The 62,189-nt window shown below is 45.2% G+C and overlaps 1 protein-coding gene across 1 annotated transcript; it reads left to right on the plus strand.

The window, feature by feature from the left end:
- Positions 1-37,808: 37,808 nt before the first annotated feature.
- LOC138672779 (uncharacterized) lies at positions 37,809-60,724 on the plus strand. The gene is made up of 4 exons (XM_069761132.1): positions 37,809-38,198; positions 41,290-41,394; positions 48,494-48,563; positions 58,667-60,724. The coding sequence occupies exons 1-4, from the start codon at positions 37,896-37,898 to the stop codon at positions 58,951-58,953; spliced, it is 765 nt and encodes a 254-aa protein (XP_069617233.1). The 5' UTR covers positions 37,809-37,895; the 3' UTR covers positions 58,954-60,724.
- Positions 60,725-62,189: the final 1,465 nt, after the last annotated feature.

Here is a 62,189-nt window from a genome sequence, read left to right on the forward strand (position 1 = left end):
GAGTAAAAATAATCCTAAAATATTCTTTAACTACATAAATAGTAAGAAACTAAAAAATGATAGTGTTGGCCCCCTTAAAAATAGTCTGGGTGAAATGGTGGATGAGGATGAGGAAAAAGCCAATATGCTAAATGACTTTTTTTCATCAGTATTTACAAAAGAAAATCCCATGGCAGACAAAATGACTAGTGATAAAAATTCCCAATTAAATGTCACCTGCTTAACCCAGCAGGAAGTGCGGCGGCGTCTAAAAATCACTAAAATTGACAAATCTCCGGGCCCGGATGGGATACACCCTCGAGTACTGCAGGAATTAAGTACAGTCATTGATAGACCATTATTTTTAATCTTTAAAGACTCCATAATAACAGGGTCTGTACCTCAGGACTGGCGTATAGCAAATGTGGTGCCAATATTCAAAAAGGGGACAAAAACTGAACTCGGAAATTATAGGCCAGTAAGCTTAACCTCTACTGTGGGTAAAATCCTGGAGGGCATTCTAAGGGATGCTATGCTGGAGTATCTGAAGCGGAATAACTTCATGACCCTATATCAGCATGGGTTTACTAGGGACCGTTCCTGTCAGACTAATTTGATCAGTTTCTATGAAGAGGTAAGTTCCGGATTGGACCAAGAGAACCCAGTGGATGTAGTGTATATGGACTTTTCAAAAGCTTTTGATATGGTGCCACACAAAAGGTTGATACATAAAATGAGAATAATGGGGATAGGGGAAAATATGTGCAAGTGGGTTGAGAGCTGGCTCAGGGATAGGAAACAAAGGGTGGTTATTAATGGAGCACACTCGGACTGGGTAGCGGTTAGCAGTGGGGTACCACAGGGGTCAGTATTGGGCCCTCTTCTTTTTAACATATTTATTAATGACCTTGTAGGGGGCATTCAGAGTAGAATTTCAATATTTGCAGATGACGCTAAACTCTGCAGGGTAATCAATACAGAGGAGGACAATTTTATATTACAGGATGATTTATGTAAACTAGAAGCTTGGGCTGATAAATGGCAAATGAGCTTTAATGGGGATAAATGTAAGGTCATGCACTTGGGTAGAAGTAATAAGATGTATAATTATGTGCTTAATTCTAAAACTCTGGGCAAAACCGTCAATGAAAAAGACCTGGGTGTATGGGTGGATGATAAACTCATATTCAGTGGCCAGTGTAAGGCAGCTGCTACAAAGGCAAATAAAATAATGGGATGCATTAAAAGAGGCATAGATGCTCATGAGGAGAACATAATTTTACCTCTATACAAGTCACTAGTTCGACCACACTTAGAATACTGTGCACAGTTCTGGTCTCCGGTGTATAAGAAAGACATAGCTGAACTAGAGCGGGTGCATGGAAGAACGTCCAAGGTTATTAGAGGACTGGGGGGTCTGCAATACCAAGATAGGTTATTACACTTGAGGCTATTTAGTTTGGAAAAAGAAGACTAAGGGGTGATCTTATTTTAATGTATAAATATATGAGGGGACAGTACAAAGACCTTTCTTATGATCTTTTTAATCATAGACCTGAAACAGGGACAAGGGGGCATCCTCTGCGTTTGGAGGTAAAAAGGTTTAAGCATAATAACAGACGCGGATTCTTTACTGTAAGAGCAGTGAGACTATGGAACTCTCTGCCGTATGATGTTGTAATGAGTGATTCATTACTTAAAATTAAGAGGGGACTGGATAACTTTCCTGAAAAGTATAATGTTACAGGGTATATACACTAGATTCCTTGATAGGGCGTTGATCCAGGGAACTAGTCTGATTGCCGTATGTGGAGTCGGGAAGGAATTTTTTTCCCCAATGTGGAGCTTACCCTTTGCCACATGTTTTTTTTTGCCTTCCTCTGGATCAACATGTTAGGGCATGTTAGGTTAGGCTATGGGTTGAACTAGATGGACTTATAGTCTTCCTTCAACCTTAATAACTATGTAACTATGTAATACTAATGTTTTAACTCGGGAAGAGTTTTCAGAAATCAATATTTTGTGGAACAACCATGATTTTTAATCACAACTTTCATGCATCTTGGCATGATTGCCACCAGTCTTTCACACTGCTTCTGGTGCAAAAATGTAAGTAGTTCTTTGTTTGGTGGCTTGTGACTATCCATCATCCTCTTGATTACATTCCAGAGGTTTTCAATGGGGTTCAGGTCTGGAGATTGCGCTGCCCATGACAGGGTTTTGATGTGGTGGTCTCTTAAATTTTGCCAGAGCTGTATAAAATAAAGGGTTTTATCTGCTACTTGGACAACCTCTTAAAAGAAACAGGGCGGCAAAACTGTTTTATACAAGGGAACTGTGAGTGCTGCTGCCCATCTGCTGCCATTGATTAGCTGCGGTGCTTAAGTGACATAGCAAGTGCTAAAGGTATATCTCTGATATTGCTGGAACATAACCAGGCTGGGAGGTAAGTATATGCTGTCTTTAATTTACATGGTGCTCTGTTTCATTTAAGAGAGGGTTGTACGAGTGGTGCACAACCTCTTTAATGCTGGCACTACATCCTGCAGTGTACACCTTTACACAGTTTAATAGATGGTGCTCAATTTTCATGCAAAGAGACATGCAAAATCAAACACAACAGTATCCCTGTAAAGTGATGCAGAGCGGTAGTCACAACTGAGCTGATGTCTGGTTACGCTCTGGCACTTTACAGACAAGGGGTGTCCCAATCCCAGTGTGCCGTACGGTGTGGGGTGCATCACACTCACTTGAAGGCGTCAGGTTTCCGCTGCCTCCAGGTTTTCGTCCTCAGGAGCCGCCACATACTGTACAATGCATGGGACACCAGGTTCTTTGCAACAGTCAAACTTATACTAAACTGTCTATGTTTATCAGGTGGGTACAAGTGAGATATGGCACATTATTAATACAGACTTCCTTCCTTCTTAGCACAACTCCTCTTCTTTTGTGCCACACGTTCATTCTGGACTATCCCCAAGCCCGCTGACTTCACCAGCCCCGGGGATTCGTTGTCCACTCTGGCAGCGCACCCGGGACCGGCCACCTGCCCCTCATGTTACTCCATGTCCACGACCTCAGGATGTCGGAAGACCAGGCCTGCACCATGATACCTGGCCCAGGCTATAGGCTGCGGACGCTATTGGAATGTCCATCAGGGTTTTCCATTTGGCCGCCTACTGCCCTGAACGTTTGGCCCATGCTGCCCCTAGCAACCCACCACCCTATCTGAACTTGAACTCACTTCACTGGCTGACACTGAACTCCCTTCTTATCAGCACTCGTGCCCACCCACTGGGCTAATCCTAACCTTAACTATTTCCGATCTAACATGCTAACCTATTATCTTTATGATATACTCTATGTATCCTTATGTTATAATCACATTATGCTCTAATACTTTGCCATAATACGTTATATGTTAGCAAAGAATGCCAAGTGCTCATTATTTAAGCCCAAACAGTGTTAATCGGTGCAAAGTATTTTTAGACTTGTGTGATCGTGCTAATTGAAGCAGTTTTAATATATCACGTTTGTCACACCTATCACATGAAAATCCTGTTCACAAAGCCTGTTCTGCAAGGAAGCTACAGAAAAAAATCCCATAGTAACTGGATCATTATTTATGCAATTTAATGTTTAAAAAGAAATAAAGTCGGTAAAATATTTAGTAATAGAATAAAGAAATAAATATAAATGTAACTGCAGCTAAAAAGGCCCATGTAAAGTACTATTACGGTATTACACAGCTATACCTGCTTTCTTCCATAAATGAGGCCACATCTGTTCATGTGTAGGGTCTGGGTTTGCTTTTAAGCTCCACCGCAGTGAAAGTGACCAAGTTGCAATTCCACAAACAATCGGAGGACATTTGTAGCACTGTTGTTATAATTAGGTTTAACACCATAGCTTTTGGTGCGTTTTTGACACCACATATTTTTGCTGCCTCAAAAACGCAGCGTCTTACAGTTCCAGCAAAGTGTACGTGATTTATAGAAATCTCCTGCCCTCTGTGCTTTTATTTTACTCAGTGAAATCTGATTTGCGGTTTGTGTTTCAAATTCACAACATGGAAATTTCTCTTGTGATTACGCAGAGTTTTGTGTGGATTTTCCCCACAGACTTGCATAAGGTGCAGAAATTCTGTAAGCAAAAAACATGTATTTTTAGTGCATTTCTGCAGCGGAAAGTATTTAAAAAATGCATGTATTTTGCACCTAAGTATATCAATAAAGTTTTGTCAAAGCCAAATACCAGGAAGTATCAAAAACAAAGCAGCTTTAATTAAATCATGGCACATCAACAAGAGACAAAAGATGCAGCATCAAAAACGCAATAAAAATCCATGTTAAAAAAAAATACAAGTCATCTAATTTAAATAAGATGATTTGTGGTAGAAGGTGCAGAAATTCTGCAGCATCAAAAACTGACCAAAAGCTCATAGTGGGATCATAGCCTAAATTTTAGAACTGTCGGTATACAGTTAGGGCCAGAAATATTTGGACAGTGACACAAGTTTTGTTATTTTAGCTGTTTACAAAAACATGTTCAGAAATAAAATTATATATGTAATATGGGCTGAAAATGCACACTCCCAGCTGCAATATGATAGTTTCCACATCCAAATCGGAGAAAGGGTTTAGGAATCATAGCTCTGTAATGCATAGCGTCCTCTTTTTCAAGGGACCAAAAGTAATTGGACAATGGACTCTAAGGGCTGCAATTAACTCTGAAGGCGTCTCCCTCGTTAACCTGTAATCAATGAAGTAGTTAAAAGGTCAGGGGTGGATTCCAGGTGTGTGGATTTGCATTTGGAAGCTGTTGCTGTGAGCAGACAACATGCGGTCAAAGGAACTCTCAATTGAGGTGAAGCAGAACTTCCTGAGGCTGAAAAAAAAGAAAAAATCCATCAGAGAGATAGCAGACATGCTTGGAGTAGCAAAATCAACAGTTGGGTACATTCTGAGAAAAAAGGAATTGACTGGTGAGCTTGGGAACTCAAAAAGGCCTGGGCGTCCACAGATGACAACAGTGGTGGATGATCGCCGCATACTTAATTTGGTGAAGAAGAACCCGTTCACAACATCAACTGAAGTCCAGAACACTCTCAGTGAAGTAGGTGTATCTGTCTCTAAGTCAACAGTAAAGAGAAGACTCCATGACAGTAAATACAAAGGGTTCACATCTAGATGCAAACCATTCATCAATACCAAAAATAGACAGGCCAGAGTTAAATTTGCAGAAAAACACCTCAAGAAGCCAGCTCAGTTCTGGAAAAGTATTCTATGGACAGATGAGACAAAGATCAACCTGTACCAGAATGATGGGAAGAAAACAGTTTGGAGAAAAGGGGAACGGCACATGATCCAAGGCACACCACATCCTCTGTAAAACATGGTGGAGGCAACGTGATGGCATGGGCATGCATGGCTTTCAATGGCACTGGGTCACTTGTGTTTATTGATGACATAAGAGCAGACAAGAGTAGCCGGATGAATTCTGAAGTGTACCGGGATATACTTTCAGCCCAGATTCAGCCAAATGCTGCAAAGTTGATTGGACGGCGTTTCATAGTACAGATGGACAATGACCCCAAGCATACAGCCAAAGCTACCCAGGAGTTCATGAGTGCCAAAAAGTGGAACATTCTGCAATGGCCAAGTCAATCTCCAGATCTAAACCCAATTGAGCATGCATTTCACTTGCTCAAATCCAGACTTAAGACGGAAAGACCCACAAACAAGCAAGACCTGAAGGCTGCGGCTGTAAAGGCCTGGCAAAGCATTAAGAAGGAGGAAACCCAGCGTTTGGTGATGTCCATGGGTTCCAGACTTAAGGCAGTGATTGCCTCCAAAGGATTTGCAACAAAATATTGAAAATAAAAATATTTTGTTTGGGTTATGTTTATTTGTCCAATTACTTTTGACCTCCTAAAATGTGGAGTGTTTGTAAAGAAATGTGTACAATTCCTACATTTTCTATCAGATATTTTTGTTCAACCCTTCAAATTAAACGTTACAATCTGCACTTGAATTCTGTTGTAGAGGTTTCATTTCAAATCCAATGTGGTGGCATGCAGAGCCCAACTCGCGAAAATTGTGTCACTGTCCAAATATTTCTGGCCCTAACTGTACTAAGTAAGCTGCTCCTTGGTACAATAACATTGTTCCATCTATGAAATAAAAGGATTTTTCAGGGCCAAAAGATTTTTCCTCAGCCACTCAATATGATCGCAGGATTTCTTAATTGTGACAGCGAGCAATGTGCACACCGTCAGGATCTCCCTCTATTACCAAGGTAAGAAGATGGTTACCTGCCAAGTAGATTCTCATCCAAGTTCTAGTCAAGTTTCTAATTAGAGTAGACCACCCACTCGCGTTGGAAATAGAGGGGAATCCTGACATTGTACAGATTGGACACGGTCACAATTCGGTAATCTGTGGTCATAGAATGATTGCAGTATTTTCTCTTGAGTAGAGATGAGAGAACCCGATCTTAAAAGTTTCGGCGTTCGTACCGGGCAGTTAGTGTCCAGTGTTAACCCCTTTACCCCCAAGGGTGGTTTGCACGTTAATGACCGGGCCAATTTTTACAATTCTGACCACTGTCCCTTTATGAGGTTATAACTCTGGAACGCTTCAACGGATCCCAGTGATTCTGACACTGTTTTCTCGTGACATATTGTACTTTATGACAGTGGTAAAAATTATTTGATAGTACCTGCGTTTATTTGTGAAAAAAATGGAAATTTGGCGAAAATTATGAAAATTTCGCAATTTTCCAACTTTGAATTTTTATGCAATTAAATCACAGAGATATGTCACACAAAATACTTAATAAATAATATTTCCCACATGTCTACTTTACATCAGCACAATTTTGGAACCAAATTTTTTTTTTGTTAGGGAGTTATAAGGGTTAAAAGTTGACCAGCAATTTCTCATTTTTACAACACCATTTTTTTTTTTTAGGGACCACATCTCATTTGAAGTCATTTTGAGGGGTCTATATGATAGAAAATACCCAAGTGTGACACCATTCTAAAAACTGCACCCCTCAAGGTGCTCAAAACCATATTCAAGAAGTTTATTAACCCTTCTGGTGCTTCACAGGAATTTTTGGAATGTTTAAATAAAAATGAACATTTAACTTTTTTTCACAAAAAATTTACTTCAGCTCCAATTTGTTTTATTTTACCAAGGGTAACAGGAGAAAATGGACCCCAAAAGTTGTTGTACAATTTGTCCTGAGTACACCGATACCCCATATGTGGGGGTAAACCACTGTTTGGGCGCATGACAGAGCTCTGAAGCGAAGGAGTGCCATTTGACTTTTCAATGCAAAATTGACTGGAATCGAGATGGGACACCATGTTGCGTTTGGAGAGCCCCTGATGTGCCTAAACATTGAAACCCCCCACAAGTGACACCATTTTGGAACGTAGACCCCCCTAAGGAACTTATCTAGAGTTGTGGTGAGTACTTTGACCCACCAAGTGCTTCACAGAAGTTTATAATGCAGAACCGTAAAAATAAAAAATCATATTTTTTCACAAAAATTATTTTTTCTCCCCCAATTTTTTATTTTCCCACGGGTAAGAGAAGAAATTGGACCCCAAAAGTTGTTGTACAATTTGTCCTGAGTACGCTGATACCCCATATGTGAGGGTAAACCACTGTTTGGGCGCATGGGAGAGCTCGGAAGGGAAGGAGCTCCGTTTGACTTTTCAATGCAAAATTGACAGGAATTGAGATGGGACACCATGTTGCGTTTGAAGAGCCACTGATGTGCCTAAACATTGAAACCCCCCACAAGTGACACCATTTTGGAAAGTAGACCCCCTAAGGAACTTATCTAGATGTGTGGTGAGCGCTTTGACCCACCAAGGGCTTCACAGAAGTTTATAATGCAGAGCCGTAAAAATAAAACAAAAATTTTTTCCCACAAAAATTATTTTTTAGCCCCCAGTTTTGTATTTTCCCAAAGGTAACAGGAGAAATTGGACCCCAAAATTTGTTGTCCAATTTGTCCTGAGTGCGCTGATACCCCATAAGTGGGGGGGAACCACTGTTTGGGCGCATGGGAAGGCTCGGAAGGGAAGGAGCTCCATTTGGAATGGAGACTTAGATGGAATGGTCTGCAGGTGTCACATTGCGTTTGCAGAGCCCCTAATGTACCTAAACAGTAGAAACCCCCCACAAGTGACACCATTTTGGAAACTAAACACCCTAAGGAACTCATCTAGATGTGTTGTTAGAGCTTTGAACCCCCAAGTGTTTCACTACAGTTTGTAACGCAGAGCCATGAAAATTAAAAAAAAAAACTTTCCCCAAAAAATTATATTTTAGCCCCCAGTTTTGTATTTTCCCGAGGGTAAGAAAAGAAATTCGACCTCAAAAGTTGTTGTCCAATTTGTCTTGAGTACGCTGATACCCTATATGTGGGGGGAACCACCGTTTGGGCACACGGGAGAGCTCAGAAGGGAAGCAGTGCCATTTGGAATGCAGACTTGGATGGAATAGTCTGCAGGCGTCACATTGCGTTTGCAGAGCCCCTAATGTACCTAAACAGTAGAAACCCCCCACAAGTGACCCCATATTGGAAACTAGACCCCCCAGGGAACTCATCTAGATGTGTTGTGAGAACTTTGAACCCCCAAGTGTTTCACTACAGTTTATAACGCAGAGCCGTGAAAATAAAAAATCTTTTTTTTTTTCCCACAAAAATTATTTTTTAGCCCCCAGTTTTGTATTTTCCCAAAGGTAACAGGAGAAATTGGACCCCAAAAGTTGTTGTCCTATTTGTCCTGAGTACGCTGATACCCCATATGTTGGGGTAAACCCCTGTTTGGGCACACGGGAGAGCTCGGAAGGGAAGGAGCACTGTTTTACCTTTTCAACGCAGAATTGGTTGGAATTGAGATCGGACGCCATGTCATGTTTGGAGAGCCCCTGATGTGCCTAAACAGTGGAAACCCCCCAATTATAACTGAAACCCTAATCCAAACACATCCCTAACCCTAATTCCAAAAGTAACCCTAACCACACCTCTAACCCTGACACACCCCTAACCCTAATCCCAACCCTATTCCCAACTGTAAATGTAATCTAAACCTTAACCCTAACTTTAGCCCCAACCCTAACTGTAGCCCCAACCCTAACCCTAGCCCTAGCCCTAACCCTAGCTCTAACCCTAGCCCTAACCCTAGCCCTAACCCTAATTGGAAAATGGAAATAAATACATTTTTTTAATTTTTTCCCTAACTAAGGGGGTGATGAAGGGGGGTTTGATTTACTTTTATAGCAAGTTTTTTAGCGGATTTTTATGATTGGCAGCCGTCACACACTGAAAGACGCTTTTTATTGCAAAAAATATTTTTTGCGTTACCACATTTTGAGAGCTATAATTTTTCCATATTTGAGTCCACAGAGTCATGTGAGGTCTTGTTTTTTGCGGGACGAGTTGACGTTTTTATTGGTAACATTTTCGGGCACGTGACATTTTTTGATCGCTTTTTATTCCGATTTTTGTGAGGAAGAATGACCAAAAACCAGCTATTCATGAATTTCTTTTGGGGGAGGCGTTTATACCGTTCCGCGTTTGGTAAAATTGATAAAGCAGTTTTATTCTTTGGGTCAGTACGATTACAGCGTCACCTCATTTATATCATTTTTTTATGTTTTGGCGCTTTTATACAATAAAAACTATTTTACAGAAAAAATAATTATTTTTGCATCGTTTTATTCTCAGGACTATAACTTTTTTATTTTTTTGCTGATGATGCTGTATTGCAGCTCGTTTTTTGCGGGACAAGATTACATTTTCAGCGGTACCATGGTTATTTATATCTGTCTTTTTGATCGCGTGTTATTTTACTTTTTGTTCAGCGGTATGATAATAAAGCGTTGTTTTTTGCCTTGTTTTTTTTTTTTTTCTTACGGTGTTTACTGAAGGGGTTAACTAGTGGGCCAGTTTTATGGGTTGGGTCGTTACGGACGCGGCGATACTAAATATGTGTACTTTTATTGTTTTTTTTTTATTTAGATGAAGAAATGTATTTATGGGAATAATATATATATATATTTTTTTCATTATTTAGGAATATTTTTTTTATTTTTTTTTTACACATTTGGAAATTTTTTTTTTTTTACTTTTTTATTTTGTCCCAGGGGGGGACATCACAGATCGGTGATCTGACAGTTTGCACAGCACTCTGTCAGATCACCGATCTGACATGCAGCACTGCAGGCTTCACAGTGCCTGCTCTGAGCAGGCTCTGTGAAGCCACCTCCCTCCCTGCAGGACCCGGATCCGCGGCCATCTTGGATCCGGGGCTGGAGCAGGCAGGGAGGGAGGTAAGACCCTCGCAGCAACGCGATCACATCGCGTTGCTGCAGGGGGCTCAGGGAGACCCCTCCCTGCGGGAAGCTTCCCTATACCGCCGGCACATCGCGATCATCTTTGATCGCCGTGTGTCGGGGGTTAATGTGCCGGGGGCGATCCGTGACTGCTCCTGGCACATAGTGCCGGATGTCAGCTGCGATAAACAGCTGACACCCGACTGCGATTGGCGGCGCTCCCCCCGTGAGCGCTGCCGATCTCATATGACGTACTATCCCGTCGGAGGTCATAGGGGCCCACCCCACCTCAACGGGATAGTACGTCTAATGTCAGAAAGGGGTTAAAAGCCAAACACAGACTTTCCCAGGAAGTCCATTGCAATGTTCAGAGTTCTGATGAAAGTTGGAAGAAAGAGAGCTAGATTTTTTTTCTTACTCAGACCCATAGTTCAGGTCTGCATTGTTTTCATTGAGGTTCTGGTTCAAGTTTGGGTACACTTCTGGTACCCCATCCAAACTCTGGAATAAAGTTCAGGTTGGGTACAAGAACCCCAACTTCCACAGGTCCGCTCATCCTTGCTCTTGATCCTGGAACCCCTTCCATAGGGAATTTTGAAAAGTGAGCCATGTGTGTTTTTTCAGTGCTAACATAAGGCTATCTTCACACAAATTTTTTTTCTGGATTTTTTTTGGCGTGAATCAGAGACCAGAGCCAGAGATGAGACTAGTCCGGCGTACTATTGCATAATACAGTTATATCCCATCCAAACCCTGCAATGTGCAATGCTTGTAGTTTTCAGGGATTCTAACCTTAAAATGTCTTTGCCGTCTTCCTGTCCTACCATAAATGCTGATACTAATGTTATCGGAGAGTAGTCAACCACAATCCATTTCTATAGTGTGAGAGCTGGAATAGGAAGCTTCATTTAATCAGCGTCTGACAGACTGATAGCGTTAATCTGTCACCGGAAGACAAACAGAAATTGCACAGTCAGTTTACCATTGGGTTTGAGGATTAAATCACAAAAAAAAACATTTAACATCATGAAGGATCCCAAAATGGACTCTCAAACTACAAAAGTTAATACTAGGACCTTGAAGGACTAAATGCTCTTGGGTATTTTAGGCTAAGTTCACACAGTGCATATATATACTATAAGTGTATTTGTGTGCGGGGGAAAAAAACGTAGCATGATAAAGTTCAAATAAAATGTATGAGTTCCGTATAACTCTCGTGCCCATTGTACTATTATGCTATTGAAACTGAGCTGCGGTGTAATATTAAAATCTTTTAAAATCTTTAGCTTGTCAATTTCTTTTGAGGTTAATGTGTTTTAATTGCAGATTTTTCCCTGAGACTTGGATGAGATGTGGAAAGTGTGTAGATAAAAAATTACATATGCAGTAAAAATAGATGTAATCCATACATGACGTTATCAATAAAATGTTATCAAAGTTATGGAACCGATCAATCAGAACGTTTCAAATATGATATGGCAATAAGCGACAAGCACGACAGCATAAAAAAATGTATGTGAAAGCGAAATAAAAAGAAAATAAAAAATGCCTGAATGGTTTAGAAACGTTAATTAAAATCTGCAACATGAAAAGCGCACCAAATCTGCTCCATGAGAACTTAGCCTTAGACAACTGAGACTGGAGTCACCGAATGCTAAAATCATTTATTGACTGTGGGAAGCTGTGGTTCTTGAGCACGACAAACCCATAGGTACAGACTTCATAGGAACATTGGGATTTTTTTCTACCATGCAATGAAAATAAAAATTCTGCTTGCCTCTGTATGTTCTGGAGTTATACCTATATTACTTGTATATATGCACAGCCTTTATAAAACCCTACCTAATCTGATGGTAGCCCATAGCACATACCTTCTTTCAATCTAGTATATATGTAGAACATTTCAGATGTTTCCATTTTTACAATGTCATCTCCAGCATATATCGGTACATATAATTTTAATTAATTTATCTATTTCTGCATTTTCTATACAATTAAAACTTTCCATTAGGAAAGGGGGATCAGACGCCTTCGTTTAGCATCAGCAATCTTATGTCATTATTTTTCCTCTTGTATAATATTTCCAATAGCAATTTCCTGAAAGTATCGTTATGAATTAAGCAATCAGCAAAATGGACATTGTCATTACTTCTGCAGCAATAATGTGTTTGTACATTTGCTGTTATATCCATAAATTTAATTAACTCCATTGAATAGGAAAACAAAGTACGGTATATCCTGTATGAACTTACCCTGACCTGCTGGAAAATCATTGCGTTAAGTATGCGTATATATAGATACAAATATTCCCTGTACATTTTGCTATAAATGACATATTTAGCAGCACAAGTTGTCATGCATAGTAAAGACCTGCTGCGTTTCTCGGATTAATTTTGTAAATGCGTGTTCGGAAAACTAAATGTCACTTCTGTTTACTAGCACGTCTTAAAGAGAAGCTGTCATCAGAAAATCACCTATTGTTTAAATTAGGCTTGTGTGTTACATGTATTTAAACATCTTTGTGATTTTTTTTTTGTTTCCACATCACGATCTTTATTAACCCCTTCATGACCAAGGGTATTTCCGTTTTTGCGTTTTCATTTTTTTTGCTCCCCATCTTCCCAGAGCCATAACTTTTCTTATTTTCATGTCAACATGGCCATGTGAGGACTTGTTTTTTGCAGGACGAGTTGTGTTTTTGAACGCCACCATTGGTTTTTAACATATAGTTTAGTGGAAAACGGGAAAAATAATTCCAAGTGTGTTGAAAATGCAAAAAAAGTGCAATTCCACAGTTGTTGTTGTTGTTTTTTTTTTTCACCGTATTCCCTAAATACTAAAACTGACCTGCCATTATGATTCTCCAGGTCATTACAAGTTCACAGATACCAAACATGTATAGGTTCTTTTTTAAGTGGTGAAAAAAAAATCAAGAGTTTGGTAAAAAAAAAAAATAAAACAAGTAAAAAATGGCGAGACCTGTAGCGTCTCCATTTTTTTGTGATCTGGTTGCTGGGTGAGGGCTTATTTTTTGCATGCTGGGGGGGGGTGAGTCCGACATCGGCGTACTATTACGACCTGTTACGGAGAAGCGGGGTCAGTGGGTGATCTTGTCCGCTGGCGCGGCTGTCTTTAGCAAGACTGCATGGACCACGGCTCATACCACTGAACGCCCGCTCTATCTCCCAGTGGGCAATACACTACACAGACAACACAGGGTTAAGGTAAAACAGGGCGGCAATACTTTATTGAACCACAGCACACAATAGCAAACAGAGCATTCCCAACATGCCTGGAATTGTATGGGTACATGGGCGCATATAAAATATCACTGCGTCTCCACGTATTTCTAGTATGACACGATGTCAGAGCTCCCAGGGTCGCTACTCCATCTGTGGATGAACGCACAGAGAAGGGGCAACGACAAGCATAGGGAGATGACCAAGAACTGTCCATACAAGGTCCAAAGCCAGTTGACACGAGAGTCACCACCTGGCTTATCTGACCATCTCCATGGAACCAGGCGACCAGCGGGTCCCAAACCTGGCTTTCTCCAAACATATCCATGGTTCAGAGATGGTCACTGGATCAGATCTGTGTCCTTCCAACCGGAGCCAAAAACCCTTAGGTTGTATCCTATAGAATCATAGATCAGTGTCGTGATGGTGCCATGATGAACTGGCTGCAGTCCTTTCCCTTGTCTGTTGGCTGGTTTGCAGAATGTCTGGCTGGTAGCTCTGTGTACTTCAGTCTCCCCCAGGATGTGATCTCTGAGTCTTTTTATACCCAAGGCATGTAAGCTATTTTTAGAATTACCCAGGGTCCTTTAGTTCAACATCAAGATAAGGCAAACAATGGTGATGAGATTACGTAATACTACTTGACCATTCAATCTATTTGCACAGTCTTTCCTTCTCTGCTTTAGAAGTCACCAAGCTAGTTACTGTATGTTAAATGGTATCAGTGGGCAGTCTGTCTTTTTGAACCACCAGACATAAACACTTAAATCCACAAGCCAATATACAAATGAAAAGTCAGTTCTTATTGGTTTTGCAAAAAGGTAGCTGTCTGGGTAATTAAGATACAATCTGGTTTCTTCACACGACCAATGTCGGAAAGAGTTAAAGAACCACTCCAGCTTTTTTTTATTATTATTATGGCAGCGCTGGAGTGGTGGTACTAATTTAAGTTTCATGCACTCACTATAATACTTACCAGCTGCCACCTTCATCTTTTATCTTTTATCAGCACTGCTCCGGTTGGTCTCCAGCAGTTTGTGACCTGCCAGATCGCTCCAATGTTTGCTGGATGATCCAGAAGTCGAAACTCAATACTAATCTATGAGAGCCAGAATGAGGCCCTCATAGACTGACATTGAGAGCAGTCGCAGAACGCCAATGGCGGCAGGCCGTGCCACTGGTATAAGGCCTGTGAGCTGGGGGGAGGGGTCGGTGTCAACGCCCGCACCAGGCCTCTCCTCTGCCCATCAGCGCAGAATGATAGGGGTGGAAGTGTATGCTGACACTCCCTCCTCTATCATCATTGATGATGGAGGAGGGAGCGTTAGCACACGCTTTGACCCCCATTTCTTTTTCGGCGTCTGATGTGTCAGAGCAGCAAGCTGATGTAATTCCAGCATGCCCACTGTAGACCGGAGCATCGGGTGGAATGAGGAGAAGTGAGCATTGTATTTATTGTTTTAAATCAGTGCCTGGTGGCCATAAGGCCGGTTTCACACGTCAGTGGCTCCGGTAAGTGAGGTGACAGTTTCCTCACGTACCGGAGACACTGACTCACGTAGACACATTAAAATCAATGTGTCTCTGCACATGTCAGCGTGTTTTCACGGACCGTGTGTCCGTTTGGAAAACACGGAGACATGTCAGTGTTCGTAGGAGCGCACGGATCACACGGACCCATTAAAGTCAAAGGGTCCATGTAAAACACGTACCGCACACGGATGTTGTCCGTGTGCAGTCCGTGTGCCGTGCAGGAGACAGCGCTACTGTAAGCGCTGTCCCCCCCCGCGTGTGGTGCTGAAGCCCCATTCATTTCTTCTCTCCAGCAGCGTTTTCTGGAAAGAAGGAATGAATAATCTTTTTTTTTTATTTATTTTTGTTTTTAAAATAAAGTTGCCGGTAATCTGCCCCCTCCCACCCCCTGTGCGCCCCCCCCCGCTGGCATTAAAATACTTACCCAGCTCCCTCGGCGCTTACATCCTTTCAGCGTCGCTGCTTGTCCTGTATGAGCGGTCATGTGGTGCCGCACATTACAGTGATGAATATGCGGCTCCACCTCCCATAGGGGTGGAGCCGCATATTCATTACTGTAATAAGCTTCTCATTAAGTACATTCATCAATAGAGAAATTAAGCTCGACCACTGACATGACATTTGAAATTCAGACTGCGGAGGTCTGTGTCAGAAAGCCACAACATGGTGTTGGTGATAAATCTGCTTACATGTAAAGAGGAAGCAGAATAGTCATAAAATTATGCTTTCCCTCATCAACAGGAAAACCCCTGATTGTGGTTTGTGTCCCACTATGTGAACTGCATAATAAACCCATCACTGCTGCTATTTATTTTATTATTCTATTATGTTGGATTTTTCATATACCAACAAGATAAATTGCTATGTGCAAATGTTGGAAGGTTTTCCATTACCTGGAAATTCCTATACAAGTAAGGGGAAGTTCAGAGTATTAACAAACAAACAAAAAAGGTTAAGAGCAAAAATATGTTAAAGGGATCCTCTATCTGATTCAGAAACTAGTTCCGCTATTGTTAATTTTTTGGCCGGCGTCACACTAGAGAGTTTTACGGGCGTATGAGAGGCGCAAAAACTACGCATTGCACACGGACCAATGATTCTCTATGGGGCAGCTTCTACCTGGCGTATATTTCGCATCCGTATTTTACGGGCATAGAAAATCGCAGCATGCTGCGTTTGTCAGCGTATTGCGCAAAAAATCTGCCAATATAAGTCTATGGGTGCGCAAAAAATACGGATTACACACGGACCAGCAGTTTGACTTGCAAAAAATACGCCAGACATCTACAGGTGACAGGAAATGTGCCTAGCCCTCAATCAGGAAGCTTAGACATGCTAATTAGCTGAAAAAGCCAGACAGACATCCCGGAAGTCTGACGCACGCCTCCACGGAGTTGCAAGCAGCATGGCAAATATCATCAATGGTGATATGCTCCTGGTCCTGGTCCATGAAAGGCCCGAAATTTGGGACCAGTGTGATTCCAACTATGCTAACCGGGCAAGGAAAGGGGCTGCTTGGAGGAGCATCTGTGGGATCCTTTTCCCAGATTAATGAATATTGTAAACTGCAGTAAGAATAATATTTTGACACTATTATTATTTATCTTATTCTGATTTTGTATGTATATTGCACCATTTATTTAAGGGTATGTGCACATGATGCGGATTTTGCTGCGGATCCGCAGTGTTTCCGCAGCTGCGGATCCGCAGCAGTTTCCCATGAGTTTACAGTATAATGTAAACCTATGGGAAACGAAATCCGCAGTGCACATGCTGCAGAAAAAAACGCGCAGAAACGCAGCGTTTTATTTTCTGCAGCATGTCAATTCTTTGTGCGGAATCCACAGCGTTTTTACACCTGCTCCAATAGAAAACTGCAGATGTAAAACCGCAGCGGAATCCGCAATAGAAACTGCGATAAATCCACAGGAAAAAACGCAGTGGTTTTGCACTGCGGAATTATCAAATCCGCTGCAGAAAAATATGTACAGCGTTTATAGATGTCGCTTACAGTAAGCAAATTTACAATGACAGGCTGGTATAGAGGGGAGAGGACCCTGTCCTTGCGTACTTACATTCTATGGTGTTACCCTTTTATAGTATTGTGGTATTTGTGTGTCAAATTTGATTATTGTAGATTTTTATTAAGAAATGCAGCTTACTAGGGCAGATTACAATCTGGGAAATCACTGACACCTTGTGGTACCACTGTGCACAATGGCCTTATACATTATTTTCTTCTCTGTCATTGCAGTGGAAGATGTTATGAGACGTTGACACAGCATTCGGGACCAGGCCCCACTGTTCTGCTTGAGGCCTCCCCACCGCCTGTTGTGACCTCATGCCGTGGCCGCCGAAGGAGAGAGCGAATGGAAACCAGAAGGAATGTGGACACTGGTGTCTTAAATTATTTGGCCAGGGATGCTCAGGATGATGGTGAGGAGGCATTTTCTCGAAGCCTGGCCTGGTATCTCTGTACCATACCCCGTGAGGTGAGGCTACGTGTGAGAGGGTGCTTTCAAATCCTTCTTGATGCATGTACCCCCCCGAATAGCCCTTATGATATGTTTCAGTACATTGAGAGGTGGCAGCTGTCAACATGTAATGTCTTGCGTATGCGTATGCCAACAAATCAACCAGTGCATGCTCAAGAGGGATTTGCAGCACCTCCCCCATGTATGCCTATACCTCAACCCTTTCCCCAACATAACCCACCAATGCCTACACCGTACCAAATGGCACCCTTCCAGCAACCTTACCAATATGGCCACTTGTCTAGACCCAGTGTTGGAGGCTTGTCCCAACCTGGGTTTGGACGACATGGACATATTGGTGGGGGTTATGACTCCCGTGAGGTGTACTCTAGTCATGATGCCCATGGTATCCACCCTTATGGCCAGTACTCATCTGGGCAATCTGAGCATGGGCAGATTTTGGAGCAGGCCCAACAGAGAAGTCAATAACAGGGTGAAGGACAATTGGACCAACAAAGGCAACAAGAGCAGCAACCCGAACTGCCCCCATCACCTCCACCAACGTATCAGAATCTGTAAAAAAAAATATTTTCTTTTTGATAATTTTGTGCTATCTTCCAAAATTGTTTTTTTTTACACTTTGGCCAAGTTAAAATGGCAACAAAAGCCATATGATGTAAATATGGTGAGACAAAAAAAAATGTTGGCTTATGATATCATTTATAAACAAACATTAACAAGCCAATTTCTGTGTTTGACAAATCATTATTACACCATACACAATTCAAACATTTTGGAACATATCAAATGTAAATTAAAAAAAAAATAAATAAAAATTTACAACATAGAGACAGCAGGGAGTAAAACCCTGAGGAGAAAGAAAATAATTTGTGTAAATATCTCTAACTTTAATGCCTCACTCAGCTGAATGGCTGACTGGAGGACCCGCCATTTGGCGCACACATAATGCCAAAGGCACACTCCACCAGTCGCCGCGCCCGTGAAAGTCTCACATTAAACACCCGCCGCCGGTGGTCCAGGTTGCGTCAGGGATCAGGCCTCATTACATGCCTGGTCATTTAGAAGGCTTCATCTGCCACAAGTACATAAGGGACTGCTTCAGCATTGGAGCCTGGGAGTTGTCGTGGTGGGAGGTCCAACAGGTTTTCACGTAGCTGCCGACCCATAATGGACGCATTGAAGATTAGAGTCTCCAGTTTGCCCATAGGCCCCAATATCTATAATTATAAACCTGTAGTTACTGTCAACTACAGCTAACAGAACTACAGGGGAAAACTGCTTATAATTGTAGAATTGGGAGCCCGAATCCGGGGGCTTACGCACCCTGATAGGTTTCCTATCCAGGGCTCCAATACAGTGAGGAAAATCACAAGAGTCAGAAAATCCACGGGCTATTTTCAGCCAATCCTCCCTTTTGGGCTGCGGCATCACAAGTTCATGTAGTTTGTCCCATATTTGAACACATGTATCACGCACAATGCTGGAAATAGTGGACCGCCCTATCAGAAATTCAAGACGTATTCCGGCATAAGACAATCCAGTTGAAAGCACACAAACAAAAAAAATATATTAGCAATGTTACAATGCTTGTTAAAAACCATAATAATAAAGCTAAGTAATATGAAGATATAAAAAGGCAGGATACCAGTGTACCTTACAAAATGTACACTGGCTACTAACATTTAGCATTAACTACATATTTGTATGATTTTGTTAAAATTGAATAATATAATTTAAATATGATGCTCGGAAAATCAAAATAGGACAAAAAACATCATCAACATACAGTATGTGAGGATGGTGAATATGGAGCGCCCCCATGGGGCCGTGGGATACTCGGTACCGGGTCCTGCGGTTCTCAGGGGGATGTCTGTTATGTAGGCAATCCAGTAACACAGTGTGCAGTAATCAGAGCACATACAGTGATCTGACAATAACCCAAAAACAATAGAACGAGCTCTGAGACGTGGAATCTCTGTAGACCGCAATACCTGAACCTATCCTAAACACAACTAAAGGCAGCTGTGGATTGCGCCTGACACTACCTATGCAACTCGGCACAGCCTGAGGAACTGACTAGCCTGAAGATAGAAATACAAGCCTGACTTGCCTCAGAGAAATACCCCAAAGGAAAAGGCAGCCCCCCACATATAATGACTGTTAGCAAGATGAAAAGACAAAACGTAGGGATGAAATAGATTCAGCAAAGTGAGGCCCGATATTCTAGATAGAGCGAGGATAGCAAAGAGAACTTTGCAGTCTACAAAAAACCCTAAAGCAAAAAACCACGCAAAGGGGGCAAAAAGACCCACCGTGCCGAACTAACGGCACGGCGGTACACCCTTTGCGTCTCAGAGCTTCCAGCAAAACGAATAGACAAGCTGGACAGAAAAAATAGCAACAAAAGCAAAGAAGCACTTATCTAAGCAGAGCAGCAGGCCACAGGAAAGATCCAGAAGCTCAGATCCAACACTGGAACATTGACAAGGAGCAAGGAAGACAGAATCAGGTGGGGTTAAATAACAAAGCAGCCAACGAGCTCACCAGAACACCTGAGGGAGGAAGCTCAGAAGCTGCAGTACCACTTGTGACCACAGGAGTGAATTCAGCCACAGAATTCACAACAGTACCCCCCCCCCTTGAGGAGGGGTCACCGAACCCTCACCAGAGCCCCCAGGCCGACCAGGATGAGCCACATGAAAGGCACGAACAAGATCTGGAGCATGGACATCAGAGGCAAAAACCCAGGAATTATCTTCCTGAGCATAACCCTTCCATTTAACCAGATACTGGAGTTTCCGTCTAGAAACACGAGAATCCAAAATTTTCTCCACAATATACTCCAATTCCCCCTCCACCAAAACCGGGGCAGGAGGCTCAACAGATGGAACCATAGGTGCCACGTATCTCCGCAACAACGACCTATGGAATACATTATGTATGGAAAAGGAGTCTGGGAGGGTCAGACGAAAAGATACAGGATTGAGAATCTCAGAAATCCTATACTGACCAATAAAACGAGGTTTAAATTTAGGAGAGGAAACCTTCATAGGAATATGACGAGAAGATAACCAAACCAGATCCCCAACACGAAGTCGGGGACCCACACGACGTCTGCGATTAGCGAAAAGTTGAGCCTTCTCCTGGGATAAGGTCAAATTGTCCACTACCTGAGTCCAGATCTGCTGCAACCTGTCCACCACAGAATCCACACCAGGACAGTCCGAAGACTCAACCTGTCCTGAAGAGAAACGAGGATGAAACCCAGAATTGCAGAAAAATGGAGAGACCAAGGTAGCCGAGCTGGCCCTATTATTAAGGGCGAACTCAGCCAACGGCAAAAAGGACACCCAATCATCCTGGTCAGCAGAAACAAAACATCTCAGATATGTTTCCAAGGTCTGATTGGTTCGTTTGGTCTGGCCATTAGTCTGAGGATGGAAAGCCGAGGAAAAAGATAGGTCAATGCCCATCCTACCACAAAAGGCTCGCCAAAACCTTGAAACAAACTGGGAACCTCTGTCAGAAACAATATTCTCAGGAATGCCATGCAAACGAACCACATGCTGGAAGAACAAAGGCACCAAATCAGAGGAGGAAGGCAATTTAACCAAGGGCACCAGATGGACCATTTTAGAAAAGCGATCACAGACCACCCAAATGACTGACATCTTTTGAGAAACGGGAAGGTCAGAAATGAAATCCATCGAAATATGTGTCCAAGGCCTCTTTGGGACCGGCAAGGGCAAAAGCAACCCACTGGCACGTGAACAGCAGGGCTTAGCCCTAGCACAAATCCCACAGGACTGCACAAAAGTACGTACATCCCGTGACAGAGATGGCCACCAGAAGGATCTAGCCACTAACTCTCTGGTACCAAAGATTCCAGGATGACCAGCCAACACCGAACAATGAAGTTCAGAGATAACTTTACTAGTCCACCTATCAGGGACGAACAATTTCTCCGCCGGACAACGATCAGGTTTATTCGCCTGAAATTTTTGCAACACTCGCCGCAAATCAGGGGAGATGGCAGACACAATGACTCCTTCCTTGAGGATACTCACCGGCTCAGATGAACCCGGAGAGTCGGGCACAAAACTCCTAGACAGAGCATCCGCCTTCACATTTTTAGAGCCCGGAAGGTACGAAATCACAAAATCGAAGCGGGCAAAAAATAACGACCAATGGGCCTGTCTAGGATTCAAGCGCTTGGCAGACTCGAGATAAGTAAGGTTCTTATGATCAGTCAATACCACCACGCGATGCTTAGCTCCTTCAAGCCAATGACGCCACTCCTCGAATGCCCACTTCATGGCCAGCAACTCTCGGTTGCCCACATCATAATTACGCTCAGCAGCCGAAAACTTCCTGGAAAAGAAAGCACATGGTTTCAACACTGAGCAACCAGAACCTCTCTGTGAAAAAACCGCCCCTGCTCCAATCTCAGAAGCATCAACCTCGACCTGGAACGGAAGAGAAACATCTGGTTGACACAACACAGGGGCAGAACAAAAACGACGCTTCAACTCCTGAAAAGCTTCCACAGCAGCAGAAGACCAATTAACCAAATCAGCACCCTTCTTGGTCAAATCGGTCAATGGTTTGGCAATGCTAGAAAAATTACAGATGAAGCGACGATAAAAATTAGCAAAGCCCAGGAATTTTTGCAGACTTTTCAGAGATGTCGGCTGAGTCCAATCCTGGATGGCTTGGACCTTAACCGGATCCATCTCGATAGTAGAAGGGGAAAAGATGAACCCCAATAATGAAACTTTCTGCACACCGAAGAGACACTTTGATCCCTTCACAAACAAAGAATTAGCACGCAGGACCTGAAAAACCATTCTGACCTGCTTCACATGAGACTCCCAATCATCTGAGAAGATCAAAATGTCATCCAAGTAAACAATCAGGAATTTATCCAGATACTCACGGAAGATGTCATGCATAAAGGACTGAAACACAGATGGAGCATTGGCAAGTCCGAACGGCATCACTAGATACTCAAAATGACCCTCGGGCGTATTAAATGCAGTTTTCCATTCATCTCCTTGCCTGATTCTCACCAGATTATACGCACCACGAAGATCTATCTTAGTGAACCAACTAGCCCCCTTAATCCGAGCAAACAAGTCAGAAAACAATGGCAAGGGATACTGAAATTTAACAGTGATCTTATTAAGAAGGCGGTAATCAATACACGGTCTCAGCGAACCATCCTTCTTGGCTACAAAAAAGAACCCTGCTCCCAGTGGTGATGACGATGGGCGAATATGTCCCTTCTCCAGGGATTCCTTCACATAACTGCGCATAGCGGCGTGTTCAGGCACGGATAAATTAAATAATCGACCTTTAGGGAATTTACTACCAGGAATCAAATTGATGGCACAATCACAATCCCTATGCGGAGGTAGGGCATCGGACTTGGGCTCTTCAAATACCTCCTGATAATCAGACAAGAACTCTGGGACCTCAGAAGGAGTGGATGACGAAATAGACAAAAATGGAACATCACCATGTACCCCCTGACAACCCCAGCTGGATACCGACATAGAGTTCCAATCCAATACTGGATTATGGGTTTGCAGCCATGGCAACCCCAACACTACCACATCATGCAGATTATGTAGCACCAGAAAGCGAATAACTTCCTGATGTGCAGGAGCCATGCACATGGTCAGCTGGGTCCAGTACTGAGGTTTATTCTTGGCCAAAGGTGTAGCATCAATTCCTCTCAACGGAATAGGACACCGTAAAGGCTCCAAGAAAAACCCACAACGTTTAGCATAATCCAAATCCATCAGATTCAGGGCAGCGCCTGAATCCACAAACGCCATGACAGAATACGAAGACAAAGAGCATATCAAGGTAATGGACAGAAGGAATTTGGATTGTACAGTACCAATGACGGCAGACCTATCGAACCGCTTAGTGCGCTTAGGACAACCAGAAATAGCATGAGTGGCATCACCACAGTAGAAACACAGCCCATTCAGGCGTCTGTGTTCTTGCCGTTCAACTCTGGTCATAGTCCTATCGCACTGCATAGGCTCAGGTTTAATCCCAGACAATACCGCCAAATGGTGCACAGATTTACGCTCGCGCAAGCGTCGACCGATCTGAATGGCCAAAGACATAGACTCATTCAAACCAGCAGGCATAGGAAAACCCACCATGACATCCTTAAGAGCCTCAGAGAGACCCTTTCTGAACAAAGCTGCCAGCGCAGATTCATTCCACAGAGTGAGTACTGACCACTTCCTAAATTTCTGACAATATACTTCTATATCATCCTGACCCTGGCACAAAGCCAGCAAATTTTTCTCAGCCTGATCCACTGAATTAGGCTCATCGTACAGTAATCCGAGCGCCAGGAAAAACGCATTGACATCACTCAATGCAGGGTCTCCTGGCGCAAGAGAAAATGCCCAGTCCTGAGGGTCGCCGCGCAAAAAAGAAATAATAATCAAAACCTGTTGCACAGGATTACCAGAAGAATGAGGTTTCAAGGCCAGAAATAGCTTACAATTATTTTTAAAATTAAGAAACTTAGTTCTATCACCAAAAAACAAATCAGGAATAGGAATTCTTGGTTCTAACATAGATTTCTGATCAATAGTATCTTGAATCCTTTGTACATTTGTAATGAGATTATCCATTGAAGAGCACAGACCCTGAATATCCATGTCCACACCTGTGTCCTGAAACACCCAAATGTCTAGGGGGAAAAAAAGACTGAACACAGAGCTGAGAAAAAAAAATGATGTCAGAACTTCTTTTTTCCCTCTATTGAGAATCATTAGTGTGGCTCCTTGTACTGTTATGTAGGCAATCCAGTAACACAGTGTGCAGTAATCAGAGCACATACAGTGATCTGACAATAACCCAAAAACAATAGAACGAGCTCTGAGACGTGGAATCTCTGTAGACCGCAATACCTGAACCTATCCTAAACATAACTAAAGGCAGCTGTGGATTGCGCCTGACACTACCTATGCAACTCGGCACAGCCTGAGGAACTGACTAGCCTGAAGATAGAAATACAAGCCTGACTTGCCTCAGAGAAATACCCCAAAGGAAAAGGCAGCCCCCCACATATAATGACTGTTAGCAAGATGAAAAGACAAAACGTAGGGATGAAATAGATTCAGCAAAGTGAGGCCCGATATTCTAGATAGAGCGAGGATAGCAAAGAGAACTTTGCAGTCTACAAAAAACCCTAAAGCAAAAAACCACGCAAAGGGGGCAAAAAGACCCACCGTGCCGAACTAACGGCACGGCGGTACACCCTTTGCGTCTCAGAGCTTCCAGCAAAACGAATAGACAAGCTGGACAGAAAAAATAGCAACAAAAGCAAAGAAGCACTTATCTAAGCAGAGCAGCAGGCCACAGGAAAGATCCAGAAGCTCAGATCCAACACTGGAACATTGACAAGGAGCAAGGAAGACAGAATCAGGTGGGGTTAAATAACAAAGCAGCCAACGAGCTCACCAGAACACCTGAGGGAGGAAGCTCAGAAGCTGCAGTACCACTTGTGACCACAGGAGTGAATTCAGCCACAGAATTCACAACAGATGTCACGGTGGCTGACCAGGTCCGTGGCCCTGGGACGTCCGTGTAAAAGGGAAAGGTCTTTAAAGGGATAAAGTTTGTGTTCGTGACACCACCTGTGGTATTCGGTCAGGGTGACCGACGCTGCTTTAAGGGGTCCGCTGGGGTGATGTTATGGCAGCTAGATGGTATACCTGCCCACAGGCGAAGTATATCCCCACGGCTTCCCGGTGTGTAGATGGTGGTATGGTGAGAGGCGCAGAGAAGAACGAGGACACAAGGTTGCAGTCTCTTTACCTTTACTGAAGACTTCAGAATCCACAGTCCAGGGCACCAGATCACAGGGCAGGCAGAGTCCGGCCGGTTTGGAGGCAAGTCCAGAGTCCCCTTTTCCAGGTGGAAATCAGTAGCCTTCCCTTGCGCTGCAGTGTTGTATTCCCTTACTGCCTAAGGCTTCACAGAAGGTCCTCACAGATGTAATGTCTTTCTCTCTGTCCCCCATGTAGGATAGGACAAACCCGTATGACTGGTGGCTTGAGGCTTTTTATAGGGACTCTAGCACGCCCCGGCTCCATGGGTTGCCACTGTGCCTCCTGGGAGTAGGGCGGACAGGTAACTTGCAATTAGCTGTCCTGCCAGTCTCTGCAGCAAAGCATAAAGGTCCTTACTCCCTCGGTGTTCCGGCTACCGGGCTTTTGCACCTCAAAGGAGGCAGCCTGTGTAGGGCGGGTCCCCTTCTGGTATCCTCTCCTTTGCTACGACTGCCTTCACGCTCGCTGCAATACAGTTCTGCCTTCTGTGTATCTCTTTCTGGGAGCTGCAGCTCTGAGGGCATACACAGCTCCGTGTTCTTTCTCCTTCGTTCGCTGACAGGCAGTGGCGTAGGAAGGGGGGTGCGGGGGGGGGGGCGGTCCGCCCCGGGCGGCACAATGCTGGGGGCGGCCGGCGCTGCAGAAGAAGATAAAAAAAAAAAAAAAAAAAAAAGACGCCCATTTAAATCTTCGGGCGGCGCCGTCCGCCGCCACGACCAGGGCCAGCTCCCCCCACCCCCGGGTCCCGCCCCCGCCCCCCGCTCTATACTCACCTCTCCTGGTTCCTGCGGCGCCGGCAGCTGCAGCCTCCTCTGACTCTGCGACGTCTCAGAGCAGAGGGCGCGATGACGTCACTACTGTGCGCGCCGCTCTGCCTCTCTGTCCTGAGCGTCGCAGAGCCGGAGAGACGCTGACTGCACCGGACCTGCGCTGGGAACGGGAGAGGTGAGGATTTTACTTTTTTTTTTTTTTCTTTATTTCTGACTGTCTGGGGCTGGGGCAATGCTGGAGACCATGGGGCAGAATGCTGGACACACTGGGGCAATACAGGAGACCATGGGGCAGATTGCTGGACACACTGGGGCAATACTGGAGACCATGGGGCAGATTGCTGGACACACTGGGGCAATACAGGAGACCATGGGGCAGATTGCTGGACACACTGGGGCAATACAGGAGACTATGGGGCAGATTGCTGGACACACTGGGGCAATACAGGAGACCATGGGGCAGATTGCTGGACACACTGGGGCAATACAGGAGACCATGGGGCAGATTGCTGGACACACTGGGGCAATACTGGAGACCATGGGGCAGAATGCTGGACACACTGGGGCAATACTGGAGACCATGGGGCAGATTGCTGGACACACTGGGGCAATACTGGAGACCATGGGGCAGAATGCTGGACACACTGGGGCAATACTGGAGACCATGGGGCAGAATGCTGGACACACTGGGGCAATACTGGAGACCATGGGGCAGAATGCTGGACACACTGGGGCAGTACAGGAGACTATGGGGCAGAATGCTGGACACTCTGAATACTGGAGACCATGGGGCAGATCTCAGGACACATTGAGGCAATGCTGGAGACCCTGGGGCAGACTTCTGGACATACTGGGGCAATACTGGAGACCATGGGGCAGATTGCTGGACACACCGGGGCAATACTGGAGACCATGGGGCAGAATGCTGGACACACTGGGGCAATACAGGAGACCATGGGGCAGATTGCTGGACACACTGGGGCAATACTGGAGACCATGGAGCAGAATGCTGGACACACTGGGGCAGTACAGGAGACTATGGGGCAGAATGCTGGACACACTGGGGCAATACTGGAGACCCTGGGGCAGATTGCTGGACACACTGGGGCAATACTGGAGACCCTGGGGCAGATTTCTGGACACACTGGGGCAATGCTGGACACTGGGGCAGATTGCTGGACACACTGGGGGTAATATACTGGACACACTGGGGCAATGCTGGACACTGGGGGTAATATGCTGGACACACTGGGGCAGACTGCTGGACACACTGGGGAAAGGCTGGACACTGGGGCAGATTGCTGGACACACTGAGGGCAGATTGCTGGACACACTGGGGGTAATATGCTGGACACACTGGGGCAGATTGCTGGACAACATGGGGGTAATATGCTGGACACACTGGGGCAGATTGCTGGACAACATGGGGGTAATATGCTGGACACACTGGGGGCAGGACTTGAGGCATGGGCAGAATGTAGATACGGGGCATGATTGGAGACACGGGGCAGGATTGGATCATGGGGCAGGACGGATACGATGGAGGCTGGTGGGGCAGGATGGGGAGATCATATGGGGTAGAATGGATACTCATGAGGGCAGGATACGACAACATATGGCTGGAGCCAGGAATGAGATAAACGGGGCCAGGGTGGGGAATATTATTACCATAGGGGATAATTAAGGGATATTGTTACTGCAGTGATGTATTTATTTTATTTTTTGAGTATACTGTTTTAAATGGGGGGGCGGTCCTGTTACTGTGCAGAGTGACACTATATCACCTTTTTTTCTTCATGTGGTGTAATGTAGAAGTTGTGAAAAATTAAGTAATGTGTTCTGCAAGCGGAGCTCGAGATAACTGTGTTATTTCCTGCAGAAACGAGTCCTGGCTGGAAGGAATGATGGCGGTCTGTGCTGGATAAAAGATGAAGGACTTCACCTAGAGACGTCACTGGTGAGTCAGTGTTACCTATACACTGACACTATACACTGTATACTATATAGAGGTCCTGTGTATAATGTCACCAGTGATCTCTGTATTACCTCTACACAGACACTGCATACTAAGTACAGATCTCCTGTGAATACTGGCACTTATGGTGATAGTATTGTGGTTTTTTTTTTTATTACTGATCAGTATTGTAGTATTCAGTCACTATGTGGTGGTAATATGTGGTCTGGAAATGGTGCGGTGGTATTTGTCCCTTGTATGTAGTAGTATTCGGTCACTATGTGGCCTGGTCATGGTGTGGTGGTATTAAGTCACAGGTGTGGCATGTGGGGGTGACACCATTAGGCCCAGTTTAAGTTCTACAAAACAGGAAAACCATTTTTGGTAACCTTTGTGTGTATTGAGCTGGGGGGGGGGGGGGGGGGGGCGCCAAACTCGGGAACAGCCCCGGGCGGCAAAAGCTCTAGCTACGCCTCTGCTGACAGGATCCCACCCCTGTCAGGGACCAACTAACTGAGCTGAGCTCAGCCAGCAACTAACTAACTTTCCCTACAGGTGACCAGTTTTACCTATATGGGGAGTTACCTAATTAATAGGAGCAGAAGCTCCCCCTGGTGGCCTGGAGTGTGAAATGTGTTGCATGCTTGTGATACCTGGATGCAGTTATCCTTCAATGCCTCCAAACGTAACATCACTCTCCCCGAGAGGAAAGCAATACCACTGTGATGACCAGGACCCTGGGGCACCGCAAATACATACCGTAAGGTAAGGAGAAGACGCTCCTCTGCAGATATGCATTTCCGCATCCTGGTATCCTGATACGTTATTCCTGGACGTACTGTCTCCAACAAGATGTCAAAGGTGAGTATTGTCGTGTGACAGTACTGGAAAAATTTGTCTGGATGTGTCCGCAGAGGTGAATAGAGCCTGTGAAAATGCCCTTTAGTGAGGCGTTGCCACAAAAGTGGATGCACCCGCATTCTTCTTCTCCTCCTTCGTGGATCAACTATCACGGGGTATGGCTGCCCAAAGCGACGTGACAAGACCCAATGAAATAACATCTGCTGAGTTGGTGTGAATTGCAGGAGGTCACACATGTTGCCCAAGTACCACCAAAACACCTACACAAGCACAGCAACAAAATGGCCATATGGGAGGGTTCCACCTGTTGGAGAGGCCTTAAATAGGATTATGCTGATGATTTAAATTAATTTCAGGCCTCAAAACCGTTAAATGTCCATTTTGTAAGGTTGCGTGAAAAAAACGCATTACGGATGCCATACAGATTACTTGCGGAGGTTTACATTCGTAAAATACGCAACCACACCTTGCCCATGGATTACATATGGATCACTGTTTTGGGATCATTTATGCATATTACGCCTGTAAAAAAAGGACTATATTTTGATACGCCAAGTGTCATGCCGGCCTTTTTGTAATCACTGCAAACTTGTGAGATATGCTCTCCTATGACCCCGCCAAATATTATTTTTTCTTTGGGGGGGAATGGGGTGCAATTCTAAGTTCTGCTATGGGACCCGGTGATTTCTATGTACAGATGACAGGTTGCAGTTAAATTAATAAGGTAACTAATATTCATTTACTCAATTCCCTGCTGCTCTGGTGGTCTCCTCTGATCTTTGTTTACTTCACTGCAACACTGGGCTCAGCAGTTTTGTTCTGTACATACTAGAGTCACCGCTGTGTTCAGTGATTGGCTGCAGCATTAATGTGGCTGTACAACACATGATTGTTCAGCAAAGCGAACGAAGACCAACTGGGACCACCAGAGTAGCAGTGCTGAGATAACCTGAGTTTTGAAAGGTGAGTATTGATTGATTTTATTATTTTAAGCCATTCTTGACTATTTGTAAAAAAAAAAAAAAAAAAAAAATCCTAAACATTCTTTTATAAAAAAAATAATGTGATGCCACTAAGCGTAGCTTTCTACATACGGATATAGGGTCTGAATAAATCCATAGGTACTGGGATCCCCCTAGTGGTGGCCGGATGTTTGTATTAGGCTGTGTGCACATGTCACGCCTTTGCTGTTCGGATTTGTCACTAAACCTGAGGGATTTCCTGATGTCGGCAAAGTGAATGAGAATCCAGAGGTTTCATGCACACCGTGGTTATTTGTGACTTGCACATTTGTTGCAGATTGAAATCTGCAGCATGTCAATTCTTTCAGCGTTTTTGTATTATTCTTTTTTCACCCATTGACTTTAATGAGGTCAGTCAAAAGCGCAGGTCTAAAAATGATTGCGGATTTACTGCTTTTTTGTAGCGTTTTTGCATGTGTTTTTAGACAGCAGTGAATGCGACAGAGATAGATAACCTATTTCGCCTCAGTAACATTATGAGAGTCCAATGCCCCCCTGGCGTCCCTGGGGCACATTTATTTGGTAACTATTGTCCTGCATTGCTTACAGCAGGGGTGTCAAACTGCATTCCTCGAGGGCCGCAAACCATGCAAGTTTTCCAGATTTCCTTAGCATTGCACAAGGTGCTGTAATCATGATGTGTGTAGGTGATTAAATTATCACCTGTGCAGTACAAGGAAATCCTGAAAACATGACCTGTTTGCAGCCCTTGAGGAATGCAGTTTGACACCCCTGGCTTACAGCCATATTAAATATATTATAATGGTTATGTGTGGCTGTTATTTTAGTTTGCACCTTGTTTGCACTGCTTAGTTCTGCCTTTGTGAGACTTCCATGACATCCCGTGAGGATTATTTGCACATGCCCTGTTTATTTTCTTTTGTTTTTATATATGCATGGTATGTCTATTTACTTGCATCACACTACCATCCATTATTTAAATGTTAATTATATTCTTTGTGTGCAGTGTGTATACCTTTCCATCTTATATTTACAACCAATGTGGTGATTTGATTTGAAGGTCTTCAGGTATATATTGAGCCCTTCCTAGCAGGGGCGGATTATAATAGGATCAATCTGGGTGGTAGTCAAGGGCCCAGTGGTGTGTGTGGGGGCTACCTGGCCCTGGGCTACCACTCAGATTGCCCGCTGCTATCAGGGCATTACTGCACTGACTGGCGTATGGGCCCGGTGGGCAGAGGGGGCCCGCATCGGGCCCCGTCTCATCTGCTCATCGGGTCCCTACCGGCGCTGCGGCAGTTAAACACTACTGATGTGCGGGCGTGCACCTGCACATCAATAGTTAACAGCCGCCAGCCAATCGGAGGCTGGCAGCTGACATCAGCCACAGCGCGCATGTCACCGGCGTCTGATGTCATTGTCAGTCGCCGGCGAGTGCGCGCTGCTGGAGGGAGCTTCGCCGCTGGAGCACGGACAGGTGAGGAGAACATTTTTTTATTTTTTTTTATTGCGAATGGCAATCCGGGGAGCCTGGGCCAGTATGCTGGAAACTGGGGGCAGAGATGCTGGACACACTGGGGACAATATGCTGGACAGACTGGGGGCAATATGCTGGACAAAAATAGTACAAATTTAGGTCACCACGTTATTCTAATGAAAGATAATTCACTTAAGCAGGTTCAAACAATGACATACTTGGGTAAACCTTGGGGTTATAGTTTATCAATAAATGGATAACCAATCTTGATAAATATATTGGTTAACGCTAGCTAGCAGCCACCGGTAGTAGTGACAGCCAGTACTCAAGGTATATGTAAATGACCAATCTGGGTAAAAGTTTGAGCGCCACCAGTGATAGTGAACATGTACCAGGGAGGAATATCACAATAACAAATGACAATTGAGCACTTCCTAGCAGTCACCGGTAATAGTGATCATATACCTGCATAAGTGATGCAATAACAAGTAAATATCTTTTTTTTTTATTTAAATAGATTTTTATTGAAAATAAACATGAACATTACATTTTATGCATTTTCCAATATATTACAAAGTTTCTTCATTTTCCAAACCCCCAACAATCCCAACAACCCCCAAACCTCCCCCTCCCATGACAGCTCCTTCCCAATTATACTTTTGTTACCAGTATTGATGGCTCTTTGAGCCGCTTGACTCACTTATGACCGCTTATTCCTCTAGCAATCTCCCCCCTTCAAAAGGTCTTCATTCACCCATTTCCCATACCTACTCATCCCAGCTCGAGCCACGGAGACCACATTTTGTCAAACATTTCTATTTTCCCACGTCTTTTGTAGACCCCCTTTTCCAGATTGAGACCATGTTTAACATATTTCAGGAATTCACCCCTTGTAGGCGGCTCCTCCTTAATCCAATTCCTTGTTTCACCTTCCTTGCCATATATAATAGCCTAGCTATTGCTATCTTCTAGGTGTTATCCACTCTAATTTCCTCCACATATCCCAGTAGGCACACCATCGGATCTCTCGGCACTCTGCATTTATACGCCCCTTCCACACGGCTCAGTACCACCAGCCAAAAAGCAACCAGTCTTGGACATGTCCACATCATGTGATATATTCCTGCATTTTCAGTCCTACATCTCGGGCATTCAGAGTCAGCACGCAACCCCGCTCTGTGCAACACTTCCGGTGATTTATAGACTCTGTGCAAGATGTACAGCTGCAATAGTCTATACGGCTCACTTAGTGACACTCGTGGAACCCACTCCAACACCGACTCCCAGGTTTCATCCTCCATTGGGCCTAAATCTCTTTCCCACTTAAAAGGACTTTAACACTCGTTGTTGAATTATCTGAGCGACCAAATGGATTCCTTTGGCCTGCCACTCTGTCAGCACTCCAAGAGCACTGCACAGTACCACTGCCCTGTATATATACACTGCACCGTACCACTGCCCTGTATATATACACTGCACCGTACCACTGCCCTGTATATATACAATGCACAGTACCACTGCCCCTGTATATATACACTGCACCGTACCACTGCCCTGTATATATACACTGCACCGTACCACTGCCCTGTATATATACAATGCACAGTACCACTGCCCCTGTATATATACAATGCACAGTACCACTGCCCCTGTATATATACACTGCACCGTACCACTGCCCTGTATATATACACTGCACCGTACCACTGCCCTGTATATATACAATGCACAGTACCACTGCCCCTGTATATATACAATGCACAGTACCACTGCCCCTGTATATATACACTGCACAGTACCATCACTCCCCTGTATATATACACTGCACCGTACCACTGCCCTGTATATATACAATGCACAGTACCACTCCTCCTGTATATATACACTGCACAGTACCACTGTCCTGTATATATACACTGCACAGTACCACTCCTCCTGTATATATACACTGCACAGTACCACTCCTCCTGTATATATACACTGCACAGTACCACTGTCCTGTATATATACACTGCACAGTACCACTCCTCCTGTATATATACACTGCACAGTACCACTCCTCCTGTATATATACACTGCACAGTACCACTCCTCCTGTATATATACACCGCACAGCACCACTGCCCTGTATATATACACTGCACAGTACCACTCCTCCTGTATATATACACCGCACAGTACCACTGTCCTGTATATATACACTGCACAGTACCACTCCTCCTGTATATACACACTGCACAGTACCACTCCTCCTGTCCAGTATATATACACTGCACAGTACCACTCCTCCTGTCCTGTATATATACACTGCACAGTACCACTCCTCCTGTCCTGTATATACACTGCACAGTACCACTCCTCCTGTCCTGTATATATACACTGCACAGTACCACTCCTCCTGTCCTGTATATATACACTGCACAGTACCACTCCTCCTGTATATATACACTGCACAGTACCACTCCTCCTGTATATATACACCGCACAGCACCACTGCCCTGTATATATACACTGCACAGTACCACTCCTCCTGTATATATACACCGCACAGTACCACTGTCCTGTATATATACACTGCACAGTACCACTCCTCCTGTATATACACACTGCACAGTACCACTCCTCCTGTCCAGTATATATACACTGCACAGTACCACTCCTCCTGTCCTGTATATATACACTGCACAGTACCGCTCCTCCTGTCCTGTATATATACATTGCACAGTACCTCTCCCCTGTATATATACACTGCACAGTACCACTGCCCTGTATATATACTGCACAGTACCACTCCTCCTGTATATATACACTGTAGAATTTGCAATAGCTGTCACTCATGTTAGAAGTGAAATCTGGCATTGGACTATACCTAGATTTCTCTGCCGTATCTGGGCATCATGAATCGTGGTATGTGTTAAAGGGGGGGGGGGGGGGGGACCCACTGAGACTCTTTTGCCCGGGGCCCTCAAAAACCTGGAGCCGGCCCTGGGGGTGGGTCACCGGGCTGCGGCCGGCGCTGCAGCTGTTTAACGCTATTGACGTGTGGGCCCGCACGTCAATAGTTAACAGCCGCCAGCCAATCTGAGGCTGGCAGCTGACGTCAGTCCCAGTGTGCATGTCGCCGGCGTCTGACATCATTGTCAGTCGCCGGCGAGTGCACGTTTCAGCTGCGTGGAGAGAGCAGGAGCGCGGTCAGGTAAGCAGAACTTGGTTATTTTTGCAGTCCCGATCATGTGATGGTAACATTCACCGGCGAAACAATTAAAGTTCTACATCTGAGGTCTTATTCCTGCTGGGGGGGGGGGGCGCCAAGCTCGGGACCAGCCCCGGGCGGCAAAAGCTCTAGCTACGCCTCTGCCTCAATCAAGTGTTGTACCGCATTGGAGGACGCCTCCCGCGCCCAGCCCTTCAAATGCTGACTCTGGGCTGCAAGAAAATATAACTCAGGGTTGGGCAAAGCCAAACCCCCATCTTCCTTGGGTCGCTGAAGCGTCTCCAAGCTAATACGTGGGTACTGTCTCCCCCATATCAGGCTTCTAAAAAGAGCATTAATCTGCCGGAATTTCCCACGTGGAATCCAAACTGGCGCAACTATGAGGAGTGTATTATACTATGTGGAGGACTATGGGAAGTGTATAATACTATATGGAGGACTGAGGAGTGTATTATACTATATGGAGGACTATGGGATGTGCATTTTACAATATGGAGGACTGTGGTGCACATTATAATATGTGGAGGACTATGGGGTTTATTATACTAAACAAGCAAAATGCTGCATATTCATCGAGTGATTGGATTGTTTATGCCGGAACAGTAATCCTTGTTCTCAGCAGCACATCACCCGTGTAAACTGTAGATGTGCTGCTGATAACATGATACTGCATGGTGATCTGTTAGTGATCTATTAGTGATCGTTCTGTCCCATCATTCTTTCTCAGTTGGTGTAAAGAGGCCGGGAAACAAGCGTTGAACAACTTCAATATTGTCGATCAAACTGATTTAGCGGCCTGAACTCAGCGCTTGTAAATACAACTGAAATGCTTTTGTGTGATGTGCAATATGTTAGCATTTGGGGCCCCATTTTAAACTTTGCCTAGGGCCCCACTTTGCCTAAAACCGGCCCTGCCGGCAGTGCTGCTAATATTGAGGTAGCCATGATGACATTCAGAGTTCACACAGACAGACGGTTTTACCATTCAGGACTTTGGGAAAGATGAGTAACAAGACAAGCGCTGATATTTACACATGGACAATCTGTTCGTAACTATTTCATCTATTTTTATGTTTTGCTGCAATGTGGTTTTTTTGTGGACAATTCAATAAACCACTACATGATTTATGAGAATATCATGACATTTTTTCTTTAAGAGTAAGGCACCTGGTGAATAGTCCTGATTAAAGGGAACCTGTCACCCCGTTTTTTGAGATTGAGATATAAATACTGTTAAATAGGGCCTGTGCTGTGCGTTACTATGGTGTATGTAGTGTACCCTGATTCCCCATGTATGCCGAGAAATACATTACCAAAGTCGGCGTTTTCGCCTGTCAATCAGGCTGGTCTGGTCAGGTGGGCGTGTTCACAGCGTTCTTTTCTTCCCCAGGTTTCCGTTGGTGGCGTAGTGGTGTGCGCATGTCCAAGGTCCGGATTCCCTGTGCCCACGTGAAGACACAGCGCGCGATCTGCGCTGTCATTCCTTTCATCGGTGCGGGCGGCCATCTTCCTGGGGCCGCGCGTGCGCAGATGTAGTGCGCTGCTGCACGGGGCTTCAGGAAAATGGCCGCGGGATGCCGCGCGTGCGCAGAAGAGATCGCGGCGGCCATTTTCCCAAAGCCGAGATGCAAACTCGGCTTTGGGAAAATGGCCGCCGCGATCTCTTCTGCGCACGCGCGGCATCCCGCGGCCATTTTCCTGAAGCCCCGTGCAGCAGAGCACTACATCTGCGCACGCGCGGCCCCAGGAAGATGGCCGCCCGCACCGATGAAAGGAATGACAGCGCAGATCGCGCGCTGTGTCTTCGCGTGGGCACAGGGAATCCGGACCTTGGACATGCGCACACCACTACGCCACCAACGGAAACCTGGGGAAGAAAAGAACGCTGTGAACACGCCCACCTGACCAGACCAGCCTGATTGACAGGCGAAAACGCCGACTTTGGTAATGTATTTCTCAGCATACATGGGGAATCAGGGTACACTACATACACTATAGTAACGCACAGCGCAGGCCCTATTTAACAGTATTTATATCTCAATCTCAAAAAACGGGGGTGACAGGTTCCCTTTAAATAAATGTGCTAAATAAGCATTTTTTTAGCAGAGAGGGCAATAATGGAATGGGGGTGTGGGGGATTGGGATGAGAGGAAAGGGGATTTATAATGGATTTAGGAACGGGGAGGTGGAGGAAGACATTATTATCGATTATTATGTCTAACACAGTCCCTTATGTATAGCACAGTCCCTTAGTGTGTGTGTGTGTGTGTGTGTGTGTGTATATATATATATATATATATATATATATATATATATATATATATATAGCTTTGTCGCCTTAAAAGGAGGGGGGCCCAGACACATTTCCTGCACAGGGGCCCGAAGCTGTCTGTGTCCGCCCCTGTGGTAGTCAATGGGTGCAGAAACCCTGCATATCCACAAAAAGAATTGACATGCTGCAGAAAATAAAACGCTGCAAATCCGCATGTATTTTTCTGCAGCATGTGCACAACAATTCTCAATTTCCCATGGACTAACATTGCTTGTGCACTACACTGCGGATTTGATGCAATTCCGTGCGTCCAAAAAAGCTGCAGAAACGCATCAAAATCCGCAACGTGTGCACATAGCTGTATGTCCACACAGATACGGACGGTGCGCTTATCGCTCCCAAATTTATTCAAAAAAATACCCCTCAAAATGCGGTTCTTCGTTTTATTGCATCATTAATACATCACTGTTTTAACCCCTTGTTTACACGTCACTTATGGAAGTGATTTCTGGGTGACTTGTACCCTGAAATCGTGGCTGATAGACCCATTTTGTTTCTTTGACTCAGTGCCAGTGTTGGAAAATTAGGTGTAATGTATATATATATATGGCAGATATAAATAAAACCTAGACGTTCCACAGACATGTTTGCAGTGCACACGGGTGGTAATTAACTCCTTAGGACCTGAGACTATTGGTCCCTGTGATACAAGGGACCAAGGACAGGTCACATCCATCGTGCAGTTCCAGCGCCGTCCAGCAGGTGGCAGTGCAGCACAGGCAGCCCGCTGTTCCCGGCCTCTGGCTCGCCTTCCTGTTCCTCTGCCGCAAGTGTGAGGCGCTACTTTGAATTTGCCCCTTACTCCCAGTGGCTGCAGGGTGGGCGCGGCGCTGGTATGGCCGCGGCAGTGTCGCCCGGGCTGCAGTGGGACACGATGGAGCAGAGGAAGGACAAGGGGCAGAACCTGTATCACCAGCTGTACGTGTGGAAGATGCAGCAGCTTCCTGCAGACGTGCACAGGTTCTGTGACCCGGAGACGTCCGCGACCCGCAGGAAGCAGCTGCTGCACCTGCTCCGGAGCCTGGAGGACGCCTGCAGCTGCCAGCGCCTGCAGATCCTCTTCTCCTTCTCTGTGCCCAGCCCTCAGGTGCTGGAGCTGCTGTGTGCCCTCAACTTGCCACTGGTGTCAGCAGGAGCTGTGAGTGCCCTGCGCTTGCGTCACCCCATGTCCTGCGCCCACGTCATCCTGCACCCATGTCAACCTGCGCCCACGTCACCCTCGTGCCCTGCACCCACGTCACCCTCGTGCCCTGCACCCACGTCACCCTCGTGCCCTGCACCCACGTCACCCTCGTGCCCTGCACCCACGTCACCCTCGTGCCCTGCACCCACGTCACCCTCGTGCCCTGCACCCACGTCACCCTCGTGCCCTGCACCCACGTCACCCTCGTGCCCTGCACCCACGTCACCCTCGTGCCCTGCACCCACGTCACCCTCGTGCCCTGCACCCACGTCACCCTCGTGCCCTGCACCCACGTCACCCTCGTGCCCTGCACCCACGTCACCCTCGTGCCCTGCACCCACGTCACCCTCGTGCCCTGCACCCACGTCACCCTCGTGCCCTGCACCCACGTCACCCTCGTGCCCTGCACCCACGTCACCCTCGTGCCCTGCACCCACGTCACCCTCGTGCCCTGCACCCACGTCACCCTCGTGCCCTGCACCCACGTCACCCTCGTGCCCTGCACCCACGTCACCCTCGTGCCCTGCACCCACGTCACCCTCGTGCCCTGCACCCACGTCACCCTCGTGCCCTGCACCCACGTCACCCTCGTGCCCTGCACCCACGTCACCCTCGTGCCCTGCACCCACGTCACCCTCGTGCCCTGCACCCACGTCACCCTCGTGCCCTGCACCCACGTCACCCTCGTGCCCTGCACCCACGTCACCCTCGTGCCCTGCACCCACGTCACCCTCGTGCCCTGCACCCACGTCACCCTCGTGCCCTGCACCCACGTCACCCTCGTGCCCTGCACCCACGTCACCCTCGTGCCCACGTCACCCTCGTGCCCTGCACCCATGTCACCCTGCGCCCACGTGACCCTCGTGCCCACGTCACCCTCGTGCCCTGCACCCACGTCACCCTGCGCCCACAGCACCCTGCGCCCACGTCACCCTCGTGCCCACGTCACCCTCGTGCCCTGCACCCACGTCACCCTCGTGCCCTGCACCCATGTCACCCTGCACCCACGTCACCATGCACCCACAGCACCCTGCGCCCACGTCACCCTCGTGCCCTGCGCCCACATCACCCTCGTGCCCTGCGCCCACGTCACCAATGTGCCACGTCACCCTTGTGCCCTGCGCCCACGTCACCCATGTGCCACATCGCTCTACACCCACGTCGCCCTCTACTCCCCTGCGCCTGCAACACCCCATGTTGACATGTCACGTAGCAGCAAATCTCAGAAAAATTGTACATCAAAAACATCTGTGCCGCTTGTCTACTGATATTTAGAGTCGTGATTTTGCTGGAAATAAAAGGTTACGGTAAGTTGCAGACAAATCACAATGTGACAACACAGGAAACCATTACATCCAGGGTTGCATTGTGGCACTGCAATTCTATGCCTCCGCAGTAATGGACCCTGATCCATATCAGCTTTCTTTTTTGTTTTGTGGTATTTGTTGCCGTTTTTTTTTTTTTTTTTTGCTCCAAATTCTTCAAAGTGGCGTACATACACCATTCATGCAATTTGTGCAAAATCCAAAATGGTCTTTATGCAATAAGTCTCATTTTTACAATGTCAATGTGGTATGACACGTCGCTGTGTAATCCTGGCCATACACTAGGGCTCCCAGCAATATCAAGATTGTGCTTGTTGCATTATATCGTCCCATTTTCTATGGTGTCTCACTGCGACTGACGGTTACACGTGGGACTCACCATTGAGTTCAATTTAGGTAACATGCAACTTCAATTTTGCAGTTTTTTTTTTCTTTGTTACAGCAAAATCGCAGCTCTAAAATAGTTGCGCTTCAGCTTGGTATAATGAAATATTTTTGGTTGCATGAGACAACTTTCCTTGTAGCCCCAGCCTTATCACTGCAGCGCTCAGCTACCTGTCACCTGACCTAAGTTCACAGCATCATTATGTTGTTGGGTTGGGTCACCAGATGTGCTCATGATGGGGTCTGTAACATCGGCCGACAGTCTTAGGGTATGTGCACACGTCAGGATTAGCGTTTTTTTGCGGAATTTCGCTATAAAAACGCTATAAATCCGGTAAAAAAACGCTAACATTATGCATCCTATCTTTTAGAATGCATTCCGCATTTTTTGTGCATATGTTAGCGTTTTTTTCCTAAAAAAAAACGCATTCCACAAAAAAAACTGACATGCTCATTATTTTTGCGGATTTTTTGCGGATTTCCTAGCAAAAAGGACATTCCGGAAAAAAAAAAACGCAAAAAATCCGCGCAAAAAACGCGAGAAATCCGCGCGAAAAAAAACGCGGATTTCTGGCAGAATTCTCAGGATTTTGTCAGGAATAAATCCTGATGTGTGCACATACCCTTAGGCTGCCGTCACACACTCAGTATTTGGTCAGTATTTTACATCAGTATTTGTAGCCAAAACCAGGAGTGGGTGATAAATGCAGAAGTGGTGCATATGTTTCTATTATACTTTCCCTCTAATTGTTCCACTCCTGCTTTTGGCTTACAAATACTGATGTAAAATACTGACCAAATACGGAACGTGTGACGGCAGCCTGATGTGTATGGGGGACACCCAACCCTCCATTGACAGATGATGAATTTTGGAGATACGGATCTGACTTGTCCGATTTCCGACTACCGATCCTTCTGTTCGCTAAGAGATAAGCCGCTGTCTGGCAGCGGGTTTCTTATGTGGAATGCTCCTGTGTGTGGGAAAGTTGGACGAGATAGTCGCCGGATGATCATTGTTGAGCCGACCTCCATCTATTATGTATGGGGCCTCTTTCAGACACAAGTCCTGGCCAATCTGTAGCTCCAAAGTCCGGAACTGGCAGCTTCATAGATCCCGTGATCAGGTCGGAACTTGCATCTATAACACGGGCTTCCATATAAAACAGTTCTCTGTAATCTGCCTTCATATGGCAAGTGTCTGATTTACACCAAATATTCCCCTACAATGAGAGCATAAGGAATCCTCCCAACCTGCTGGTGAACATAGTTCCATGAGCGTTGAGCCCCACACTTCACAATGCTTTGCTTTATTCCTCCTTTGTCCGCTGTTTGTCTAGGGAACTGGATACTGGGAATTCTTACTGCAGTCTCGTGGACTGGATGTCGTGGCTTTTGATCAGAACACCATTTTTCCCTCGGAGATGCGTTACACAGAGGTCATGGTAAGAGCAGTGTGGCGAAAACGAAGCATAATAACATGTATATTAGAGATGAGCAAATTGAATGTCAGATTTTGTTTCATTTTCTGGACCTGGCGAATTTGAACAATTTGTAATTTGGTGAGCACTAATTGCGAGCGTCCCAGTAATGCCATGCTACTATCACATCACACAGAATAGCACAGCCTATCATAGCCATAGCCTATATAGTGTGTGTCCATTGTGTCTGCCTCAATGGTGGGCTCCGCAACCTAGCCCGTACTCTTTATAATAGATTCCAAGTCCTCGGGGTGCTCTGTAAATTTGTGCTAAATACATTTTACAATCTATATTTTTTTTACCAGTTTTTTTCATTGACTTTAACTTTTTATTTTTATTTTGTAGGCCTCATTCAGAGGTCCGTGATTTTTCACCTAGGCAAAAAAATGGTATGAGTGTCATCATTGTTTGATATAGGCTGAACTGGATGGACAAATGTCTTTTTTCGGCCTTACTAACTATGTTACTATGTTACTATGATCAGAATGTCAGTGTTTACTATCTGTGTTTCATCACTGATTGTCACAGAAAAATAAATGACAAAGCTTCTCCTGTTGATTACAGTGTTAATCATGGGCAGCACATTTTTATACATAGTCCATAAAAAACCCCGGGTATGTGAACAGTCCTATAGTCAATAATGGGAACATGTTCTATCCATGAAAAACACAAGACAGAACACGTATGTGAAAACAGGATGTCTGAATGAGACCATAGGCCGGGTTCACATTTGCGTATCTGTGCGCAGTGTTTGATCCGCATGCGTCCATGTCTTTAACATGGTGTACGCAGAGACATGCAATCGGATGCGTACACATGCGTCGTTTCGTAGTGTTCGGTGAACGCAACATGTTTTTGAGGCGTCAATTATGCGCAGCCATGCGGATGACTGTGGATTGAGCGCATCAAAAAAACGCATTACTGTCTATGAGAACGCATTTGTACGCAAGGACATGTGTTATGGCTGGCAATCAGGCAACACAGCATGCAGTAATCAGCGCACATACAGAGATCTGGCAATAACCAAAAACAATAGGACGAGCTCTGAGACGTGGAATCTCTGTAGACTGCAGTACCTGATCTATCCTCACACAACTATAAGCAGCAGTGGATTGCGCCTATCACTACCTATGCAACTCGACACTGCCTGAGGAGCTGACTAGCCTGAAGATAGAAATACAAGCCTGACTTACCTCAGAGAAATACCCCAAAGGAATAGGCAGCCCCCCACATATAATGACTGTTAGCAAGATGAAAAGACAAACGTAGGAATGAAATAGATTCAGCAAAGTGAGGCCCGATATTCTAGACAGAGCGAGGATAGCAAAGAGAACTATGCAGTCTACAAAAAACCCTAAAACGAAAACCACGCAAAGGGGCAAAAAGACCCACCGTGCCGAACTAACAGCACGGCGGTGCACTCCTTTGCTTCTCAGAGCTTCCAGCAAAAGTTAATAGCAAGCTGGACAGAAAAAACAGAAAAACAAACTAGAAGCACTTATCTAGCAGAGCAGCAGGCCCAAGGAAAGATGCAGTAGCTCAGATCCAACACTGGAACATTGACAAGGAGCAAGGAAGACAGACTCAGGTGGAGCTAAATAGCAAGGCAGCCAACGAGCTCACCAAAACACCTGAGGGAGGAAGCCCAGAGACTGCAATACCACTTGTGACCACAGAAGTGAATTCAGCCACAGAATTCACAACAGTACCCCCCCCTTGAGGAGGGGTCACCGAACCCTCACCAGAACCCCCAGGCCGACCAGGATGAGCCACATGAAAGGCACGAACAAGATCTGGGGCATGGACATCAGAGGCAAAAACCCAGGAATTATCTTCCTGAGCATAACCCTTCCATTTGACCAGATACTGGAGTTTCCGTCTAGAGACACGAGAATCCAAAATCTTCTCCACAATATACTCCAATTCCCCCTCCACCAAAACAGGGGCAGGAGGCTCCACAGATGGAACCATAGGTGCCACGTATCTCCTCAACAACGACCTATGGAATACATTATGTATGGAAAAGGAGTCTGGGAGGATCAGACGAAAAGACACCGGATTGAGAATCTCAGAAATCCTATACGGACCAATAAAACGAGGTTTAAATTTAGGAGAGGAAACCTTCATAGGAATATGACGAGAAGATAACCAAACCAGATCCCCAACACGAATTCGGGGTCCCACACGGCGTCTGCGATTAGCGAAAAGCTGAGCCTTCTCCTGGGACAAGGTCAAATTGTCCACTACCTGAGTCCAGATCTGCTGCAACCTGTCCACCACAGAATCCACACCAGGACAGTCCGAAGACTCAACCTGTCCTGAAGAGAAACGAGGATGGAACCCAGAATTGCAGAAAAATGGAGAGACCAAGGTAGCCGAGCTGGCCCGATTATTAAGGGCGAACTCAGCCAACGGCAAAAATGACACCCAATCATCCTGGTCAGCGGAAACAAAACATCTCAGATATGTTTCCAAGGTCTGATTGGTTCGTTCGGTCTGGCCATTAGTCTGAGGATGGAAGGCCGAGGAGAAAGATAGGTCAATGCCCATCCTACCACAAAAGGCTCGCCAGAACCTCGAGACAAACTGGGAACCTCTGTCAGAAACAATATTCTCAGGAATGCCATGTAAACGAACCACATGCTGGAAGAACAAAGGCACCAAATCAGAGGAGGAAGGCAATTTAACCAAGGGCACCAGATGGACCATTTTAGAAAAGCGATCACAGACCACCCAAATGACCGACATTTTTTGAGAAACGGGAAGGTCAGAAATGAAATCCATCGAAATATGTGTCCAAGGCCTCTTCGGGACCGGCAAGGGCAAAAGCAACCCACTGGCACGTGAACAGCAGGGCTTAGCCCTAGCACATATTCCACAGGACTGCACAAAAGCACGCACATCCCGCGACAGAGATGGCCACCAGAAGGATCTAGCAACCAACTCCCTGGTACCAAAGATTCCTGGATGACCGGCCAGCACCGAACAATGAAGTTCAGAGATAACTTTACTAGTCCACCTATCAGGGACGAACAGTTTCTCGGCCGGACAACGATCAGGTTTATTAGCCTGAAATTTCTGCAACACTCTCCGCAAATCAGGGGAGATGGCAGACACAATGACTCCTTCCTTGAGGATACTCGCCGGCTCAGATAACCCCGGAGAGTCGGGCACAAAACTCCTAGACAGAGCATCCGCCTTCACATTTTTAGAGCCCGGAAGGTATGAAATCACAAAATCAAAACGAGCAAAAAATAACGACCAACGGGCCTGTCTAGGATTCAAGCGCTTGGCAGACTCAAGATAAGTAAGGTTCTTATGATCAGTCAAAACCACCACGCGATGCTTAGCACCCTCAAGCCAATGACGCCACTCCTCGAATGCCCACTTCATGGCCAGCAACTCTCGGTTGCCCACATCATAATTACGCTCAGCAGCAGAAAATTTCCTGGAAAAGAAAGCACATGGTTTGAACACTGAGCAACCAGAACCTCTCTGTGACAAAACCGCCCCTGCACCAATCTCAGAAGCATCAACCTCGACCTGGAACGGAAGAGAAACATCAGGTTGACACAACACAGGGGCACAGCAAAAACGACGCTTCAACTCCTGAAAAGCTTCCACGGCAGCAGAAGACCAATTAACCAAATCAGCACCCTTCTTGGTCAAATCGGTCAATGGTCTGGCAATGCTAGAAAAATTACAGATGAAGCGACGATAAAAATTAGCAAAGCCCAGGAATTTCTGCAGACTTTTTAGAGATGTCGGCTGAGTCCAATCCTGGATGGCCTGAACCTTAACCGGATCCATCTCGATAGTAGAAGGGTAAAAGATGAACCCTAAAAATGAAACTTTCTGCACACCGAAGAGACACTTTGATCCCTTCACGAACAAGGAATTAGCACGCAGTACCTGGAAAACCATTCTGACTTGCTTCACATGAGACTCCCAATCATCTGAGAAGATCAAAATGTCATCCAAGTAAACAATCAAGAATTTATCCAGATACTCACGGAAAATGTCATGCATAAAAGACTGAAAAACAGATGGAGCATTGGCAAGTCCGAACGGCATCACCAGATACTCAAAATGACCCTCGGGCGTATTAAATGCCGTTTTCCATTCATCTCCCTGCCTGATTCTCACCAGATTATACGCACCACGAAGATCAATCTTAGTAAACCAACTAGCCCCCTTAATCCGAGCAAACAAGTCAGAAATCAATGGCAAGGGATACTGAAACTTAACAGTGATCTTATTAAGAAGGCGGTAATCAATACACGGTCTTAGCGAACCATCCTTCTTGGCTACAAAAAAGAACCCTGCTCCCAATGGTGACGACGATGGGCGAATATGTCCCTTCTCCAGGGACTCCTTCACATAACTGCGCATAGCGGTGTGTTCAGGTACGGACAAATTAAATAAACGACCCTTAGGGAATTTACTACCAGGAATCAAATCGATAGCACAATCACAATTCCTATGCGGAGGTAGGGCATCAGACTTGGACTCTTCAAATACATCCTGAAAGTCCGACAAGAACTCTGGGATGTCAGAAGGAATGGATGACGAAATAGACAAAAATGGAACATCACCATGTACTCCCTGACAACCCCAGCTGGTTACCGACATAGAGTTCCAATCCAATACTGGATTATGGGTTTGTAGCCATGGCAACCCCAACACGACCACATCATGCAAATTATGCAGTACCAGAAAGCGAATAACTTCCTGATGTGCAGGAGCAATGCACATGGTCAGCTGGGCCCAGTACTGAGGCTTATTCTTGGCCAAAGGTGTAGCATCAATTCCTCTCAACGGAATAGGACACCGCAAAGGCTCCAAGAAAAATCCACAACGTTTAGCATAATCCAAATCCATCAGATTCAGGGCAGCGCCTGAATCCACAAACGCCATGACAGAATACGATGACAAAGAGCACATTAAGGTAATGGACAAAAGGAATTTGGACTGTACAGTACCAATAACGGCAGAGCTATCGAACCGCCTAGTGCGTTTAGGACAATTAGAAATAGCATGAGTAGAATCACCACAATAGAAACACAGTCTGTTCAGACGTCTGTGTTCTTGCCGTTCTACTTTAGTCATAGTCCTGTCGCACTGCATAGGCTCAGGTTTACTCTCAGACAATACCGCCAGATGGTGCACAGATTTACGCTCGCGCAAGCGACGACCGATCTGAATGGCCAAGGACATAGACTCATTCAAACCAGCAGGCATAGGAAATCCCACCATTACATCCTTAAGAGCTTCAGAGAGACCCTTTCTGAACAAAGCCGCTAGTGCAGATTCATTCCACAGAGTGAGTACTGACCACTTCCTAAATTTCTGACAATATACTTCTACATCATCCTGACCCTGGCATAAAGCCAGCAGATTTTTCTCAGCCTGATCCACTGAATTAGGCTCATCGTAAAGCAATCCCAGCGCCTGGAAAAATGCATCAACATTACTCAATGCAGAATCTCCTGGTGCAAGAGAAAACGCCCAGTCCTGTGGGTCGCCGCGCAAAAAAGAAATAATAATCAAAACCTGTTGAATAGGATTACCAGAAGAATGAGGTTTCAAGGCCAAAAATAGCTTACAATTATTTCTGAAGCTCAGGAACTTAGTTCTGTCACCAAAAAACAAATCAGGAATCGGAATTCTTGGTTCTAGCATCGATTTCTGATCAATAGTATCTTGAATCTTTTGTACATTTACAACGAGATTATCCATTGAGGAGCACAGAGCCTGAATATCCATGTCCACAGCTGTGTCCTGAAGCACTCTAATGTCTAGGGGAAAAAAAAGACTGAAGACAGAGCTAAGAAAAAAAAAATGATGTCAGGATTTCTTTTTTCCCTCTATTGGGAATCATTGGTTCGGCTCCTTGTACTGTTATGGCTGGCAATCAGGCAACACAGCATGCAGTAATCAGCGCACATACAGAGATCTGGCAATAACCAAAAACAATAGGACGAGCTCTGAGACGTGGAATCTCTGTAGACTGCAGTACCTGATCTATCCTCACACAACTATAAGCAGCAGTGGATTGCGCCTATCACTACCTATGCAACTCGACACTGCCTGAGGAGCTGACTAGCCTGAAGATAGAAATACAAGCCTGACTTACCTCAGAGAAATACCCCAAAGGAATAGGCAGCCCCCCACATATAATGACTGTTAGCAAGATGAAAAGACAAACGTAGGAATGAAATAGATTCAGCAAAGTGAGGCCCGATATTCTAGACAGAGCGAGGATAGCAAAGAGAACTATGCAGTCTACAAAAAACCCTAAAACGAAAACCACGCAAAGGGGCAAAAAGACCCACCGTGCCGAACTAACAGCACGGCGGTGCACTCCTTTGCTTCTCAGAGCTTCCAGCAAAAGTTAATAGCAAGCTGGACAGAAAAAACAGAAAAACAAACTAGAAGCACTTATCTAGCAGAGCAGCAGGCCCAAGGAAAGATGCAGTAGCTCAGATCCAACACTGGAACATTGACAAGGAGCAAGGAAGACAGACTCAGGTGGAGCTAAATAGCAAGGCAGCCAACGAGCTCACCAAAACACCTGAGGGAGGAAGCCCAGAGACTGCAATACCACTTGTGACCACAGAAGTGAATTCAGCCACAGAATTCACAACAGACATGTGTTTGATACGCTTGCGTACTTCAGACTGCGCATGTCCAGGAACTGTTTTGAGAACCGCCCTCCTGGAAATATCGAACGCACGCGCACAAACAGGCAAAAATGTATACAAACGCATGCATACGCAGCGTTTTATTTTTGCCGTCATGCATAAGCTGAGGCGGATAAAAAACGCTGCGTAAACACGCGCTTGCATGCTTTTGCACATGCAGATGATGTGCTGCACATATATACGCAAATGTGAACTTAGCCTTAGGAAGTTTTTCTTGTACTGCCACTTTAAGATAAAACAAACCACCAACTATAATAAAAGCACACGTATTGCCAAATCAGAAACTGAATAAACTTACTACTAGTATTTATTACACTGGTTTCAGGTGAAGCTTCTGAATATACGTCTGTTATTTGTAGACTGGAGGCCCTGACGTCTTGGAGAACTATCCAGACAGAGCCTTGTTTCTTGCCTGGCCTGATGCAGATGGTAAGAATTTATATATATTTTAGCCAAGATTTTTGCTAAACGTTTGAGATTATATTACTCAGGGATATCGGTCTATAGTTTGATCATGATTTGATGAGCAAGTGTACTTGTTACTCGGATTTTCCCAAGCATTCTGGGTTGATCGCCGAGTATTTTGGCGTGCTCTGAGGCTTAGTTTTCGTCGCCGCAGATGCGTGATTTGCGACTGCCTGAATACATGTGGGGTTGCCTGTTTGTTAGGGAATTCCCACATGTACTCAGGCTGTCCAGCAGCCGCAAACCATCCAGGTGCGGCGACGTAAACTAAATCTCCGAGCACGCCAAAATACTCGGAGACCACCTGAGCGTGCTCGGGGAAAAAACAAGTACACTCACTCATCACTAATCACAATGAGTGGTCTGAGTTTGGTTTGGGTATCATAGATGTAGCTGCTGTAAGAGATGCTGCCCCTGGCTTTTTTCCATCCCTCGGAGTTAAAGTAGTGAAATGGGGAATAAGAACAGACTTATAGTAAAGAGCAGACAAGCCATCTGGGCCTGGTTTTTATTAAGTTTTAGTTGGTGGATAGCTGTTCTTATTTCGGTGATGGCCTAATGGAGGAGATGAGACATATTGAAATTGAGGACTGGGAGGGAAAAAGAGTTAAGGAAAGTGTCTATTTTTTGCCTGATGTCTGGGGAAGTGTCGTTGTGTAGCTGCTCAAGCTACGGCTGGAACAAGCATGTAATCTGTTGCCGGTTGGACATAAGGCCTATGTCGGTACGTAGTCGTATTGGGGTATGTGGTACAGCGGGGGGGGGGGGGGGGGGGTCAATTGAGGCATCTAGGAAGATTATAGTTGCTTTTATTATTAATTACGTGGAAGCGTTGTTGGGACCAACAGAGGGCTCTCTGTGTTTTCGGAGAGACAAAGATCAATTTGAGAGCGGGCACGTTCAAGATCTCTGTATATAGAGGGGCAGGGCGAGCTCTTAATACTGACACCTTATTCTCAAGATCAGCTGTTCTCCCGAAGCCTCTTAGCACTGCTTTATGAGCTTCCCAAATTGATGAAGAGGATGTCTAGCTCAAAGAGCAGTAGTAATCAAGGTGGTTACTCAATAGAAAAATAGAGGCATTCAAAGAAAAGAACACTGTCCCTACAGTCAAACATGGCGGAGGTTCCCTGATGTTTTGGGGTTGCTTTGGTGCCTCTGGCACTGGAATGCTTGATCGTGTGCATGGCATTATGAAGTCTGAAGACTACCAACAAATTTTGCAGCATAATGTAGGGCCCAGTGTGAGAAAGCTGGGTCTCCCTCAGAGGTCATGGGTCTCCCAGCAGGACAATGACCCAAAACACACTTCAAAAAGCACTAGAAAATGGTTTGAGAGAAAGCACTGGAGACTTCTAAGGTGGCCAGCAATGAGTCCAGACCTGAATCCCATAGAACACCTGTGGAGAGATCTAAAAATGGCAGTTTGGAGAAGGCGCCCTTCAAATATCAGGGACCTGGAGCAGTTTGCCAAAGAAGAATGGTCTAAAATTCCAGCAGAGCATTGTAAGAATCTCATTGATGGTTACCGGAAGCGGTTGGTCGCAGTTATTTTGGCTATTTTGGTTATTAGGCTGAGGGTGCCGATACTTTTGTCTGGCCCATTTTTGGAGTTTTGTGTGAAATGATCAATGTTTTGCTTTTTGCTTCATTCTCTCTTGTGTTTTTTCATTTAAGACAAATTAACCCCTTAGCGACCGCCGATACGCCTTTTAACGGCGGCCGCTAAGGGTACTTAAACCACAGCGCCGTTAATTAACGGCGCTGTGGAAAAAGTGAATAGCGCCCCCCAGAGGCCGATTTTCTCCGGGGTCTCGGCTGCCGGGGGTGGCCGAGACCCCAGAGAACATGATTTGGTTTTTTTTTCACCCTCCCCGCATTTGCGATCGCCGGTAATTAACCGTTTACCGGCGATCGCAAAAAAAAACCAAAACACGCGATCTCTTTTTAATTTCTCTGTCCTCCGATGTGATCCCTGGTGGCCCCCCAATACTCACCTATCTCCCCCGATGCTCCTCGTGTCTCCCGGTGGGCGCCGCCATCTTCAAAGTGTCGGGCGCATGTGCAGTGCGCCCGCCGGCCGGCCCCGCGAGAATCTTTGGGGTCTCGGCTGCCGGGGGTAGCCGAGACCCCAAAGAGCATGATCGGGGTCGGTTTTACCGACCCCTGTTTTGCGATCGCCATTAATTAACTGTTTACCGGCGACCGCAAAAAAAAAAAAAAAAAAGAAAAGTAAAGTGTAATTCTCTGTCCTCTGATGTGATCGCACATCAGAGGACAGAGAAATAGGGGGATTCGGGGACCCTACAATACTCACCTGTGTCCCTGGATCCTCTTGCTGCTCCTCCTGGCCGCCGGCAGAAGAAAATGGCGGGCGCATGCGCAGTGCGCCCGCCATCTGTCTCCATCTGCCAGCCGGCAGGAGAACAGCAGTTGGGGCTAAAATTAGGGTTAGGGCTAGGGTTGGGGCTAAATTTAGGGTTAGGGTTGGGGCTAAATTTAGGGTTAGGCTTCTTTCACACTTGCGTCGATACGGGGCCGTCGCAATGCGTCGGCCCGACATACCGACGCACGTTGTGAAAATTGTGCACAACCTGGGCAGCAGCTGTAGTTTTTCAACGCATCCGCTGCCCAATCTATGTCCTGGGGAGGAGGGGGCGGAGTTACGGCCACGCATGCGCGGTCAGAAATGGCGGATGCGACGTACAAAAAAACGTTTCATTGAACGTTTTTTTGTGCCGACGGTCCGCCAAAACACAACTGATCCAGTGCACGATGGACGCAACGTGTGGCCATCCGTCACGATCCGTCAGCAATACAAGTCTATGGGCAAAAAACGCATCCTGCGGGCACATTTGCAGGATCCGTTTCTTGTCCAAAACGACGGATTGCGACGGAATGCCAAACGACGCAAGTGTGAAAGTAGCCTTAGGGTTAGGGTTGGGGCTAAAGTTAGGGCTAGGGTTGGGGCTAAAGTTAGGGTTAGAGCTGGGATTAGGGTTAGGGTTTGGATTAGGGTTGGTATTAGGGTTAGGGTTGGCATTAGGGTTACGCTTGGGATTAGGGTTAGGTTTGGGATTAGGGTTAAGGCTAGGGTTGTGATTAGGGGTGTATTGGGATTAGGGTTAGGTTTGAGGTTAGGGTTGAGATTAGGATTAGGGGTGTGTTGGATTTAGGGTTTTGATTAGGGTTAAGGTTAGGGTTGACATTAGGGTTGTTTTGGGGTAAGGGTTGTGATTATGGTTAGGGTTAGTGATTAGGATTATGGATCAGGTTGGGATTAGGGTTAGGGGTGTGTTGGGGTTAGGGTTGGAGCTAGAATTGGGGGGTTTCCACTGTTTAGGTACATCAGGGGGTCTCCAAACACGACAGCCAATTTTGCGCTCAAAAAGTCAAATGGTGCTCCCTCCCTTCTGAGCTCTGCCGTGCGCCCAAACAGTGGGTTACCCCCACATATGGGGCATCAGCGTACTCGGGATAAATTGGACAACAACTTCTGGGGTCCAATTTCTCTTGTTACCCTTGTGAAAATAAAAACTTGGGGGCTACAAAATCTTTTTTTGTGAAAAAAAAATAAATATTTTTTATTTTCACGACTCTGCATTCTAAACTTCTGTGAAGCACTTGGGCATTCAAAGTTCTCACCACACATCTAGATAAGTTCCTTGGGGGGTCTAGTTTCCAAAATGGGGTCACTTGTGGGGGGTTACTACAGTTTAGGTACATCAGGGGCTCTGCAATCGCAACATAATGCCCACAGACCATTCTATCAAAGTCTGCATTCCAAAAAGGCGCTCCTTCCCTTCCGAGCTCTGCCGTGCGCCCAAACAGTGGTTTACCCCCACATATGGCGCATCAGCATACTCGGGATAAATTGGACAACAACTATTGCAGTCCAATTTCTCCTGTTACCCTTGTGAAAATAAAAACTTGGGGGCAACAATATCTTTTTTGTGGAAAAATTTTTTATTTTTTATTTTCACGACTCTGCATTCTAAACTTCTGTGAAGCACTTTGGCATTCAAAGTTCTCACCACACATCTAGATAAGTTCCTTGGGGGGTCTAGTTTCCAAAATGGGGTCACTTGTGGAGGGTTTCTACTGGTTAGGTACATCAGGGGCTCTGCAAACGCAACATCATACCCGCAGACCATTCTATCAAAGTCTGCATTCCAAAACGGCGCTCCTTCCTTCCGAGCTCTGCCGTGCGCCCAAACAGTGGTTTACCCCCACATGTGGGGTACCAGCATACTCAGGACAAATTGGACAACAACTTTTGGGGTCCAATTTCTCTTGTTACTCTTGTGAAAATAAAAACTTGGGGGCTAAAAAATCTTTTTTGTGGAAAAAAAAAATATTTTTTATTTTCACGGCTCTGCATTATAAACTTCTGTGAAGCACTTGGGCATTCAAGGTTCTCACCACACATCTAGATAAGTTCCATGGGGGGTCTAGTTTCCAAAATGGGGTCACTTGTGGGGGATTTCTACTGTTTAGGCACATCAGGGGCTCTCCAAACGCGACATGGCGTCCGATCTCAATTCCAGCCAATTCTACATTGAAAAAGTAAAACGGCACTCTTTCTCTTCCAAGCTCTGCGGTGCGCCCAAACAGTGGTTTACCCCCACATATTGGGTATCGACGTACTCAGGAGAAATTGCACAACAACTTTAGTGGTCTAATTTCTCCTGTTACCCTTGTGAAAATAAAAATTTGTGGGCAAAAAGATCATTTTTGTAGAAAAAAATTCAATTTTTTTTTTTTCACGGCTCTACGTTATAAGCTTCTGTGAAGCACATGGGGGTTCAAAGTGCTCGCCACACATCTAAATAAGTTCCTTAAGGGGTCTAGTTTCCAAAATGGTGTCACTTGTGGGGAGTGTCCACTGTTTAGGTACATCAGGGGCTCTCTAAACGTGACATGGCGTCCGATCTCAATTCCAGACAATTCTGCATTGAAAAAGTCAAACGGCGCTCCTTCACTTCTAAGTTCTGCGGTGCGCCCAAAAAGTGGTTTACCCCCACATATGGGGTATTGGCGTATTCAGGAGAAATTGCATAACAAAATTTATGGTTACATTTCTGTTTTTACACTTGTGAAAATAAAAAAAATGGTTCTGAATTAAGATGTTTGCAAAAAAAAAGGTAAATGTTCATTTTTTCCTTCCACATTGTTTCAGTTCCTGTGAAGCACGTAAAGGGTTAATAAACTTCTTGAATGTGGTTTTGAGAACCTTGAGGGGTGTAGTTTTTAGAATGGTGTCACACTTCATTATTTTCTATCATATAGACCCCTCAAAATGACTTCAAATGTGATGTGGTCCCTAAAAAAAAATGGTGTTGTAAAAATGAGAAATTGCTGGTCAACTTTTAACCCTTATAACTCCCTAACAAAAAAAAAATTTGTTTCCAAAATTGTGCTGATGTAAAGTAGACATGTGGGAAATGTTATTTATTAACTATTTTTCGTGACATATCTCTCTGATTTAAGGGCATAAAAATACAAAGTTTGAAAATTGCAAAATTTTAAAAATTTTCGCCATATTTCCATTTTTTTCATAAATAATCGCAAGTAATATCGAAGAAATGTTACCACTAACATGAAGTACAATATGTCACGAAAAAACAGTCTCAGAATCAGCGGGATCCGTTGAAGTGTTCCAGAGTTATAACCTCATAAAGTGACAGTGGTCAGAATTGCAAAAATTGGCCTGGTCATTAAGTACTAAATTGGCTCTGTCACTAAGGGGTTAAATGAAGATAATAATACCAAAGAATTTGTGTTTGCAATCATTTTCAGGAAGAAAATGAGTATTATCTGACAGAATTGCAGGGGTGTCAATACTTTTGGCCATGACTGTATAAGCAAATGATATAAAAGTCAGTTGCGACCTTGATGTTCGACCATTGGATGTGGGGACCAGCTCTTTCCGGTTTCTTCCATTAGTCGCACATGCACTTAACCCCTTGGTCAGTCACTTCCTTCCCCGCCCCCAGGATTGTCCTGGTCTCCCAAAGTGTGAATTTCCAAAACCTATGATGGATCATAATTTCTGTATGGAAGGTCACATGGTGGTGATTTTGGCACCATTGTATCTGTCCTATCCCGTTACACTTGGAGATCAAATACAGTTTCGCTACCTGGATTCTACTAGCTGTTCTACATAACTCCCAACCCCTGGGTGCTAGAATGGGTTGAAACCCTGGAAGGCATTCAGCCCCTTACAGAAATATCCTACCTGACTGGAGGAAGATTGAATGAAGCAGTCACATAGCATGGGCTCATACTCTATGAGCCTGTATACTAGCTGGTGAGGCTGGACCACCTGCTTAGCCAGGTGTCCTGTTACAGCTACACAAACTGAAGGAGGATTGTAATCTGCCTTTAAATCCCCCCATATTCTTTACATTTAGGATTAAGTATGCAGTATGAGTTGTGGCAAAGCAACGTAGTTCTTCGAGCATGTTCAAAAACTAGGTCAAGTGGATGTGGGAAAAAAAAAGGAAATTGGTGAGTGTTAGGGGCGTAGTAGGAAACAAAGGTCACCAGTTCATCTGAAATGGAGCTCTTTGATATTAAGTGGCGACCTTCTTTGTCCGCTCTTAGCGATTTATAGAGGAAGGGTTTGGATTTTTTTAAACAAATGGCTACACCTTTGGCTTTATTTGGAGCAGCGTCGGTATAGAAAAGTGGGTAAGAGGGGAACATGAACTTTGGGTGCTGTATGTTAAAAAATGAGTCTTTTGAAGTTAAATCACATCTGCTTGTAAGGATCGGTAATAGCGAAAGGCTGTAGTACGTTTTTGTGGGGAGTTACGGCCCCAACACGTTGTGTGATAGAATGGTTAGCGGCATGGTGTTAGAGATATTTGGGTCGTATACAGGCACCACCTGTGGCCTATCATTGTATTGGGAGCCCAAATTTGGGAGTTGTTTAGTGCCCTCTCGGGTGAGGTTGTGTTAAGTAGAACAGTTAAACGAGGAGGAGCAACATTAATAGTAATGAAGAAGGCTGAGTACAGTGTGCTGAGCCGCAGTGTGTAGTAACGCTGGAGGATCATGCAGCTTTCTTAGGAACCACACAATTATGTGTATAATGACTATAATGGGGTTTTGTGAGGGGTTGGGTTCGCTTAACAGGTAATGAACCTGCTATCATGTGTAGGGCATACCACATTAACTATGTAAGTGACAATTATTGGTTCAACTGAGGAAGTGAGTGATGGGTTTAATCCCAGTACCAAGGTGTATGGCATTTAAGTAAGGTTATGGAGGGAAGAGCTTGACTCGGATGGGACTCTAGGTTGAACTCTAAAGAACAAAGTGTACGATTTAAAGACAAAGAGGCCCCTAGCAGGTTAGCAATAACAAAGAATTGCTATAACTGAGAACATCAGGCAACCATATAAAAGCATTAAGAGACCAAAACAAAGACTCAGGTAAACCACAGTAAGAGTCAATGGCAAATAGTATCTGTACAAGGGGAAGACACGTAACCATCCTGGAGATGCAGGATGATAGTGGGCATTAAATAGTTTAGAGTTTGAGATGGTGCTCGGTAAGCTGTGCACACAGGGTTTAGCGTCCACTGAGTGGTCACGTGGTATAGAGCGACTATGTTTAGATTGTTGTGGAGGAGATGAAGTTGATGGTGATGAGGATTGGTCCAGAAGCCATAGTTTGGTGAGGTAGCAGTTGTCGCCTTCAGGGTAGAGGAACCACATCCAAATAGGTGAAAATCCATTTAAACAGGAAACCCCGGCGGTATTTGATATTTTTTGGAGTGGAGGATTTTTAGGTACGGTTTCATGGCCCATCTCTTGATGATGGTTGTTGGGGCCAAGTCTGAAAAATGTTTTAGGAGTGACCTTGGGATTTCAGGGTCGAGGAATTCCGTGCCACTTGTAATATTTGTTCTTTTGAAGAAGTGAAGTCTGAGAATAATGTCACGGAGTGGGCCGTCAGGTTTACGTTTACTCAGCTCTATGAATGCGGTCCATCTCTAGATGCTCAATTGGGATTCCAGATAGCAGTTCTACCATTTCCAAAATCATCCAGTTTATTGTTGAGGGAGTAGATTTCTTTGTGGAGCATCTCCATCTCCATCTCTTTGTCTTTGGTATTGAGGGCTGCAGTGGCAGAGTCCATCTTGTCTTTGAGATCAGAAGTTTGGGAATTCAAGTTTTCTAAGTTCTTTAGAAAGTTCCATAATTAGTTTATCTGACATTTTGGACAGCCTGGAGTGTAGGATAGACAGAAACTGTAGTACTAGGGTAGCATGGTCCGAGGTAGGAGTACACGGAATCCTGGTTGTGGACGCTGGAATCGTTTGAGTCAACCCCATCTGGTAAAGAGGAGCAGAGTGACTCTGCTGGAGAGTGTGGCCTGGAAGACATATGGTCCCCGAGATCTGCTGGAGATTCATTCTTGAGGTTAAGATTTCGGTATCAGGGCAGTTATGAATTGTTGGATAATCTGGTGACTATAGTGCAGCACTGGTTGAATAAGTCAAAGGGAAAGTGCGCTGAACTCTCCAGGGTGGAGAGGAGAGAGGATTAAGTCATCACGGAAGTCCTGGGCCTCGGCCCATTAAAGTTAGCATTATAGGGCTGGCTTGGTTGTAGATTGAAGGATATAGCTAGTTAATGAGGTCACAGTCTGATGTTTTGCCCCTTCATGTAGTTTTCAAAAATTGTGGGTTGTAAGTAGTAACTTTTGTGACTGAAGGTGTGATTTTAATGAATGGCCACTAGATGTCAGCAGTGGCCTACAGCATATTTCCACATGTATAGGATTAACCCTAATGATGCCAAGCTGTGCTTAAGGTACCTTCACACTGAATGATATCGCTAGCGATCCGTGACGTTGCAGCGTCCTGGCTAGCGATATCGTTCAGTTTGACAGGCAGCAGCGATCAGGATCCTGCTGTGACATCGTTGGTCGCTGCAGAAAGTCCAGCACTTTATTTCGTCGCTGGACTTCCTGCTGACATTGCTGAATCGGCGTGTGTGACGCCGATTCAGCGATGTCTTCACTGGTAACCAGGGTAAACATCGGGTTACTAAGCGCAGGGCCGCACTTAGTAACCCGATGTTTACCCTGGTTACCAGCGTAAACATAAAAAAAAAAAAAAACACTACATACTTACCTTCTGCTGTCTGTCCCCGGCGCTGTGCTTCTCTGCTCTGGCTGTGAGCGCCGGCCAGCCGGAAAGCACAGCGGTGACGTCACCGCTCTGCTTTCCGGCCGCTGTGCTCACAGTCAGTGCAGGAAAGCACAGCGCCGGGGACAGACACGGAAGGTAAGTATGTGGTGTTTGTTTATTTTACGTTTACGCTGGTAACCAGGGTAAACATCGGGTTACTAAGCGCGGCCCTGCGCTTAGTAACCCGATGTTTACCCTGGTTACCCGAGGACTTCGGGATCGTTGGTCGCTGGAGAGCTGTCTGTGTGACAGCTCTCCAGCGACCACACAGCGACGCTGCAGCGATCGACATCGTTGTCGGTATCGCTGCAGCGTCGCTGAGTGTGAAGGTACCTTTAGCCAAGGCATAGTACATGAGGTAACCTTGAGTGAGAGAAGAATTGATAAGCCCCTGCATCTTCAAATCTGGAGAAATCCAATTGAAGGCTATTGGGAGTCACCTATATGCTGTCTGTTGTTACAAGGTAACTGAGGGCAGGGAACTATTGAGGGAGTGCGGCTAGGAGCCCAGCTGGGATGGTAATGTAACCGGAGGGGAGCTATTTTGGGTAGAGCAGTTTGTGCGCTGGCCACCGGAGCCTCGGTGCGTCAGTGCCAGCACCTGTGTTGTCAGACGACAAAACTGCAGGGTGTCTCTCACCTCCAGGCTGCCAGCTAGAGCCGTCCCATCGCTGGAGGAGAAGGGGCAGACAAAACGTGGCCGGGTCCATGCAGCTTGGCCGAGTGTAGGAGAGGATGCGGTCCATGTAGTGCATTTTGATTCACGAACACACTATTCCTTTTCTTTTTCTTAAGCCTTTAACAGTTTTGGATTTTGTAACCTATATATTGATGCCATCTTACAGCATGTGCTCTTTTACAGAGTCTTCCCACTTCTCTCAGGATTGCCTGGCTTACTTCAGAGGTCACACACTTTTTCATGTGGGAGAACTTCTTGGAGAAACATTGTCATCCAACCCCTGGGGTCAGTCCACCTCGCGTGCCTTCCAACTGTCCCTGGCTGAGGACTTCTGCTGTGTGAAGAGGATCCGGTTGCCCAGTTGGCCAGGACAAGTCGACTCCTTTAGTGTATGGAAACGGAAGAATCCTCAGTTTGTGCTCTGTGATGGGGCTCATTTTCAGTACGCGGAGACTGATCTGGACGTATAACCTCTCGAGAGTATTATATTTTTGCAGACAGATATAACTTCTATACTTCACAGCCTCCATGGTTATGGCCCAATGTGACAATGACTTGTATCGTGGTGTTCTCACACTGATCCCGTGGATCCATACATCTGCTACCATGAATGTAATTGTATAACGAGATTAAGACCTGACAGAGAAGAAAGGGTCACAAGTGCTCTAAAAATGATTAATAATGCTCTTCATTTTATATAGAGACAGCATATTCTGCAGCACTTTACCATAAGGAGTCACATAATTGCAAACTAATCTGCCAAACAGAAGTGATGGGCTTGTTTGCAAGTGCTGCAATATGAGGAGATAGGGAAAACCCAAAGTAAAAAGTGCTTGTTTTGTGTGGTCCAGCCATCTTTTATAATAAATAGGATTACATATGGAAAGCTGTGTGAACCGGTCAGCAGCAAGTATCTGTGTATGTACAGATATGAAGTGCTATTGAGTACACTGTGTGTGGGGGACAGTGTTCAAGAGACAAGGTTTAGATCAATAATGTAAAAAGAGAAAATAGTTAATTAGTAAACATGTTAAGCCAGCCTAAAAATGTGTTTTCGGGGCACAGTTAAAACTAGATGCTGGGAATTAACTTGATTGGTGTAGTGCATTTCAGAGAGATGATGTAGCTTCAGAAAAGTCTTGGAGACGGGATTGGAGGTTATAATTACTGATTATATTAGGCTTACAAAATTGGCAGAATTGAGAGAACTGGAAGGGTACTAAACAGATATGAGGGAAGAGATGTGGGATGATGCAGCACTATGGAGATATAAATATATATATTTTTTACAAGCAAGTCTTATCAGTCATTGCTGCGGAGTCACAGTCGGTATAAAATGGACAGACTACGACTCCTAAAATATAAATTGGGTACAGTAGTACAATGCTGTAATGTTTTCATAATAATTTGGGTAAGTTATGAGATGTCCCATAAATGTCTGTTCTGTTCATGATCTAAGGATCTCTGCTTTTAGTTGAGATTAATCTGTGCTGCACTTTATGTACAGACTCAGTAGTGGCGCTCCTCCTCTACAGATAAGGCTGTGTGCACACGGTGCGGTTTTTTGCGTTTTTTCCCGATAAGAACCCTATAAAACCGCAAAAAAACGCATACAATAAGCATCCCATCATTTAGAATGAATTCTGCATGTTTTGTGCACATGATGCGTTTTTTTCCGCGAAAAAAACGCATCGCGGTAAAAACCGCAGCATGTTCATTAATTTTGCGTTTTTTTTGAGTGGATTTCCCACTACAAAATGCATTGGGAAGTGTCTGGAAAAAACCGCGGCAAAACCGCATGCAGATTTCTTGCAGAAAATGTCCGTTTTTTCTCAGGAATTTTCTGCGAGAAATTCTGAACGTGTGCACATAGCCTAAGAGAAAAAAGGTGCTGGGAAGGAATGTCTGCAGCCCTGCACTCATCTCAGAACTGCTAGTTTGAACAGTAAATAGCTTGATTATTCTATGATAATGGTGATGAAAAACCTGATGTTACCATTTGACTACAGTAAAGTTATCATTTAAACATGAGCCGTGTATGAGGGAGTCAGTCATGCAAATCAAAGAGTCTGCGTAAAGGTACCTTCACACATAACGATATTGTTAACGATATCGTTGCTTTTTGTGACGTAGCAACGATATCGTTAATGAAATCGTTATGTGTGACAGCGACCAACAATCAGGCCCCTGCTGGGAGATCGTTGGTCGCTGAATAAAGTCCAAAACTTTATTTCGTCGCTGGACTCCTGCTGACATCGCTGGATCGGCGTGTGTGACACCGATCCAGCGATGTCTTCACTGGTAACCAGGGTAAACATGGGGTAACTAAGCGCAGGGCCGCGCTTAGTAACCTGATGTTTACCCTGGTTACCATCCTAAAAGTGAAAAAAACAAACGCTACATACTTACCTACAGCCGTCTGTCCTCCAGCGCTGTGCTCTGCACTCCTCCTGTACTGGCTGTGAGCGTCGGTCAGCCGGAAAGCAGAGCGGTGACGTCACTGCTCTGCTTTCCGGCCGCTGTGCTCACACAGACAGTACAGGAGGAGTGCAGAGCACAGCGCTGGAGGACAGACGGCTGTAGGTAAGTATGTAGCGTTTATTTTTTTTTACTTTTAGGATGGTAACCAGGGTAAACATCGGGTTACTAAGCGCGGCCCTGCGCTTAGTTACCCGATGTTTACCCTGGTTACCGGCATCGTTGGTCGCTGGAGAGCGGTCTGTGTGACAGCTCTCCAGCGACCAAACAGCGACGCTGCAGCGATCCGGATCGTTGTCGGTATCGCTGCAGCGTCGCTTAATGTGAAGGGGCCTTTAGTTGAAGGTTTGGCTTACCGAATCCACAGACCTACTATCAGTGACTGATGGTATTTGTCGATAAATTAATCAGACGTATAAATATTTTTATATCGTGGTTGTTTAACTTGAGCTGCACATTTTAAGATACAGTATGTTCATTTCAGAAACACATTTAAAAGGCTTGTAAATAGAAGCAACTTTGCAATTTACCTTTTATTATAAATACTCTCCACTCCTGAAAACAGAGGGATTTTTAATTTTATACTTCCTGCTCGATGCCTATGTTAACAACTCTCCTCTGCAATCTTGATTCTGGACGGTTTCCTAGGTAAGGAGTGTGCGCTTGCATGCTCTATGCTTTATATTCTGCAAGCACCGCTCTGAAGATTCTGCTGCTTCACGTCAACAGAGCAAGTCTTCTGCTCTGCACTGTCGATGGGGTGTGACTGCTGATGTCATGTTGATTGACAGCCAGCTCTCCACAGTTTCAAAATGGGGAGCTAGCTGTCAGTCAGCATGACGTTGCCAGTCCTCTCTGCGCTGCTGATGGGGCATAAGAGAAGCTGCTGCTCTGTGTTGTCAGCAGGAGCTGCACAATCTCCAGCACGAATGGTCTGTGACCACTCTGTGCCGACAAATATCTGCCCGGGCAGCACAGGCAAGTAAATAGCAACTACCTACCTGTTAGTTTTTTTCATAGTTAAAGAACAAAAATCAAATAGTCTCGGATAACCCCTTTAAGGCAGGACACATCTGTAACCATACAGATTATTTTTTACAGAAAGACTTACATGATTTTACATATATATTGTAACTTAATTCAAACATTTTTGTTCCCATTGCCAAGCAGCCTTTCAAAATAAAGTAATGAAAACAATATTTTGTGTAAATCTTCCATATACTTTTCA

The sequence above is a fragment of the Ranitomeya imitator genome, chromosome 3, assembly GCF_032444005.1.
Source record: "Ranitomeya imitator isolate aRanImi1 chromosome 3, aRanImi1.pri, whole genome shotgun sequence".
In the NCBI taxonomy this organism is placed as follows: domain Eukaryota; kingdom Metazoa; phylum Chordata; class Amphibia; order Anura; family Dendrobatidae; genus Ranitomeya; species Ranitomeya imitator.

Bases quoted from the DNA above. Each gene is read 5' to 3' on its own strand.
- LOC138672779 (XM_069761132.1), top strand. From the start codon at position 37,896: ATGGCCGCGGCAGTGTCGCCCGGGCTGCAGTGGGACACGATGGAGCAG. The intron at 38,199-41,289 runs GTGAGTGCCCTG...CTGTTTGTCTAG, and splicing joins CACTGGTGTCAGCAGGAGCT to GGAACTGGATACTGGGAATT. The intron at 41,395-48,493 runs GTAAGAGCAGTG...TGTTATTTGTAG, and splicing joins TGCGTTACACAGAGGTCATG to ACTGGAGGCCCTGACGTCTT.